The following is a 72089-nucleotide window of genomic DNA, read 5'->3' on the forward strand; positions in this document are numbered from 1 at the left end:
CGGTTTCCCGCGCTTGTCTTCTTCCCCGCCTACTTTCAAAATGGCGGTTTCCCGCTCCTGTCTTCTTCTCCGCCTACTGGCGGGAGGGGTAAGCTTTTCCCTCGGGCGACGACCGCTGGCTTTCAGGGTTCGCAGCCTGCGCGCCGGCTTCAGTGCGTTCTTTGTTCCCTTTTCTTGGCAGGGCAACCGGCGCTGGGGACAACCCAATGACGGCGAACAGTTCCAGCCGCTGGCTGAATCTCCTCGGTCTCCCTCGCTCAGCTCTGTCTCTCCCGCTCGCTCGGGCTCTGTCTCTCCCTCAGCGGCTACCAATCGCGCCTCCCAGCCCTCTCGCAGTCCGGTCCTTTCCTCCCCCGGCTGCAGCTGAGTTCTCCGCGGTTTCTTATTTATATTTCTTCCCGCGCCTTACGATCCCGGTCGCAGCACCTCGCGGCCTCGGTAGCTGCCCGGCCTTTCGCCGGTCGCGGTCGAGCTGTCTCACGACACTGTTGCGTCTCCCAGCCCGCTGGTAGCCCGGTCTCTCTCACCGGCTGCATTCCCGCTGGTAGCCCGGTCTCTCACACCGGCTGCGTTCCCGCTTGCACCGCGGCTTCCGTGCCCCACGCTGCCCCAGTCTCAGCGCCTCTGGGCCCGACTTCTGTCCGGCTCCTTTCCCCCCCGACCGTGGTCGAGTTCACCGCCCTTCCTCCGTTCTTTTTTTTTATTTTCCCCCTACTCACAGTCAACGTGGCCGACTTGCTTCTCGTGGCTGATCGGCTCACTCACCACCGTGGCAGAAGGGACGATCACTGCCTGTTGCTGATGGAAGGCTTCGTGTCTGAATTCTTCCTTCTTCCTTGCTCTGCAGACTCGAGTCTTCTCTCAGCAGAATGACGAGGGCGGGTGCCTCCTCTCGACGCTCGTTAACTGCTTCGGATGTATCGCTGCCGCAGGGTAAGATCGAACTCGTCGCCACTGTAAAGTCTGTGGGTTATATGGTGAATTAATACACAGACTACAAGAGTAACTTTAACAGGACTTTACTATTCGAAGGTCAGGGCGAATCTGCCCAATAAATCCTTACACAGCACTTATATACCGGTGTGGTCACCACCGGTATTACAGTATACAGTAGCCAAGATAAAGTAGTGCAACCCTTAAAATAGTTCTCTTAAAGGTGGAACGTTACATACACTACAAGTTTCAGCGTCATGTCCGTAGGGCTCGCAGACGCGGTGTGAGAGGGGCAGCCCTGGCTAGACGCAGAGGGGGCAACAGGCGTCGGCAACATAGGCCTTACCCAGTCAGGGCATACCGCCAGCAGCGCTCCTACCTCAACATGAGTGGCGCGCGATGTGTAAAAAGGCTGAGATTCCGAAAGGAGGTGGTTGCAGAGATCTGCCAGCTGCTTCGCAGAGATCTGTGTCCAAAGCTCAGGAGCAGGACGTCTCTGTCGGTGGAAGCGAAGGTGACGGTGGCCTTGAACTTCTATGCCACCGGCCCCTTCCAATCCGCTGCTGGGGACATTGCTAACATATCCCAGTTCGCCGTGCATTGCTGCATCCGCCAGGTGACCGATGCCCTTTTCAGAAGGAGACGCCAATTCATCTCCTTCCCCATGGCCCTGGAGAGGCAGTATCAGCGTGCACTGGGATTTGCAAGATTCACGGCCTTCCCCTTGGTGCAGGGCGCCATTGACTGTATGCATGTGGCTTTGCGGGCACCTGTGGAGCATGCCGAGGATTACCGCAACCGGAAGGGCTACCATTCCCTCAATGTGCAGCTGGTGTGTGACCACAAGCAGCGCATCCTAGCTGTCAATGCCCGCTTTCCAGGCAGCAGCCACGATGCCTTTATCCTGCGGCAGACAACTGTGCGTGACATGTTCGAGGCACAGCCTCCCCCAAGAGGATGGCTTCTCGGGGACAAAGGCTATCCTTTGTGTACCTGGCTCATGACCCCGCTTCGCGCGCCCAGGACCCCTGCTGAAGAGGCATACAACGAGAGTCATCAAGCGAGCAGGAACATAATCGAGCAAACAATTGGCGTCCTCAAGCAGCGGTTCCGCTGCCTGGATCGTTCCAGCAGATCTCTGCAGTATTCGCCGGACCGAGTCTCCCAATTCATCGTAGTTTGCTGCATGCTGCACAGCCTGGCTCTCCGCAGGACTCAGGCACTGCCACCTCACGTTGGACCACCACCTCAGGAGGAGGAGCATGAGGAGGAGGAGCAGGAGGAGGAGGAGTACCATCCCAGGAGGGAGCGAGAAGGTCCAAGGGCCGTCCGTCGGCGGCTTATTGAACGTCACTTCTAAGCCCCCTGTCAGGGAATGCCTTGTGGCCATGAAGGAACATGAACGCAGCCGCTCCGCAAGCCCTCAGCCGGCGAAGGCAACAAACACTTACAACAACAAACATGGACACTCTCTGAATAAAGAGAAATCTTTATTTCAGACAAATGAAACCCCTTCCCACATGAAACCCAGAAACATTCAACGGCCCCAAAAAACAGTACATCAAATGACTCACTCCCACAATCTGGGGAGGAATAACTGAACATTTGGACAAAAATGGCCTTCATCCTCGGCCTTAACCCAAAAAACATCCCCAGAAACAAAACAACCATCCCCAAAAGAAACATAGCCATCGCCATATAAAATAACACTTGGCCACACCGTCTACTTACTGGGCCGCGAGGGCGAGACCTTGTCGAGCCTTTTGGGGCCCCTGCCCGGCCTGCTGCTCCTCCGCAAGCTCTGCCCAGTGGCTGCTGCGAGGCTGGGGGAAGGCTCCTGAGGGTCAGATGTCCTTCCGGCAGATGCCCTTGGGGGGCGGCCTAGACGGGGTTTGCCCCTCGAGGGGCCGGCTGGTGATTGGCGCAGCTGTGCCTGGCCAACATCATTCGCAGCCGCTTGCCGCTGAGGCTCCACTGGGGGAGTGGCGGTGACGGCTGGAGGAATGTGTGCAAGCTGGCGGATGGGAGGCGCTGGCTGGTGATGTGGCACGCTGGCACTTGCCCGGGCCCGCACTGCAGCATGTGCACCAATCTGCCGAAGGGCAGCCCGCTGTGCTGCTGCAGCGCGGCGGGTGTCCAGGCGATGCAGCAGTGAGTGCCCCTGTTGCCCTGGTCTGCGACCGCAACAGAGCAGCCACTGTCTGGACGGCATCACTGATCAGCCGGCCACTCGCGGCATGTGAGGCCCCGAACTCGCGCACACTGCTAGCCAGGGACTCGATCGCCTCAGGCATCCGTGCCACTACCCCCATCAGCTCGGTGTGCCGGCGATCCGAATCCTGGGCCATTTGATCGAGGTGGCGCGCCTCCTCTGAGTTGAACATGCCCGGACTGGAGTCCGGACTCGCCCGCTGGGGAGCAGGGGGCCGAGCTGCCCGACCCTTGCCACGTTGCTGGCGGCGACTGGGCCCAGCAACTGCACTCCCCTCTGATCCTTCCCCCCTCTGGGGGGAAGGCCGCGGACCAACCGCAGCCCTCCTGGGTTGCTGGATGCCACTGGTCCCAGCAGCTCCACTCCCCTCCGACACTTCCTCCAGGCTCTCCTCCAGGGAAGACGTGTCCACTACTTCGGCATCTGCAGCCGGACCTGAGTGCTGCCCTGATGGTCCGCCTTCCTCTTCCTCCTCCTCCTCCTCCTCTTCGGAGGGGCTGTCACTGGCAGCTTCAGGGAGCTCCTCATCACCAGCTGAAAGCAGGAAGGCACAAGAGTAGCTTTAGAGTGAGGAGAGGGCGTCAGCGAGGGAGGCATGACTGGTGGCATTCAGCGCATTGGTCGGACAGTGGCAAAGGAGGTAGATCGGATGCGCAAGTGCGATGAGAGAGGTCCAAAAGGTGATGTCCTTACCATTGTGGCCCAGAAGAGGGTCGGCATCTCCACAGGCGACGGGCCCAATCACCCAGGCTCCCATGAGGCGACTCACGCGCTCCTCCAGGGGAGTGAGCTCCTGGATCTGGGGGCGGCCTCCCCCGGTCTCCTCCTGGTGCCTTCGGTTGTTTGCAAGTTTTGCCTGCAAGAGAAAGGACGGCCTGTAAGTACGGTGTGTAGCCCTGATGTGGTGTGCACTGCCTCCCATGGTGGAATAGCTTGGTCAGTGTGTAGCCCTGATGTGGTGTGCACTGCCTCCCATGGTGGAATAGCTTGGCCAGTGTGTAGCCCTGATGTGGTGTGCACTGCCTCCCATGGTGTAAAGTGCAGAATGTGCAATTGATGTTCATGACTGTCCCATAGCTGCTGGCTGAGGGCTGGCCATTAGGGCTTTCAGGTCCCTTTGCCCATCATGTCAGGTGTACATGCAAGGATGAGGAGGAGACGTGGGTTTCCTCCGGGTGCTCCGGTTTCCTCCCACAGTCCAAAGATGTGCGGGTTAGGTTGACTGGCTATGATAAATTGACCCTTAGCGTTCGGGGGATTAAATACGTGGGGTTACGGGGATAGGGTGGGATATGTGTTGATGTAGGGGTTACGGGGATCGGGTGGGATATGTGTCGGTGCAGGCTCGATGGGCCGAAATGGCCTCTATCTGCACTGTGGGGTTTCTGTGATTCTGTGTGATTCTCTGTGATTCTGTGAGACTGGAAAGGGTACTCACCCTGACAATCCTGGTCAGGTCATTGAACTTCTTCCGGCATTGGACATTGTCCCTGGGGGCATCGCCGGTGGCCGACACCCTGCGGGTGACCTCCCTCCAGGCTTTCCTATAGACGCTGGTGGGAGGCTTCCTGCCAGTGTCCGGGAACAAGATGTGCTGTCTCTTCTCCAAGGCCATCACCATCACCTTCAAGTCATGGGCTGAGAAGCGCAGGGCACGCTCACGGGCCTTCTGTACCGTTGCCATGGCTCCTTCTGCTCACCAGCAGTGTTCAGGCCTAGCTGGAAGGCTGCAGTGTGCAGGCCGTTGCAGCAGACCAAGTTGACCCTTCCCCCTTTAAGAGCTGCCCGGCACCACGGTGTCTGCTGTCAATCAAGAAATGACCGCACCTGCGCTGCGCCCAGCCTCGGCGCTATCCTTCAGCACCGCCGGCTTAGCGCCTAAAGATAGTCGTGCATCGCCAGTTTTAGCGCTCCAGCAACCTCTTAGGGCGAAGCTACTGAATATCGGCGAAGTGCCCTCGACTTTGCGCCGGGCGCAAACTTTAGCGCCCGCCCAACTTTACCGCCCCAAAACTGGCTATACTGAATTTCTAGGCCATGTGCCCTTAAAGAAAAAAGATGGGACTAACAAATCTAGAGCCCCCTGGATGTCTAGAGACATAAAGGGTAGGATAAAGAAAAAAAGGGAGGCGTATGACAGATATCGAGGGCTAAATACTCCAGAATCTTTAGAGGAGTATAGAAAGCGCAGGGGTGCAATTAAAAAGGATATTAGGAAAGCAAAGATGGAGCATGAGAAATTTTTGGCAAGTAAAATCAAGGAAAACCCAAAGATGTTTTATAAATATATTAAGAGTAAGAAGACAACTAAAGAAAGGGTAGGGCCTATTAGAGATCATGAGGGTAATCTGTGTGTGGAGGCGGGAGACATCGGTAGGATTCTTAATGAATACTTTGCGTCTGTTTTCACAAAGGAGAGGGGCAAAGCAGACATTGCTATCAGGGGGTGGGGAGGAGTGTGAAATATTAGATGAAATAAAGAGAGTGCGAGAGGAAGTATTGAGGGGATTAGCAGCTTTAAAAGTAGATAAATCCCCAGGCCCAGATGAAATGTATCCCAGGCTGTTAAGCGAAGCAAAAGAGGAAATAGCAGAGGCCCTGACCATCATTTTTCAATCCTCTCTGGCTTCAGGTGTGGTGCCAGAGGACTGGAGGACTGCTAATGTGGTACCCTTTTTTAAAAAGGGAGAAAATGATAGGCCGAGTAATTACAGGCCAGTCAGCCTAACCTCGGTGGTGAGAAAATTATTGGAAATAATTCTGAAGGACAGGATAAATCTTCATTTAGAAAGACATGGATTAATGAAGGATAGCCAGCACGGATTTGTTAAGGGAAGGTCGTGTCTGACAAACTTGCTTGAATTTTTTGAGGAGGTAACAAGGAGGGTAGATCAGGGTAGTGCGTTTGATGCAGTGTATATGGACTTTAGCAAGGCCTTTGATAAGGTTCCACATGGCAGACTGGTCACGAAGTTGAAAGCCCATGGGATCCAGGGCAAAGTGTCAAGTTGTATTCAAAACTGGCTCGGAGACAGGAAGCAGAGGGTAATGGTTGATGGGTGTTTTTGTGACTGGATGGCTGTTTCCAGTGGGGTTCTGCAGGGCTCAGTACTAGATCTAGACTTCAACATAGGGGGTATGATTAAGAAGTTTACAGATGATACTAAAATCGGCTGTGTGGTCGATACTGAAAAAGGAAGCTGTAGATTGCAGGAAAATATCAATAAATTGGTCAGGTGGGCAGAACAGTGGCAAATGGAATTCAATCCGGAGAAGTGTGAGGTAATGCATTTGGGGAGGGCTAACAAGGAAAGGGAATACATATTAAATGATAGGACACTGATTAATGTAGAGGAACAAAGGGACCTTGGAGTGCATGTCCACAGATCCCTGAAGGTAGCAGGCCAGGTAGATAAGGTGGTTAAGAAGGCATATGGAATGCTTGCCTTTATTAGCCATGGCATAGAATACAAGAGCAGGGGGTTATGCTTCAAGTGTATAAAACACTAGTTCGGCCTCAGCTAGAGTACTGCATGCAGTTCTGGTCATCGCATTACAGGAAATATATGATTGCACTAGAGAGGGTACAGAGGAGATTTACAAGGATGTTGCTGGGAGTAGAGAATCTTAGCTATGAGGAAAGATTGGATAGGCTGGTTCTGTTTTCCTTGGAACAGAGGAGGCTGAAGGGAGACCTTATTGAGGTGTATAAAATTATGAGGGGCATAGATAAAGTGGATAGAAAGGACCTATTTCCCTTAGCAGAGGGGTCATAAACCAGGGGGCACAGATTTAAAGTAATTGGGGGAAGGTTTAGAGGGGATTTGAGGGGAAATTTCTTCACCCAGAGGGTTGTGGGGGTCTGGAACTCACTGCCTGAAAGGGTGGTAGAGGCAGGAACCCTAACCACATTTAAAAAGTACTTGGATGTGCACTTGGGATGCTGTAACCTGCAGGGCTATGGACCAAGAGCTGGGAAGTGGGATTACGCTGGATAGCTCTTTGTTGGCCGGTGCGGACACGATGGGACAAAATGCCCTCCTTCCATGCTGTAACTTTCTATGATTCTATGATAGATTTTTGGATGTTAAGGGATATGGGGGATAGTGCAGGAAAGTGGAGTTGAGGTAGAAGGTCAGCCATGATCTTATTGAATGGCGGAGACTTTTCCCCCTGGTTCTAGACTCCCCAGCCAGGGGAAACATCCTCCCTGCATCTACTCTGTCAAGCACTGTAAGAATTTTGTATGTTTCAATGAGATCACCTCTCATTTTTCTAAACTCTGGAGAATATAGGCCTAGTCTACTCAATCTGTCCTCATAGGACAATCCCCCCATCCCAGGAATCAGTCTGGTGAACCTTCGTTGCACTCCCTCTTTGGCAAGTATATCCTTCCTTAGGTAAGGAGACCAAAACTGTACACAGTACTCCAGGTGTGGTCTCACCAGGGCCCTATATAATTGCAGTAAGATGTCTTTACTCTTATACTCAAATCCTCTAGTAATAAAGGCCAACATACCATTTGTTTTCCTTATTGCTTGCTGTACCTGCAGGTTAACTTTTAGTGATTTGTGTACAAGGACACCCGGGTCCCTCTGAACACCAACATTTCCTATTCTCTCACCATTTAAACAATACTCTGCTTGTCTATTTTTCTGACCAAAGTGGATAACTTCAAATCTCTCCACATTATATTCCATTTGCCATGCTCTTGCCCACTCAGTTAGCCTGTCTATATCTCCTTGAAGCCTCTTTGCATCCTCCTCACAACTTACATTCCTACCTAACTTTGTATCATCAGAAAACTTGGATATATTATATTTGTTCCCCTTGTGACGGAATAAACCATATTTCAAGAGATACACCATAATATGAACAGAATTCTGATATTTATTAATACATGACATACTGGGTTTAAAAATCTAAAGCCTCGGAGACACAGGCTGCAAACTGAAATACAGGCTTCTGAGATAAAGATCAGTTGTTTAACAAAGTTGTAAACATACAAGCTTTGAAATGGGAATTGGTTAAATATACTAAAACGATGAACTCATTGAAATGGAAGTTTGGCGCTTCCAGAGGGTCTGGAGTTTGCAACCAACACAATGAAAATGCCCAGTTTAAAGTGTTAAGAGCCAACACGTTGAACAGAAACACAAACATTAAAAAACCATGGGGGAGAAATTGGGTGAGTAGCGCCACCTGTTAGCGCCTAAAGAGGCAGGCAGTGGCTGTAGCGCCACTGGCTGCACCTCCCGCGATATTCAGGAGGGGCGCTAATGGTGGCGTTAGCCTGTTGCGCTGCGCCACCACCGATGAGGTCATCGGTGTGCGCAGTGCCCCATTCGTGCCCCGTTCGCGATATTTGGTAGCGAACGCCGCAGTTGCACCGTTCGCTACCTGCGCCCGGTTCACGGGGCCTTACTGTGCCGGCAGTGGCGCAAGCTAAGGTGGAGGTGCGGGGCGGCCGCTTTTTCGGTGGCCGCCTGCCAGCACCTCCGTCCCCGGCCTCCTAACCCCCCCCCCGCAGCATTGCCGGCTGTTTCCCGAGAGCCCGGCACGTCTCCTTGGTGCCGAGCTCATTTCCCGGCACTCGCGAGCGGGGATTGCGCTGTTGCAGGCACCTCCCCCTTAACAGTGGGAGGAAGGCCTGCAGTACCGCAGCGTGCCGTGCCGCAGCGTGTGGCGCTGCAGCACGTTGCGCTGCGATAATCAGTTTCAGCGCCCTAAGAGGGACGTGGAGCGCCTCGAGCCTCGCCCCGTGTCCCTTGAGGGGCACTGAAACTGAATTTCTGGCGATCGGTATTACTCCGATCGCTGCGCTAAATCCTGCGCTCAGGCGACTTTTGCGCCACTTTGGCGCCCCAACCCAATTTCTAGGCCCATGTGCCTTTGAAAAGATGACATCAAGTAAAAGAAACACCTGCTGGTCAAATAGTTTTTATGTTAAACTTGGAAGACAGGAAACACGATTAAATATGCAACCAATTAAGATAGCTAGAAAACCTAAAGGTAGAGATATAATTATGCATGCAGCAGCTAAATTGACAGTAAGATAGAAAGCATTCAACAGAAACATAGAAGATAGGAGCAGGAGTAGGCCATTCTGTCTCATGTATGCATCAAGCCTCCCCTTATATGTGCCAATGCTATCTGCATTACTCCACGTGACAGCCAGTTCCACATTTTCACCAATGTGTGAAGAAATTCCTCCCAATTTCTTCATTTGATCTGTTAGTGGTTATCTTATATTTATGTCCCCTTGTTCTACACTCACCCACATGTGGAAATATTCTCCACATCTACCCTATCGGACCCAGTCATAATTTTAAAGACCTTTGTATGCTGTCATGAGAAAAGAGCCCCAGCCTGCTTAATCTTTTGTGATAGTTTCATCCTCTCAATTCTGGTAACATCCTTGTAAATCTTTTCTGGTTTTATATAAATTTAAATTTAACGTCAACTTCCTGCTTTCGTATTTTATTGCCCTCGAACCCCAGTACGTTGTTTGCAATCTTTATGGCTTTATCAACTTGCGTTGCTACTTTTAGCTATTTATGTTACTGTATGCCTAGACAAGCAGGGATAGAATACGTTACTATTTCTTTTATATTCTTGGATATTTTCATTTCATATTTCCTCTTAATCTTCCTAATTGTTTTTTGTACCTCTTTCCGAAGCTCATCATATTCCCTTTTCTCCTTTATTGTTTATGTACTTGCGTAGTGCCTTTTTCTTCAAATTCAATTTTATCATCTTTATTTATTCATGGCATCTCATTCTTGGTCAGTTTACACTTATTTTTAGTTAAATAAATGTCTCCTGAACCCTCTATATCTCTCTTGCCTCTTAATATTTTTCTCTGGTTTACCTCCCCCCTCATTCCCTCAGAGTTGGCTTTTTTTCCCCAAAATCTATTACTTTGGTCTCTGTACTATCTCTCTCTCTCAATCATTATCGTAAAACTTAGTATATTGAGATCACTACTCCCCAGATGTTTCCCATGCTTACTTCGCTTATCTGATCCTGTTCAGTTCCCATTACTAGTTCTAGCAGTACTTCCTACCTTGTTGAGCACTGGGTCAGAAATGAGTCTTGCACACACTGTAAAAACTCCATCCCATGCTCCCCCTTTCACTCCTTCTCCCTGCCAGTTTATTTTGTATGGAATTAACAGCGGGGCTGGGGTTATTTGTCTCTGGCCAGTCAGAAGCCTCTGAGCTGCTCCAGGGACCCCCTTGTGGTTTCGAAGCGCTCCCCTATTCCTGAGTTCTGACCCCCAGACTTATTCGTTGGTGATGTAGACAGAAAACAACGTGACTCGTGGTTTGAGTACAAAACAGAGCAGTATTTTTTGAAAACAAAAGAAAGAAACAACTTAAAATAATCAATATGGCTCTTATGCTTGGTACAACACTTTTGCTTAAATGCAGTACACTTAGTGTCCACTAGAGGGCTCCCTACTCAGTGCAACTCTCATTTGATTAATACACGCAGTACACTCAGTGTGCACTAGAGGGCTCCCTGCTCAGTGCAACACTGCTTTTATTTTAAATCCAGCACTTTTTACTTAAAAACCCTTTTTTGCTCACTACAGCACCTTAGCTTAGTTGCCTTTACTTAAAAACACAGCACTTTAATTCAGTTACTTTAAAAACAGCTAACAGCATTCACCACAGCACTACTTTGCTTGGTGGCTTTTACTTAAAAACACAGCACTTTAATTCAGTTACTTTAAAAATAGCTACAGAACTCAGTGTTCACCACAGCACTTGAGCTTGATGCAACACTCCTTTAAATACAGTTTCAAATACAGTACTCTAAAACAGCTACTCCTTCTAATACAGTTTTAAATACGGTACTTAAAACAGCTACTCCTATTTTAATACAGTTTTAAATACCGGATTCAGTGTTCACTATCGCACTTCTCTGCTAGGTGCAACACTGTCTTACTTAAATAGGGGAGGAAAAACGGACACAATGAGGGAAATCGACTAAAATCACAATTTTAACGAAATTCCCACTTTACTCCCACCCCTATGCCTATCCTAAGTTGCCTTGTGGAAGGCCAGAAAAATATATGCTCACCACTGCAATGCCAGCTCCGTGCCCTGTGAACTTAGATCTTCACTGCGCCGAAGTGAAAAACACCCCAGTGTTTTAAAAGTAAACTGCTGGTGATTCGCTTCCACAGACAGACTCCCACGCTGTAGAGGCACACAGAGGCAAGGCCAGAGAGAGAGAGAGAGAGCTTCTGGGAAGCTATCTTTTATACCCCCATTTGGGGCCCGCCCAGACCTGGATGTTTCTGGGCTAAAACAAAAGGGATCCAAACTGCCCCATTGTCTAGGGTGGGTTTGAATAAAGTTGCAGTTTAAATGTGTCCATTGTCTGTGATGGCTATTGAATAAAGCTGCAGTGGTTTGAATGTGTCTTCATTGTCTGTGATGGGCCATCGAATAAAGCTATTTCCTTGATTGCTTGCGTAAATAGCCTTGAAGGTATTGTAAACAGAAAGTCATTGTTCTGTGGTCAACTGAAACTGCAGTCTCAAGTGGTTACTCCCTTGTGTACACAAAGTAGCAGTTTCTGTAAACGCATCGATTGTCTCTGCAGGGAGGGGGGGGAAAACTACCCTTTGATTGGCAGTTTTGACTGCTCTATTGTCCTTTTCTCACAGACACAAGCTGCTCTTTTCAAGTCCTTTTTTTTCTTCGGCCATGCGGTCCGATGGCCATTTTTATCCCTGGAAATTTAAAGGCACATCGCCCAGGGATACTTTAATCAAAAAAATTAATCTTCAGAACTGTAAATTATTGCGAATTCTTACAGTCCCCCATCGGATACTAAAACTTGCTTGTAGTATCCTTGCCAAAAGTGAGCAATAATTTCTGACCCCTCCACAAACAACCTTCCCTTATATTTAACTAAATCTATCCTTGATCCCCCGACACCTCCATCTCCCCTGCCCAGAGAGAATCGTAGTATGGCAGGCATCTATTGACAGAAAAACCTACAATTAATTAAAATAGTCAATACACGGAGGGGGTCCAATACCCCTGCACCACTTATATTCACAATAAGTCAAGCATGGAGGGGGTCCTACGCCTCTGCACCGCTTATATTCATAATAAGTCAAGCATGGAGGGTTCCTACGCCCCTGCACCACTTGTAACACAATTTTAACATCTTTAAAGGGATTGTCATCCAGCCAACATGTCTGCTAAAAAGATGGAAGACAAACAAGCTTCCTTTAACTACAAACAAGCAGTGAAATAATTAACCAGTTCTATAAATTCTTAAATTGTATTTCCAGCAGCAGGTTTTAAATGTTGTGGGCCTCTGTTTCCTGCTGTCCCCTTTTCTTCGCGGACTAGGGGGTGCTTCCTCTCTCGAATTCCATGACTCCGTCCCCTGCGCTTTCCAGAACTCTGAAAAAGACAAAGAAAACATCTCGCCAGGTCCCCTGACTCGGGGAAGTGTAATCAGGTCCCATGACCTTGATCCATAATACAATCCTGGAACCATACCACACTCAAAACTTATCACAGAAATTAAAATTAACACATTCTACCTTAACACACATTCTACCTTAACAGCATGTTCTACCTTAATAGCATGTTCCACCTTAATACACGTTCTACCTTAAACCATAAATTAAAATTAACCCATTCTACCTTAACACACGTTCCACCTTAAAAGCATGTTCTACCTTAATAGCATGTTCCACCTTAATACACATTCTACCTTAAACCATAAATTAAAATTAACCCATTCTACCTTAACACACGTTCCACCTTAAAAGCATGTTCTACCTTAATACAGCTATATACAAGCGCCGCCCGTCTCCGGGCGGCCAGCTCAGTCCCTGATTGGGCTGCCACAGGCTGCTCCTTGCTGCGTGGCTGGACTGATTCCAGCTTCTGGTCCCTCGCAGCTTATGGCTGCTGACTGGGGACCTCTGTTCTTTGGCCTCTCCCTGGTTCGGGAGCCCGCCCTACTCCACTGTAAAGTGGGTGACCGTACTTTCTTGGGCTGGGGCACCTGAAGAGATCTCCTAGGGAGTGTTGCCGGTGGGGCTACCCTGGCAAGCAGACCCTTAGCTCGGGTCACACTCCCTGCTGGCCGGGGACCTCTTCCTTCGGGTCCCTCCCTTCCCAAACCTGGGCTGGGGACAGGCAATCCGTTGCCACTGGCTGCCTGTGGCTGAGAGCCTTCCCCTTCAGGTCTATAACCTGGTTCAGGCTCCTCCCCGGAGTCCCACAAGAGAGGGGGAATTGCACGGGCCAAGTGTTGGGGAGCTCCTGTAATCCCAGCTGCCTGTTCCCCTGCCCCCTGCTTAAATAAACCGCACTGTTTGATATAACTGGCTGCCTGCCAGTAATCCTGTTCAAAATCATGAATCATCCCTTTTGCTCTTTCTAAAGCCATATTCAGGCTTTCTATCTCAGCTCTACAGGCGCCATGATCTGCTTCCTCAAACCCTTGCTCGCAGGCCAGCTTACATGCTGCCTTTACTTCCCTAACCTTCTCCTCCTGCTCTTTTAATTCTTGAATGAGGCGAGTGTTCTCCTCCCGCACCCTCATCTCATTGTTCTTTGCCTCTGCAACTAGGCACTTCAGGTACTCTGACTCGTGCCTCGTGTGGCTTTTGCCCTCACTAAATTGAACTACCAGGCGCTCTACCTTGGCCTGGTATTCTTCAACCTCCCTTTCCCTATCCCAACTCTCTGCCCTGGCTTCCCTAAGCCTGCGGGTAACCTCCCCAAGCCTGCGGGAACCTAACCACAAACAAACCAGTGGGATAAAAAGAAACCCAATAACTGCTGCTCTCTCCAGACCCAAACCACTGTCTGCCACATCGCATACCATTGCCGAGGGTCCTGCCATGGTCGCCATTTTGTACGGAATTAACAGTGGGGCTGGGGTTATTTGTCTCTGGCCAGTCAGAAGCCTCTGAGCTGCTCCAGGGACCCCCTTGCAGTTTCAAAGCGCTCCCCTATTCCTGAGTTCTGACCCCCGGACTTATTCAGTGGCGATGTAGACAGAAAACAACGTGACTCGTGGTTTGGGTGCAAAACAGAGCAGTATTTATTGAAAACAAAAGAAAGAAACAACTTAAAATAATCAATATGGCTCTTATGCCTGGTACAACACTTTTGCTTAAACGCAGTACACTTAGTGTCCACTAGAGGGCTCCCTACTCAGTGCAACTCTCCTTTGATTAATACACGCAGTACACTCAGTGTCCACTAGAGGGCTCCCTGCTCAGTGCAACACTGCATTTATTTTAAATCCAGCACTTTTTACTTAAAAACCCTTTTTTGCTCACCTTAGCTTAGTTGCTTTTACTTAAAAACACAGCACTTTAATTCAGTTACTTTAAAAACAGCTAACAGCATTCACCACAGCACTACTTTGCTTGGTGGCTTTTACTTAAAAACACAGCACTTTAATTCAGTTACTTTAAAAATAGCTACAGAACTCAGTGTTCACCACAGCACTTGAGCTTGATGCAACACTCCTTTAAATACAGTTTCAAATAGAGTACTCTAAAACAGCTACTACTTTTAATACAGTTTTAAATATGGTACTTAAAACAGCTACTCCTATTTTAATACAGTTTTAAATACCGGATTCAGTGTTCACTATCGCACTTCGCTGCTAGGTGCAACACTGTCTTACTTAAATAGGGGAGGAAAAACGGACACAATGAGGGAAATCGACTAAAATCACAATTCTAACGAAATTCCCACTTTACTCCCACCCCTATGCCTATCCTAAGTTGCCTTGTGGAAGGCCAGAAAAATATATGCTCACCACTGCAATGCCAGCTCCGTGCCCTGCGAACTTAGATCTTCACTGCCCCGAAGTGAAAAACACCCCAGTGTTTTAAAAGTAAACTGCCGGTGTTTCGCTTCCACAGATAGACTCCCACATCGTAGAGGCACGCAGAGGCAAGGCCAGAGAGAGAGAGCTTCTGGGAAGCTATCTTTTATACCCCCATTTGGGGCCTGCCCAGATCTGGATGTTTCTGGGCTAAAACAAAAGGGATCCAAACTGCCCCATTGTCTAGGGTGGGTTTGAATAAAGTTGCAGTTTAAATGTGCCCATTGTCTGTGATGGCTATTGAATAAAGTTGCAGTGGTTTGAATGTGTCTTCATTGTCTGTGATGGGCCATCGAGTAAAGCTATTTCCTTGATTGCTTGAGTAAATAGCCTTGAAGGTATTGTAAACAGAAAGTCATTGTTCTGTGGTCAACTGAAACTGCAGTCTCAAGTGGTTACTCCCTTGTGTACACAAAGTAGCAGTTTCTGTAAACACATCGATTGTCTCTGTAGGGAGGGGGGGGAAACTCCCCTTTGATTGGCAGTTTTGACTGCTCCATTGTCCTTTTCTCACAGACACAAGCTGCTCTTTCCAAGTCCTTTTTTTTCCCTTCGGCCATGCGGTCCGATGGCCATTTTTATCCCTGGAAATTTAAAGGCACATCACCCAGGGATTCTTTAATCAAAAAAATTAATCTTCAGAACTGTAAATTATCGTGAATTCTTACAATTTTGAGGTAGTTGAAATCCCCCATGATTATGATTCTGTGTTGTTCACTTATTTCATCAATTTGCCTACATATTTCTCCCTCCACTTCCTTTCCACCATTTGGTGGTCTGCAGTATATCCTAATACAGGAAACTCTTTTTTATCCGGCACCGACGGGACCGGCGTGGTGCCGGTTGATCAAAAAGTCCAGATTACAGAGCGGTATACTTACTAAGGTACGAGAGCCCCATATGGCACTGCACCCAGGGAGTTACTGATCTGAATCACTGTTGGACTTGTCTGGCCACAGCTTGGGAACAAAAACAGATATAAAGGGGAATTTTAACTCCTGGGCGGTTGGCTGGCAGAACACGTGGGCAGACTGTCCAGAAGTCTGGTCCATTTTAACGGTTGGGCCTCATGTAAATGGAGCCGCCAGTTGGGTAAGTCGTCGGGGGGCAGGGTTCGGGAAAGTTTTGGGAACGTGCGGGGATGGGGGTGCCCGGGGCAGCAGTGGTCCAAACTATTTTTGTGGGGGCCAGAGGAGCACTCCTGTGCCTCCTGGTCCCACAAAACTAAGTTTTTTTTACTTAACTTGGAGGGCCTCCACTTCTGGTCCAACAACCTCTGCTGACGTCCTGCCCAGAAAGGCCATAAAAATTGCTTTAGGGTCCTTTCCACATAATATGATCCTGATTAGCATAAATTTATGAGGCTCCTGCCTGAGTCAGGTGGGCACGTCAGCTACCTGGCTTTATGATAGCCACAGGGCGCAAAAAGAGTGGTAAGCGGACCGCTTGGATTTGAACTCACGTACAGCCTGTTTTCCACCAGGTGAAGGGAGTTAAAATTCCCTCGGAGTGCCTTAATCGTAAGGTCACTTCAACTATTGCAACCTGTACTGCGTTGCAACAGTAAAACAGTATTAAAAAGTTTGAAATATGTTAATTTTTCACTTTAGCAAATGTACTTTTCATCTGGTAGCAACTGGTTTACGCATTTGCAGCGGGTTAATTTATGGGTGATGGGTTGCTTCTGAATATAAACAACAAAACCAAATGAGAAAGTTTTTAAGGAAACAGATTGATTGTGTAGAAGCCAAATAATTTCTTTTTCCACAGAGCACAAGAAAAATAAAGGAACACCATCATCATGGAAGGTGTTCATTTTTATTGTTTGCTAATACACAATACAGTAACAAAATGTCAAAAAGCATAAACGTTGCAAAAATACCATTGCCTTATCTGAGTATGATGTTGTTGCAACAGAGATGGTACATGGCTCTTATGCCTCTTCTTACTTAAAATGGCTGTGGTGCTCATTTAAGAACTGGACCCTGAGCAACGCAGTAAAAAACAGTAAATGGAATCGGTCCCCGGCAAAGTAGGTAAGGAATTGTGGGGGATTGGAAAGCGGGGAGTGGGAGCCTGGAACAGGGGAGGCTCAATCCTGCTCTGCCTAGCCCACAAGGAACCTTTAAAATATTTTTTTAAATCTCACATGGGCCCCCTGGCAGTTTCGAGACCATGTGGGCTATTACCCAGGCCCGCAGTTAAAATGGCAATTGTGTCCCAATCACATCATCAGGTCATGACTTTGTTACTGAAATTTGGCCCCCACTTCTCTGGGGCGGGTTGCCTTTCTTTGCCTGAGTTCAGGCAAGTTAAAATAGTGGGGAACAGGAACGTGGTGTAAAGCCCATGCCATCTTAACACGCTCCTGCCCACACTGTTCCCACTACACATGGTCACTCAACCCCTCTGCTCTGGTTCACTATCCAATTCTCTCATCTTGGCCTCCCTCAATTTGTGGGATGACTACTTTCGCTCTTTCGTGTGTTGTAGAGTGTAGAAGCTGGTCCTCGAGCTCAGTAATACTCTGCTCAAGCAACACTTTGACACCGCATACTGTTGTGTATGTACCTTTAAGAGAGAACTGCTTTTATACTGTAGTACCGGCAGTGACCACACCTGTCTATAAAGCCGTAGCAAGCTTCTGTACTTTCAGTTCCAGCATACCGCCTGTTCAGTAAACACCTGTTATTACCGTTCTCCTGCAGTCCGTGTGTTATTGATATGCGGACACTACAGTGGCGACGAGCAGGTTCAAACTCACCTGCAGTACTGCATTACCTCACGGGGATCCATCCCTGAAAAGAAGCTTCTTGGAGGTCGAAGCCAGAGCAACGGGCGTCGACCATGGGCAACCGCCCAGTGATCCATCGGAGTTCAGAGAATCGCAGGGGAAGCTGTGGAGAGCTGGGCTTGGCTCTCCAGTCAAGGTGTTCCAGCAAATCGTGCTGGTAGCAGGTAGTGCGCTGACCCTTCCGGACTGCGGCGGGCTAGAGCACGATCGAGCGGCTCTGCAAGGGGGCCATGCAGCGTCGTCGGGAAGGAAAAGAGAGAGAGAGGGTGGAGCGCACAGAGCGCGGTTGGTGCTCAAGAGCCGGACAGCGTTAAAGAAAATAAAAAAGGGGAAAGGAAAGAGACGCGCAGTGGACAGCGTCGAAGAAGAATAAAATGAAGAAAATTAATTAACAAAAGAGAGACGCGCAGAAGCCGCGGGGCGCCGCCATTACTATTTAGAATGCTAGGAGCAGCATTGGCAGCAGGGGGAAGAAGGAAAAGCGCGGGAGGCGCCATTTTAATCCATTGGGGAAGAAGGAAAAGCGCGGGAGGCGCCATTTTAAACCACCCAAGATGCCGAAGAGTGGCAGCATCACTGCTTTCGACAACAAAATAGAAGACTGGACCACGTATGTGGAAAGAATTGAAGTGTACTGCAAGGCAAATGAGGTGGCCGATGAAAAGAAGGCGTCGGTATTATTGAATTTGATGGGCGCGAGAACATACGGCCTATTGCGGAATTTAATTACCCCAGCTAAACCAATGGAGAAAAGCTTTGAAGAGATTGTCAATATCTTACAGGAACATCTAAACCCTACACCGCTGCTGATAGCAGAAAGATTCAAGTTCCATAAAAGAAACCAGCACAAAGATGAGAGTAATGCTGACTATCTTACGGAACTACGCAAGTTATCGAAACACTGCCAGTTTGGAGCAGGACTGGCAGATACCTTAAGGATAAGTTTATCTGCGGGCTCCAGAGTGAAGGAACCCAGAAATGACTACTTTCGGAAAAGGACCTTATGCTAGAAAAGGCTTTCAGCGTGGCAGTATCCTACGAAGCAGCAGCACGGGGAGCTGCGGAAATACAACAGAAACCGCAAGAATATAGCACCAACGAAATGGCATATGGAGCAGAAAAGTGCTATCGCTGCGGCAGAACAACCCATGACCAGGAGGATTGCTGGTTTAAGGACAAAGTATGCAGGCAATGTGGAAAAGTGGGACACATAACACAAGTCTGCAGGTTGGGAAAGAAAACCAACACTAAAAGAACTACTAAGGAAAAGTACAAGAAAGAAAGAAAAATGACAGACAGTACTTCAGAAGATCAGGAGAGTGATAATGACTCCGGGAGCAGGAGACTAAGTTGTCTAAAGTTACACAACATGATCGCAAAGGAGGATCACCGAACCATTTGGGTCACCCTCATGATAGCAGGGTCCCAAGTAAAGATGGAATTGGACACAGGATCAGCCCTAACTGTCATGAATCGATGAGACTATGAGCGGCTATTCTCACACATACCCTTGAAGGACACGTCCATTGTCTTGAAGACATATACGGGGCAAAAAGTCTACCCCAGAGGAAAAATAAGGGTGCCCGTTAAATACAACGGCAAGGCAACACAGAAACTGTATCTATATATACTACAAGATGGAGGACCACCATTATTGGGATGTGAATGGATCCGAAAAATACAATTGGATTGGCATTCCATTCAGGCGCTAACTGTGGCTGACAAAAAGGATGACGACGTCACACCTGGACGACTGTCAAAAATTCTAACTGACGCAAAAGAGGTGTTCTAGCAAGGACTTGGGACTCTAAAAGGAGTAACGGCAATGCTAAAAATTGAAGATAACGCAAACCCCAAATTTTTTAAGGTCAGACCGGTACCGTATGCGATCCGCCCAGCCGTTGAAGCAGAGCTGGAGAGTCTGGAGCATTCGGGTGTGCTGTCCAAGGTGGACTGGAGCGAGTGGGCCACACCCATCGTTCCTGTAATGAAGAAATCATTGAGCAGCATGCCTGGGGAGCCGAAGAAGGTTCGCATCTGTGGGGACTTTAAGGTAACTGTGCACCCAGTCCTGCACACAGTACAATATCCACTTCCGCGGATAGAAGATATTTTTGCCTCACTATCTGGAGGGAAACGCTTTACGAAGATTGATCTGGCCCAAGCGTATCTACAAATGGAGGTAGAAGAAGCACCTAGAAAATACCTCACGATAAACACTCACAAAGGTCTTTACCAGTACAACCGACTGGTATTCGGGGTAGCATCAGCTCCGGCTATTTGGCAGAGGGCAATGGAACAATTTCTGCAAGGGATCCCGGGGACCCAGTGTTATTTGGATGACATCGTGGTTACGGGCGAAAATGACAGTGAACACCTTGCCAACCTGGAGCAGGTACTCACTAGATTACAAGAATATGGGCTATGAGCCAACCGCCCCAAATGTGAGTTTTTCAGGAAACAAATCTCGTATTGTGGCCACGTGATTGATGAAGAGGGGTTACATAAGTCCCCAGACAAGATTGAAGCAGTAGTCAAGGCTCCAGCACCGGAAAATGTGTCGCAACTGAGGTCGTTCCTCGGGTTGGTAAACTACTACCATAAGTTCTTGCCAAATTTGTCTACAATTCTGCACCCACTGAATGCCCTGCTGCAAACTGGAGTAGCATGGAAATGGAGTGATGAGTGTAAGCGTGCCTTTCAGAAATGTAAATGCCTAATCACTTCAAAAGAAGTATTGGCCCAGTACAATCCAACACTCGGTTGGCATGTGATGCGTCTCCCTACGGCATTGGAGCGGTGCTGTCACACAAATTCCTTGATGGTTCAGAGAGGCCAATAGCCTTTGCCTCACACTCGTTAAACTCAGCCGAGCGTAACTACGCCCAGATTGACAGGGAGGCCCTCAGCCTGGTGTGGGGGGTGAAGAAGTTCAATCACTATCTGCACGGGCAGAAATTCACCTTACTGACTGATCACCAGCCTCTTGTCTCCATTTTTAACCCAAAGAAGGGCGTTCCAGTGATGACGGCGCAACAGCTGCAAAGATGGTCCCTATTTCTAGGGGCACATCAATATGACATAGAGTATAAGGGTACGAAACAGCATGGAAACGCTGATGGGCTGTCGCGCCTGCCGCTGCCTACGGTGGAGGAAGAACCTGCAGTGGACCCTGTTGAGATATTCCATTCGACCAAAGTCGAATGTCTACCTGTTACAAACTCAAGTATAGAGAAGGAAACCCGAAATGACCCGACACTCTCTCGGGTCTATGACTTGACGGTGAAGGGATGGCCAGCACATGGCGACTCACTGTTGCCAGCATTCTCGCCAAGGAGAGAACAGCTGTCAGTGTGCCGGGGGACCTTGATGTGTGGATCCCGAGTGGTAATTCCACCCAAGTTGAGAGATAGAGTGCTCAATGAGCTTCATGAGGGTCATCTGGGAGGGGTAAAAATGAAGAGCCTAGCCAGGGCGTTTGTGTGGTGGCCGGGAATCGATAAAGAAATTGAGAAAATGACCAAGAGATGCACAGGATGCCAGAAAGTCCAAAACGCTCCACCACAGGCCCCGCTACACAGATGGGAGTGGCCCTCATCTCCATGGCAACGGGTACACATTGATTTTGCTGGTCCATTTATGGACACAATGTTTTTAATCGCCGTGGATGCACATTCGAAATGGCCAGCGGTCATCAAAATGTCCTCCACCGCCACGGAGAAAACTATTGCAGTCCTACGGACCATCTTCGCCAGGAATGGCTTGCCAGAACAGATTTGCACCGACAATGGACCACAGTTTGTGTCCGAGGATTTCCGGAGGTTTTTGAGGAATAATGGGGTAAAGCATTACACATCTGCCCCATATCATCCAGTCAGAAATGGATTGGCTGAGAGGTTTGTTCAGACCTTTAAAAAAGCAATAAAGGCGATGTATAACGACAACATACCACTACAACACAAGGTGGATAATTTCTTGTTTGCTTACCGGAATGCGACACATGCAGTCACCAACCAAGCTCCAGCCATAATGTTCTTTAACCGAAGGTTAAGATGTCGCCTGGATTTGCTCAAACCAAACATAAGACGAGATGTTGAGGATAAGCAATTCCAGCACATAAATGAGAAGCCAACCAGGAGCTTCAAGATAGGGCAACCAGTCTTGGCCTGCGACTACCGAACAGAAAAATGGCAGCCAGGAACGATATGCACACAGCAGGGACCACTAATGTACACAGTGGATGTTGGAGAGAGCATCGTGAGATGCCATGCTGACCAGATTCTAGAGTCACAGGAACAAGTCAAACCCATACCACGAGCATGCGTACCTGGTGATGAACCCGAAGTACAGATTGCGTCTACCTCAGAATCAGTGGTATTGGAAGCTGACGAACCAACCAATGACAATGAGCCAGAATCGACTCCGCCGCAAGAACAGGATACTCGAGAAAGGCGCTATCCAGACAGGATCAGGAAGCCTCCTCAAAGACTGAATTTATAAATGATTACTTTCAGCTGGTGTATATAGCACAGAGAAAATTGTAATTGTAATTAGTTATTATTTAATTGTTAAATGAATGTTATGTACTGTTTATCTAAAAGGGGAGGAATTGTTGTGTATGTACCTTTAAGAGAGAACTGCTTTTACACTGTAGTACCGGCAGTGACCACACCTGTATATAAAGCCGTAGCAGGCTTCTGTACTTTCAGTTCCAGCATACCCTCTGTTCAGTAAACACCTGTTATTACCGTTCTCCTGCAGTCCATGTGTTATTGATACGCGGACACTACACATACATACATACTTACTTTTGTGGAATACACTGCAGATCCAGGATCCCCCTCCTATCCTATCTTTAATTCTCCCAGGATGTGTATCTCCCACTCCTGATTATATTATTTTGAAATTAAGTTGTTTTATTTCATTGCTTTATCAACAAAATAAAAGCAACTAGCTTTTAACTCCCCATTTTAGATGTTTGCAATCATTCCGTTACCATGAGCCAAGTGAATAATAGCTCAAGGATTTCAATTGGACCTTTGAGCATTGCGCAGCAGTCTTTTTCACAACTCTTCCACTCACTGATTTTCTTCCAACAACCTTGTGTCAACAAAGCCTAGAGATTTATATGATGTAAATCCATGATCTAGCACTTGCAGGGAGTGATTCACAGTAAATTATGGGTGTGCAACCTATCATTTTCCATCCACTAAAATGAGTGAATGGAAAATCACAGGCTGTGTGCCTCTGATTTCCTGAGATGCTACGAGCACTGGATCACAAAACCACCCCTATAACTTTTGTTTAATTATCATTATCGTTATATTTAGCTTTTCTTTGGGTAACAATGTGACTGTTTCACTGAAGGTGTCTTGGTGTTTGGCAAACTTGTAACATGAATAAACAATTTAGGCTGAGAGAAGCATAGCTGTGTTGTCTTCCAAAGAAATACACAGTGAAGATAATTAATTTGGGGTGAATGAGTACCTTTTATAAGAAGCAGGATCAATATCTGTTGAGAAGTAGAATTGAAGATTATAGAGATATTTAACAGTGCTGATTAATTTTTTTCAGTGAAGATGTGTGATACTGGGACTCTTTTCATTGGAATAGAGAAAGCTGAGCAGATTACGACTTTTTTAGAGATTGAGAGATGTTTTCTTAGAGGGAATAGGAAAAGACTATTTTCTCTGTTTGGGGAGTCAGTGACAAGGGGTCATCAATTTAAAATTAGCACTGGGAGAGTGACGACAGAAGTTAGGAGCACTGGGGGAGAAATTGGCCGCCTTTGTGCCTCCCCCCGCCCACCCCCTGAGGCACTAATGGGATGCAAATGGGTTTGCGACTAGGATCGGCAAAGTGAGCGACCCCCATGAAATTCCCTGCCACTTTTGCGCTGGTGCTAAGACTTAGCGCCTCATTCCCTAGCGCCCTGGTGATCGTGATGTCATCTGGTGCGCAGCGCCCCGTTAGCACCCAGGATCAGACCTTCCCTCTCGTCCCCCTGCCTGACCGCTTGCCGTTAGCAACGGCAGGTAGAGGAGACAGTATGTAGTTGGATGGCCGTTGGAGGAGCGGTATTTAAAGGCGTCAACGTCCGGTTTATTTTTACTCAGCAATGAATGCTGCCTTGTCAGTTGAACATAGGCAAACAGGCATTTTGAGCGATTTCAGCGTTTTTCACTTTAAGGAGTCTTTTGCCTCAGAAAAATTACTGGCACTGGACCTAGCCCTCCAGCATCAACGTTGGAGGCAGCGGAGGCAGAGAGAAAGATTACAAAATGTGGCCAGAGGGAGGAGGGCCAACAGGGCTTTCAACAGAAGGCCTTACTTTCCCAGGTTATTCCAGCAGCAGTTCTCCTACATCAATTTCACTGAGGAACAGTGTCTTAGAAGTTTCCGCTTCACCAAGGACGTGGTCACAGAGCTCTGCCACCACCTGCAGCCAGACCACGAACCTCACATCAGGAGCACCATATCTCTCTCAGTGGCAGTCAAGGTCACCGTTGCCCTCAATTTCTACGCCAGCGGATCGTTCCAGTGTGCAACAGGAGACATATCTAACAAATTGCAGTTTGCCATCCATTGCTGCATTCGCGAGGTCACAGATGCTCGCTACAGAAGGAGAAGGGACTATGTTTCCTTCCCCATGACCAGAGAGAAGCAGCACAGGCATGCATGTGGCTTTGCCAGGATAGCAGGCTTCCCTATGGTGCAGTGCGCCATTGACTGCACCCATGTCGCTTTGCGGGCACTGTATAACAATCCTGAGGTATTCCATAACTGCAAAGGCTACCACTCACTTAATGCGCAGTTTGTGTGCGACCACACACAGCAAATCCTGACTGTTAATGCCCCGCTACCCTGGCAGCAGCCACGATGTCTTCATCCCGCACCAGACCGGTGTGCCAGCTCTGTTCCAGCCACCACATCAAGCTCGTGGCTGGCTGCTGGGAGATAAGGGCCAGCCACTCTCCACCTGGCTCATGACGCCCCTCTGCACCCCCAACACTTGTGCCCAACACTCATATAATGACAGCCATACTGTGACTAGGAACATCATTGAGCAGACCATTGGAGTGCTCAAGCAATGGTTCTGCTGCCTTGACCACTCGGGAGGAGCCCTGCAGTACTCGGTTGAGTGGGTGTCACTTTTAGTCGTTGTCTGCTGCATGCTGCACAACCTGGCCATCATGAGGGTGCAGCCATTGCCACTAGGCATAGCCGCACCACCTCAGGAGGAGGAAGAGGGAGACGAGGACGAGGATGAGGAGGAGGAACAGGAGCACAAACAGCAGCGACGGAGGAGGCAGCCAATCATTCGGTCTTGTGGAAGGGCAGTCCATGACCGCCTCATCAGACGTCGGTTCCAATGAATTCGAGGCCACTTCCCAGTTGCTCAGCACATCCCCATCATTCCATCAATTTCTCATTCCATACCACACCCCAAAGCTGAAATGAGACACATAGAAACATAGAAACATAGAAGATAGGAGCAGGAGTAGGCCATTCAGCCCCTCGAGCCTGCTCCGCCATTCAATGAGATCATGGCTGATCATCCAAATTCAGTACCCTGTCCCTGCCTTCTCCCCATATCCCTTGATCCCTTTAGCCTTAAGAAATATATCCAACTCCTTCTTGAATATATTTAATGAACTGGCCTCTACCGCCCTCTATGGCAGAGAATTCCACAGGTTCACCACTCTCTGGGTGAAGAAATTCCTCCTCATTTCAGTCCTTATCCTTAGACTATGACCCCTAGTTCTGGACTCCCCGGCCATCAGAAACATCCTTCCTGCATCTAGTCTGTCCAGGCCTGACAGAATTTTATAGGTTTCGATGAGATCCCCTCTCAATCTTCTAAACTCCAGTGAATATAAGACCAATAAGGAAGGAAGGGGAGGTGGGGTGGCTATGTTAATAAAGGAAGGAATCACTGTAATACAGAGAAATGATATTCGGTCAAAAGATCAGGATAATGAAACAGTTTGGGTGGAGATAAGGAATAATAAGGGGAAAAAAACACTAGTGGGCGTAGTCTATAGGCCTCCGAACAGTTGCAACTCAGTTGGACGGAGTATCAATCAGGAAATAGTTGAGGCTTGTAATAAGGGAACATCTATAATTATGGGGGATTTTAACTATCATATTAATTGGACAAATCAAATTGGGCAGGGCTGCCTTGAGGATGAGTTCATTGAGTGTATTAGGGATGGGTTTCTTGAGCAGTATGTAACTGAACCGACCAGGGGGCAAGCAACCTTAGATCTGGTCCTGTGTAACGAGACAGGATTAATTAAAAATGTCCTAGTAAAGGATCCCCTTGGAATGAGTGACCATAACATGGTTGAATTCCATATTCAATTAGAGGGTGAGAAGGTTGGATCTCAAACAAGCGTGCTAAGCTTGAATAAAGGAGACTATGAAGGTATGAGAGCGGAATTGAGTAGAGTGGATTGGGAAAATAGATTAAAGGGTAAGACGATACATGATCAGTGGTGTACATTTAAGGAGTTATTTTACAACTTCCAAAAAATATATATTCCACTGAAAAGAAAAGGGTTAAAAGAAAAGACAGTCATCCGTGGCTAAGTAAAGAAATTAAGGATAGTATTCAACTAAAAACGAGGGCATATAAGGTAGCCAAATCTAGTGGGAGGATAGAGGATTGGGAAAACTTTAAAAGACAGCAAAAAATAACAAAAAGATTGATTAAGAAAGGGGAGATAGATTATGAAAGTAAATTAGCAAAAAATATAAAAACAGATAGTAAGAGTTTTTATACTTATATAAAAAGAAAAAGGGTGGCTAAAGTAAATGTTGGTCCCTTAGAGGATGAGACCGGTAAATTAATGGTGGGAAATATGGAGATGGCAAAAACACTGAATGAGTATTTTGTATCAGTCTTTACAGTAGAGGACACTAAGAATATCCCAACACTGGAGAAACAGGGGGCTATAGGGGGGGAGGAGCTAAACACGATCAAAATCACTAAGGAAGCGGTACTCGGTAAAATAATGGGACTCAAGGCGGATAAATCACCTGGAGCTGATGGCTTACATCCTAGGGTCTTGAGGGAAGTGGCGGTAGGGATTGTGGATGCATTGGTAATAATTTTCCAAAACTCCCTGGACTCAGCAAAGGTCCCGGCAGACTGGAAAACTGCTAATGTAACACCCTTATTTAAAAAGGGCAGTAGACAGAAGGCTGGAAACTATAGACCAGTTAGCCTAACATCTGTGGTAGGTAAAATGTTGGAGTCCATTATTAAGGAGACAGTAACAGGACATTTGAATAATCATAATTTAATAGGACAAAGTCAGCATGGTTTTATGAAGGGGAAGTCATGTTTGACAAATTTGCTGGACTTCTTTGAGGCAGTAACATATAGGGTGGATAAAGGGGAACCAATGGACGTAGTGTATTTAGACTTCCAAAAGGCATTTGACAAGGTGCCACACAAAAGATTATTGCTTAAGATAAAAAATCACGGGATTGGGGGTAATATTCTGGCATGGATAGAGGATTGGCTATCTAACAGAAGGCAGAGAGTTGGGATAAATGGTTCATTCTCGGACTGGCTTGTTTTTTTTAACGCTCTTACACCTTTTAGAATTATTATTTACTGTGGCCATGTTTGATTTAAACCCTTGATTTATCTGACTGCCACCTTTGTTTTTCTCCTTCCTATCTTTTGCTTTTATCCTTGTATCCCTTTCCTCTGTCCCCCTGCTCAGGTTCCCAACCCCGTGCCATTTTAGTTTAAACCCTCCCCCAGAGCACTAGCAAACACTCCCCCTAGGACATCGGTCCCGGCCCTGCCCAGGTGCAAACAGTCCGATTTGAACTGGTCCCACCTCCCCCAGAACCGGTTCTAATGTCCCAGGAATTTGAATCCCTCCCCCTTGCACCATTCCTCTAGCCACGTATTCATAAGTAATATCCTCCTATTTCTACTCTGACTAGCACTTGACACTGGTAGCAATCCTGAGATTACTACCTTTGAGGTCCTATTTTTTAATTTACCTCCTAACCCTATATTCAGCTTTTAGGACCTCATCCCGTCTTTTACTTATATCGTTGGTACCTATATGCACCACGACAACTGGCTGCTCACCCTCCCCTTCCCTTCCAAAATGTTCTGCAGCCGTTCTGAGATATCCTTGGCCCTTGCACCAGGGAGGCAACATACTATCCTGGAGTCTCATTTGTGGCTGCAGAAACGCCTATCTATTCCCCTTACAACAGAATCCCCTATTACTAATCTTCAGGCGAGACAGAGGGGGGTGTAAAAGGGGAGGGGGTGTTGCAATATTAATTAAGGAGTCAATTACTGCTGTAAGGAGGGATGATATATTAGCGGGTTCCTCTAATGAGGCCATATGGGTAGAACTTAAAAACAAAAAGGGGGCAAGCACTTTGCTGGGAGTGTACTATAGGCCCCCAAACAGTCAGGGGGAGATAGAGGAACAGATATGTAGGCAAATCTCCGAGAAGTGCGAAAATAATAGGGTAATAATAGTGGGGGATTTCAACTTCCCCAATATAAATTGGGACAGTCAGAGTGTGAAAGGCTTAGAGGGTGCAGAATTCTTAAAGTGCATCCAGGAGAGCTTTTTGAGCCAACATGTAGAAAGTCCTACAAGAGAGGGGGCGGTACTGGACCTAATTCTGGGGAATGTAGCCGGGCAAGTGGTGGAAGTGTCAGTAGGAGAGCATTTTGGCGACAGTGACCATAATTCGGTGAGATTTAAGGTGGTCATGGAAAAAGACAAAGACGGCCCGGAAATAAGGGTTCTAAATTGGGGGAAGGCCGATTTTAATATGATAAGGCAGGATCTGGCCAAAGTGGACTGGGAGCAGCTGCTTATAGGAAAATCCACATCAAAACAGTGGGAGACTTTCAGAAGGGAAATAGAGAGAGTACAACGCCAACATGTTCCTGTAAAGGTCAAGGGTGGGACCAACAAGCAAAGGGAACCTTGGATGACAAGGGATATACAGAAATGCATTAGAAATAAGAGGGGGGCTTTTGGCAGTTACAAAAGACTAAAGACAGAAGAAGCCCTAGAGGAGTATAAAAAGTGCAGGGGCATACTTAAAAAAGAAATTAGGAGGGCGAGGAGGGGCCATGAAATAACACTGGCGAGCAAAATAAAGGAAAATCCTAAGATGTTTTATAAGTATATTAAGGGCAAGAGGATAACCAGGGAAAGGGTAGGGCCCATTAGGGACCAAAGTGGCAATCTGTGTGTAGAGCCAGAGGATGTAGGCGGGGTTTTAAATGAATTTTTTGCATCTGTGTTCACTATGGAGAAAGACGATGCAGACATAGAAATCGGGCAAGGGGACTGTGACATACTTGAACATATTAGCATCGAGAGGGAGGAGGTGCTAGCGGTTTTAGCGGGCCAAAAAGTGGATAAATCCCCAGGCCCGGACGAGATGTATCCCAGGCTGCTGTGGGAGGCAAGGGAGGAGATTGCAGGGGCTCTGACACTAATTTTCAGAACCTCTCTGGCCACAGGGGATGTACCAGAGGACTGGAGAACAGCTAACGTAGTACCATTATTCAAGAAGGGTAGCAGGGATAAACCAAGGAATTACAGGCCAGTGAGTCTAACATCTGTGGTGGGGAAATTATTGGAAAAAATTATGAGGGACAAAATTAATCTCCACTTGGAGAGGCAAGGATTAATCGGGGATAGTCAGCATGGCTTTGTCAAGGGTAAATCATGTCTAACAAATCTGATCGAATTTTTCGAGGGGGTGACTAGTGGGGTGGATGAGGGAAATGCTGTGGATGTGGTGTACATGGACTTCAGTAAAGCTTTTGACAAAGTCCCGCATAGGAGACTGGTCAAGAAGGTAAGAGCCCATGGGATCCAGGGTGCCTTGGCGCGTTGGATCCTAAACTGGCTGAGTGGCAGGAGGCAGAGGGTGATGGTCGAAGGTTGCTTTTGTGACTGGAAGCCTGTGTCCAGTGGGGTACCTCAGGGATCGGTGCTGGGTCCCTTATTGTTTGTGATCTACATAAATGATTTGGATGAAAATGTAAAAGGTATGATCAGTAAGTTCGCAGATGACACGAAAATTGGTGGGGTGGTAAATTGCGAGGAGGAAAGCCTCCGGTTACAGGACGATATAAACGGGTTGGTCAGATGGGCGGAAAAGTGGCAAATGGAATTTAACCCTGAAAAGTGCGAGGTGATGCATTTTGGACGGACAAATAAGGCAAGGGAATACACAATGAGTGGTAGGACCCTAGGAAGTACAGAGGGTCAGAGGGACCTTGGTGTACATGTACATAGATCCCTGAAGGCAGCGGAGCAGGTAGATAAGGTGGTTAAAAAGGCATATGGGATACTTGCCTTCATTAGCCGAGGCATAGAATATAAGAGCAGGGAGGTTATGATGGAGCTGTACAAAACGCTGGTGAGGCCACAGCTGGAGTACTGTGTGCAGTTCTGGTCGCCTCACTATAGGAAGGATGTGATTGCTTTGGAGAGGGTGCAGAGAAGATTCACCAGGATGTTACCTGGGATGGAGCGCCTCAGCTATGAAGAGAGGCTGGACAGGCTGGAGTTGTTTTCCTTGGAGCAGAGAAGGCTGAGGGGGGACCTGATTGAGGTGTACAAAATAATGAGGGGCATAGATAGGGTAGATAAAGAGGAACTTTTCCCCTTAGTGGGGGGGTCAATAACAAGGGGGCATAGATTCAGGGTAAGGGGCAGGAGATTTAGAGGGGATTTGAGGAGGAACTTTTTCACCCAGAGGGTGGTTGGAATGTGGAACTCAATGCCTGAAAGGGTGGTGGAGGCAGGAACCCTCACAACATTCAAGAAGCATTTGGATGAGCACTTGAAATGCCATTGCATACAAGGCTATGGACCAAATGCTGGAAAATGGGATTAGACTGGACAGGGATGGATGGGCGGCGCAGACACGATGGGCCGAAGGGCCTCTTTCTGTGCTGTAAAACTCTATGACTCTATGACTCTATGACTATAGCTCTCCCACTCTTTTTCCTCCCGTCCTGTGCAGCAGAACCACCCATGGTGCCAGGAATTTGGCTGCTGCTCCCTTCCTCTGATAAGCCATCCCCCTCATCAATATCCAAAGCGGTATATCTGTTTGAGAGGGGGATAGCCACAGGGGACCCCTGCACTACCTGCCTGCGCCTACTACTCTGCCTGGTGGTCACTCATTCTCTTCCTGCCTGTGCAGCCTTTCCCTGCGGTGTGACCAACTCCCTAAACGTGTTACCACGACGTCCTCAGCATTGTGAATGCTCCAGTATGTATCCACTCGCAGCTCCAGTGCCGCAATGCGGTCTGTCAGTAGCTGCAGCTGGATATACTTCCTGCACACATGGAGGGATTTCCCACATAGCGCAGGAGGAGCATACCATGGGGCCGAGCTCTCCTGCCATGACTTACCCTTTAATTAATTCAAATTAAATTAAATCAAATCAATCCCACCAATTACACTACAATTAAATGATATACTTAAGGGCCCTGGTTTACCAGCAGCCCCCGCTACACCACAGACACCCTATAAACTATAAACCACAAACTTTAAGTTTGGAAAAAAGGAGAAAGAGAGAAATACTCACCAACCAATCACTTACCTGCTTTCTGGTGACGGCACTCTTCGATTACTTTTTACTTCTCTCTCTCCCTCTCTCTGAGCTCGGAGATTGGTAAGCCTACCTGCGCCTCGCCGCCTGTTTAAATCACCGCCGCTGCCTCATTCCACACAGGTCCGCCGCCGCCGCCGCTGTGGGGCCTTCCTGCGCCTCGCCGCCTGTTTAAATCAGCGCCGCTGCCTTGCTCCACACAGGTCCACTGCCGCCGCCGCTGAGAGGAGGCAGCATTTCGGGTATTGGCTGAGAAAGGGCAATGGGTAAGAAGTGGAAGCGCTCATAGTGAAGTTCCCACTTCCATGTCCCCTTTCGTCATCATCCCTCTCATGAGCCACCGTACTTCACTCCTACCACTCTGCTGGAGGGCAGCTTGGTGCAGATCAGTGACATGCTGTAAGGCCAAGGCTAAGGTGTTGGTCATCCTATTTAAGGCACCAGACATGTTGGCATCCAGAGTCTGCACGGCCATGGTCAAGGCCTGCATGGTCTCATTAGATTGCTGCGATTAATGTTCCACGGAGTTGGCCAATCAATCCATGGAAGAAGACATCCTTGCAATGCTATGCAACATCAACCTACTCATGCTTGAGGTGGACTCCTCCATTCTCTCTGTAATTGTGGACAGTGTGCGTGGAAGGCCTGCCAGTACGTCGCAGATTTTCTGCTGCCCCTCAATGATTATCCTTTTCATCGATGGCCCCCAGGGTACAGCATCTGTGTCCAACTCAGCAGAGCTTGGAGAGGGCTGTGCCTCCGACGTGAACTCTCCACAGCTGTTCCTGCCACCATTGTCTGCTGTTGCTCACTTGTGAACTGTGAAAACCCAATTATCTGTCGAACTGGATCCAGTGAAGTACGAGTATCTGTGCTGGTGCACGGTAAGCATGAGTCCTGTGCCACGGGGCACCCTCAGAAGGAATCATCTCCTCTGAGGATTCGTCATCTGGAGCTCCACTGACTGCTGCTGTACACGTGAAGGCCCTGGCAGAGCGAAAGAAATGAATTTGTACTGGCAAAGTAAGAATGTTGCAACTTAACATTTTGAAGAAGATCATATTTCACTCGCTGCTGAAATCAAGTCAACATGGCTGAGTGTTGTATTACGTAGGTTGATGATATTTAATTCTGTCACCAGGTAGCTGCAAAGTTCCAATCTCCCCAACTCCGATGGTCAGGGATGGCGAGACACCACTGATCTCCAGCGCTTCCTCTTCTGCAGTTGTTAACTGGGAAAACAGTGGAAGACCACCTCCAGTTCTGTCCCTCTCCTTAGTGTTCTGTGCTCTCTTCTCCTTTAACCGGGGGAAGAACAGACCTATGAGTGACTGTAATGTCATGTGTTCACCCGATGGATGTAGTGCATTTGGTGAGGGTGCCTATCAGGGAGAAGCATCAAATTGTATAAGGATCAGGGTGAGTGGGAGTGGTGGATGGATAGAAGGGGATGTGATGAAGTGTATAGAAAGAGAACGATGGATGCATTTGCAAGGTAAGTAGTTGTGAGCAGTGATGTGATGGAATAGCTCGACAAGACAGAGTGAGCGTGGTGGAGGGGTGATGTAAGAACATAAGAACATAAGAAATAGGAGCAGGAGTAGGCCAATCGGCCCCTTGAGCCTGCTCAGCCATTCAATAAGATCATGGCTGATCTGATCCTAACCGCCAATCCACTATCACAGAACCATCTCCTGAATCTAACAGAATTAGACACACGAAATAGGAGCAGGATCAGGCTACACGGCCCCTGGGCTCGCTCCGCTACCCACAGGGCCATGACCGATCCGAACTAGACTCATGTCCAAATTCCTGCCCGCTCCCCGTAACCCTTAATTTCCTTTACTTCTAGGAAACTGTCTATTTCTGTTTTAAATTTATGTAATGATGTAGCTTCTACAGCTTTTTGGGGCAGCATATTCCATGGACCTACCACCCTCTGAGTGAAGTAGTTCCTCCTCATCTCAGTTTTGAAAGAGCAGCCCCTTATTCTAAGACTATGCCCCCTAGTTCTAGTTTCACCCATCAGCGGGAACATCCTTCACGCATCCACCCGATCCAACCCCTTCACAATCTTATATGTTTCAATAAGATCGCCTCTCATTCTTCTGAACTCCAATGAGTAGAGTCCCAATCTACTCAACCTCTCCTCATATGTCCATCCCCTCATCCCCGGGATTAACCAAGTGAACCTTCTTTGTACTGACTCGAGAGCAAGTATGTCCTTTCTTAAGTATGGACACCAAAACTGTACGCAGTATTCCAGGTGCGGTCTCACCAATACCTTGTACAACTGAAGCAATACCTCCCTATTTTTATATTCTATCCCCCTAGCAATGAAAGCCAACATTCCATTGGCCTTCTTAATCACTTGCTGCACCTGCATACTAACCTTTTGAGTTTCGTGCACCAGGACCCCCAGATCCCTTTGTACTTCAGTACTTTCCAGTTTCTTGCCATTAAGATAATAACTTGCTCTATGATTTTTCCTGCCAAAGTGCATAACCTCACACTTTCCAGTATTGTATTCCATCTGCCAAATATCTGCCCACTTACTTAGCCTGTCTATGTCCCCTTGCAGGTTTTTTATGTCCTCCTCACTCACTACTTTCCCTCCCATCTTAGTATTATCCGCAAACTTTGATATGTTACACTCGGTCCCCTCCTCCAAATCGTTAATATAGATTGTAAAGAGTTGGGGACCCAGCACTGACCCCTGCGGAACACCACTAGTTACTGATTGCCAGTCTGAGAATGAACCATTTACCCCAACTCTCTGCCTTCTGTTAGATAGCCAATCCTCTATCCATGCCAGAATATTACCCCCAATCCCGTGATTTTTTATCTTAAGCAATAATCTTTTGTGTGGCACCTTGTCAAATGCCTTTTGGAAGTCTAAATACACTACGTCCATTGGTTCCCCTTTATCCACCCTATATGTTACTTCCTCAAAGAACTCCAGCAAATTTGTCAAACATGACTTCCCCTTCATAAAACCATGCTGACTTTGTCCTATTAAGTTATGATTATCCAAATGTCCTGTTGCTGACTCCTTAAAAATGGACTCCAAAATTTTACCTACCACAGATGTTAGGCTAACCGATCTATAGTTTCCAGCCTTCTGTCTACTGCCCTTTTTAAATAAGGGTGTTACATTAGCAGTTTTCCAATCTGCCGGGACCTTTGCCAAGTCCAGGGAGTTTTGGAAAATTATTACCAATGCATCCACAATCCCTACCGCCACTTCCCTCAAGACCCTAGGATGTAAGCCATCAGGTCCAGGTGATTTATCCGCCTTGAGTCCCATTATTTTACCGAGTACCACTTCCTTAGTGATTTTGATCGTGTTTAGCTCCTCCCCCCCTATAGCCCCCTGTTTGTCCAGTGTTGGGATATTCTTAGTGTCTTCTACTGTAAAGACTGATATAAAATATTCATTCAGTGTTTTTGCCATCTCCATATTTCCCACCATTAATTTCCCGGTCTCATCCTCTAAGGGACCAACATTTACTTTAGCCACCCTTTTTCTTTTCATATAACTATAAAAACTCTTACTATCTGTTTCTATATTTTTTGCTAATTTACTTTCATAATCTATCTTCCCTTTCTTAATCAATCTTTTTGTTATTTTTTGCTGTCTTTTAAAGTTTTCCCAATCCTCTATCCTCCCACTAGATTTGGCTACCTTATATGCCCTTGTTTTTAATTGAATACTATCCTTAATTTCTTTACTTAGCCACGGATGGCTGTCTTTTCTTTTACACCCTTTTCTTCTCAGTGGAATATATATTTTTTGGAAGTTGTAAAGTAACTCCTTAAATGTACACCACTGATCATGTATCGTCTTACCCTTTAATCTATTTTCCCAATCCACTCTACTCAATTCCGCTCTCATACCTTCAGAGTCTCCTTTATTCAAGCTTAGCACGCTTGTTTGAGATCCAACTTTCTCACCCTCTAATTGAATATGGAATTCAACCATGTTATGGTCACTCATTCCAAGGGGATCCTTTACTAGGACATTTTTAATTAATCCTGTCTCGTTACACAGGACCAGATCTAAGGTTGCTTGCCCCCTGGTCGGTTCAGTTACATACTGCTCAAGAAACCCATCCCTAATACACTCACTGAACTCATCCTCAAGGCAGCCCTGCCCAATTTGATTTGTCCAATTAATATGATAGTTAAAATCCCCCATAATTATAGATGCTCCCTTATTACAAGCCTCAACTATTTCCTGATTGATACTCCGTCCAACAGAGTTGCAACTGTTCGGAGGCCTATAGACTACGCCCACTAGTGCTTTTTTCCCCTTATTATGTGCACAGCAGGATGTAGGTGAATGTGCAACTGTACTCACCTTTCTTGACCTGATTAGGTCATTAAAGGACTTCCTGCACTGAATCCAGGAGCATGGCAAAATGATCCTGCTGCTGACCTCCTCGGCCACCTCCAGCAACATCTTCTTTGTTGTAGCAGCAGGTTTCTTCCTCCCATTGTTAGGGAAGAGTATTTTTCTCATACTCCTCACTGCACCCAGCAATGCATCAAGCGATGCATTGTTAAATCAATGCACAGCCTTTGACCACCCTGAATCTATCATAAAACTTCTCCCTCTCTTTGTTTAAACTCCTAACTCCTTCAAATTCCATCTTTGGATTGGCCCTTTAAATACGCCAGTTGAGCTCACATCATGCGAGTCCGCACCACACCTGCTGCTGCGCATTCGACGCCAAGCCCAGAAGTAATATTATAATTAAGCAGCTGCATGTAAATGCCACAGACAGACGCACTGAAAGATCTTCTGGGTTTCCCAGTCGAGATTGCAACCCCTCCCCACCCTACTCTGAATGCGCCTTGGAGTTATTATGGCCACAATATTAACAGAGAGCCAGGGAGAGTGCGGGGAGCCTGTAATCGGGCAAAGAACCTGGCAAGTTTGGAGACATGGAGGCTTGGCCAAAATGACAGCTTGGCCGGCAGGTGTGAAACATTACTAGCGGCTGGAGGCCGCAGCTGGAGACCCATGGGAACGGTCTCTGGCACTTGGCAGGAAGCATCGGCTCTGGGCTGCAATCAAGAAGGAATCGGGGCAGGGTGTGGGGGATATGGGTGTGTAGAGGCTGGAGACCGGGGCTGGGGGCAGGCAGATCGAGGCTGGTGGAAGGGTGGAGATCAGTATCGGTGGGAGGGTAGAGATTGGGTCCGGTGGGAGGGTGTAGATTGGGGCCAAAGGGAGGAGCTGAAGCCTCTGGGCAGTGATCCAGGCTGGGGGAGGACAAAGCCTTCTTTGTGAGGCCAAGGAGGAGCATTCTTGTACCTCCTGGCCGACAAGGAGTGCTAAAAGAGCAGATCTTTAGCACTAACCTTCGGGAGTCAGCAGCTCGGGCCTCCTGCTCACTTCCAGTTAAATTTAAGTCGCAACGCCAATGATGCCATCAGGCGGCGACTTTAGAATGTTAATTAGGCCTCTGCCTGCCTTTTGCGGGAGCCTCGTCAATGGCCTGATTTTTGTATGTTAAAATTTAAAGGGGCAGAAATGGGGTCAGGTTGGGGTTGGGATGCTCGATCTTGATATTTTAATGCCACCCCCTGCCCGATTCTCTCCCGCCCATCAGGGTGGGGGGCGGGAGGGTGTTAAAATCAAGGCCAATGGGCTGCATCGTCATTTATTGTTCTGCAAACTTCTATGGTTCAGTGGGAGGTTGGGGAAGGAAATTAATCTTCCCTAAAGTAAGGGATTAAGAGGTGCCAGGGGAGTGAAGACCATGATAGAATAATCATACATAGGCCTGGAAATTCCTCGGAATTTCTCTCGCTCCGCTGGCATTACTTCAGCAGTAGTGCAGCTGAGTGGGAGCAGCTCTGAGGAATTTCCCAGCCATAGACTCTGGATGGAGCAGACTTAGGTTGGCTGACCATTTCTTGCTTTGGATTTTCCTACATTCTTCTGGATTCCATCAGCAGATTTGAAGTCATATTCAATTGTGGTTGTTGTCATATGTTATACATAAAGGATCTGTGAACTATAGCACTGATTTTTACAGCATTCAAAAATTTTGAATATTCAGAATTGTGTCTGTTAATTGAATCCACTCCCCCAATAATTTTAGCTCTGCAAAACCAATATAAATATGTACATTAGCATAAACACTGTTGTTCAAAGTATCTTGACAGCATAAGATGACTATTTATTGCTTGACACTAAGTAGGTATTAAAATGACCAACACTATATATATCTGATGAAAGGTCATTGGCCTGAAATGTTAATTCTGTTTCTCCACAGAGGCTGCCTGACCTGCTGAGTATTTCCAGCATTTTCTGTTTTTATATACTATGGCCCAGATATTCCGATCACAGGCCTCCCACGGGCGGAGGGCTGCGATCTGGAAAAATCTGCGCCAAGACCTGAGGGCTCCCAGGAGGCGCACAGTTCCACTGTTGGGCCTCTCCAAACTGCCGGTGTACAGGGCCCACGTATCCCAGAGGCGCAGGTAGTTCGCAGCATCCCTGGGATCACGTGGGTCATGGGGAACCAATCAGAGAAGGGAATCTCCCTTCATACATTTGACAGGAAGACCTGTCAAATATATGAACAGAGATCACCCCCAAAACATAGTAAAACTTTAAATAAATTTTTTAAAAATCACATTTTTAAAATGACTTGAAATTACATAAATTAACTATTTTAAACAAAAATTTAAATTAAAAAAAAAAAGAATTAAAGTTTTTAGTGTCATAGGCCTAGAAATTCAGTATAGCCACTTTTGGGGCGGTAAAGTCGGGCGGGCGCTAAATTTAGCGCCCGCCGGAAAGTGGAGGCCACTTCGCCGATATTCAGTAGCTTTGGCCAAGGAGTTTGGGCGAGCGCTGAAACTGGCGTTGCACTCCTATCTTTAGGCGCTAAGCCGGCGGTGCAGACTGATAACGCCGAGGCCGGGCGCAGCGCAGGTGCGGTCATGTTTTGATTGACAGCAGACACCCTGACGCCGGCCAGCTCTTAAAGGGGGAAGGGTCGACTTTGTCTGTTGCCACGCCCTGGATAGTGGAGCCCTGCAGCTAGGCCTGAACACTGCTGGTGGATCCAAATAGCGCCTGAAGCCATGCAGAAGGCCCGTGAACGAGCGCAGCGCTTCTCAGAGCATGCTTTGAGGGTGCTGCTTAGGGGTTTGGAAAAGAAAAGAGAGATCTTGTGCCCGGACAGTGGCAAGAAGGCTCCCAGGAGGCAGTACAGGAGAGCCTGGAGGGAAATCGCCCAGAGGGTCTCAGCCAACAGCAATGTCCCCAGGACTGGTGACCAATGCCGCAAGAAGTACAACGACCTCACTCGGTTGGTCAGGGTGAGTACCCTTTCCAGTGTCCTCCTCATCCTTGCATGTGCACCTCACATTATGGGCAAAGGGACCTCAAAGGCCTAATGGCCAGCCCTCCTCTCGCAGCTATGGCACTGGCATGATCATCAATAGCACTTTCTGCACTTTACACACTGGCCAAGCTGTTCGACCATGGGAGGCAGTGCACACCACAACAGGGCACCACACTGGCCAAGCTATTCGACCATGGGAGACAGTGCACACAACAACAGGGCACCACACTGGCCAAGCTGTTCGACCATGGGAGGCAGTGCACACAACAACAGGGCACCACACTGTACTTAGAGGCCGTCCTTTCTCTTGCAGGCCAAGCTGGCGCAGAATCTGAAGAGCCGGACTGTCACCGGGGGAGGCCGTGTCCAGTTCCAGGAGCTCAGTGACCTGGAGGAGCGCGTGGCTCGACTCATGCGTGCTCGGGTGGTTGGCCCCGTAGCTATTGGAGATGCCGACCCTGTGCTGGGCCCCAATGGTAAGGACATGACCGTTTGCACCTCTCTCGTTCCCCTTGCGCTTCAGATCTACATCCTTTGGCACTGTCCCACCAATGCGCATAATGCCACCACTCATGCCTCCCTCGCTGACGCCCTGTCCTCACTCTAAAGCTACTCTTGTGCCTTCCTGCTTTCAGCTGGTGAGGAGGAGGTCCCTGAAGCTGAGAGTGCCAGTCCCTCGGAAGAGGAGGACGACGAGGACCAAGAGGAAGGCGGCACATCGGGGGAACCCTCATCCGCGCCAGGGGATGGCAATGGAGGGGAGACGTCTTGCCTGGAGGAGAGCCAGGGGGAAGTGTTGCAGGGGAGGGCAGTTGCTGGGCCCAGTGGCGTCCAGGCACGCGGGAAGGGTCGGGCAGCTCGCGGCCTCCTCCCCAGAGGGAGAGTCCGGCCTCCAGTCCGGAGACGGTCCTCGCCCAGGAGGTGCGCTTCCTTGATGAAATGTCCGCGGACTCGGAGCGGCGCCACACCGAGTTCATGGGGGTTGTGGGACAGTTGCCTCAGGCCATTGAGTCCCTGGCTCATAGTGTGGCCGATTTCGGGGACTCACAGGCCAGGGGTGTCGACCAACTCGCGGCAGCACAGGACGCGAGTCGAGAGTTCCTGAGTGGTGCCGTGCAGACACTGGCTGGTCTGATGCGGGCACAGACCAGGGCAGTTCGGGCACTCACTTCTGCCACACTCGCTGTGTCACGGAGGCATCGCCAGGGCACCCGCCGCCCTGCTGCAGCACAGCGGTCTGGCCTTCACCAGATTGCTGCGCTTACTGCAGTGCCAGCCCGGCCGAGTGCCAGTGTCTCTGGCGACCAGCGAGCACCTGGCATCAGCCAGCTTGCCCCCATTGCTGCAGCCGCCACTGCCACTCCCCCAGCCAAGCTGCGACGAGCTGCTGCAGAGACTGATGCTGCCCAGCCACAGCTGCAGCAGTCAGCAGCCGGCCCCTCCAGGGCCGGACCTCGTCTAGGCCGACCCCCAAGGGCATCTGCCGTCACGCATTGCGCCCCTCAGGAGCCTTCCCACAGCCTTGCAACACCCACAGGGCCCAGGTTGAGGCGGAGCAACAGGTCGGGCAGGGGCCGGAGAAGCCTGCACAAGGACTCGCCCTCTCGGCACACCAAGTAGAGTGTGTTGCCAACTGTTTTTTTATATGGGGGTGTTTGTGTTCTGTATGGGGGGGTTTGTCTTGGTTAGGCCGAGGATGAAGGCCAATTGGATGGACAAGTTTTGTTATTCCTCCCCAGGTTGTGGGAGTGAGATATGTTTTTGACTGTTTTTTGGGGGTCTTGTCTGTTTTTCTGTTTCATGTGGGAAGGGCCCTGAGTTTGTTAAATAAAGCTTTTTATTTATTCAGCTTGTCCAGGTGTCATGTTTCAAGTGGTTGTTGTGTTAGCCGGCTGAGGGCTTGCGGAGCGGCTGCATTCAGGTGCGTTCATTGCCACAAGCCATTCCCTGACAGGGGGCCTAGAAGTGTCGTTCAATAAGCCGCCGGCGGACGGCCCTTGGACCTTGTGGCTCCCTCCTGGGCTGGTACTCCTCCTCCTCCTCATGGTCCTCCTGCTCATCCTCCTGAGGTGGTGGTCCAACGTGAGGTGGCAGTGCCTGAGTCCTGCGGATAGCCAGGTTGTGCAGCATGCAGCAAACGACGACGAACTGGGAGACTCTATCCGGCGAATACTGTAGAGATCCGCCGGAACGATCCAGGCAGCGAAACCGTTGCTTGAGGACGGCAATCGTTTGCTCTATGATGTTCCTTGTGGCTTGATGGCTTTTGTTGTATGCCTCCTCAGCAGGGGTCCTGGGCGCGCGGAGCGGGGTCATGAGCCATGTACACAAAGGGTAGCCCTTGTCCCCAATAAGCCATCCCCTTGGTGGAGGCTGTGCCTCGAACATGTCAGCCACAGTAGTCTGGCGCAGGATAAATGCATCGTGGCTGCTTCCTGGAAAGCGGGCATTGACAGCTAGGATGCGCTGCCTGTGGTCACACACCAGCTGTACATTGAGGGAATGGTAGCCCTTCCGGTTGCGGTAATCCTCGGCATTGTCGATAGGTGCCCGCATAGCCACATGCGTGCAGTCAATGGCGCCCTGCACCATGGGGAAGTCGGCGATCCTGGCAAAACCGACTGCACGCTGCTCCTGCCTCTCTAGGGTCATGGGGAAGGAGATGAATTGGTGTCTCCTTGCAAAAAGGGCATCGGTGACCTGCCGGGTGCAGCGATGCACGGCGAACTGGGAGATGTTCGCTATGTCCCCAGCAGCGGCTTGGAAGGAGCCGCTTGCATAAAAGTTCAGAGCCACCGTGATCTTCACTTCCACCGACAGAGACGTCCTGCACATCAGCTGTGGACGCAGATCTCTGTGAAGCAGCTGGCAGATCTCTGCAACCACCTCCCTTCTGAAGCGCAGCCTCTTAACACAATGCGCGGCAGTCATGGTGAGATAGGACACCTGCTGCCGGTATTCCCTGAGTGGGTAAGGCCTACGTTGCCGACGCCTGATGGCCCCTCTGCGTCTAGGCATGGCTGGCCCTCTCACACAGTGTCTGCGAGCCCTTCGCACACAATGCTGGAACTGAGGGTTGGAACCCCATGCAGCCCCCATAATAAACTTGCAAACAGTGAAATCACAATGAGTCAAATTTCCAAGCTCTGGCCAGAAGCCAAAAATACCTCTCCTATGTTGTCCCAAATCAGTAAGGTCTGTTCCTTGGTCTCTGTCCAGAAATCCAAAGCACTAAAGTCATTGCAGCAAAATGGCTGGCCTTTATAGTTCAGTCTAAGTGCCCTTTAATTATCGCTCCCCGAGGCCCGCAGGGCCTCTGCTGCGTTCCACTTCACAGTTCTTAACAGCGCCACGCCCACATTGGGCGGGCGCCACTGAATTTCTGGTTTGGGGCGCACAAACAGCGTTGCACGACGAAATGACGTCATAAGCTGCGTGCGCAGCTGAGCGGGCGCAAACACTTTGCGCCGGCGCTAAATGTCAACTGAAGTTGGGCGTAGGCGCAGATCGGCCTGCGCCCGGGCGCTAAGTGCCTAGCGCTCGAAATCTACCCCTCTTATGGCGCTAACGGCTGGCGAACGCAACTGAATTTCTAGGCCATAGAGTCATAGGCCTAGAAATTGGGTTGGGGCGCCAAAGTGGCGCAAAAGTCGCCTGAGCGCAGGATTTAACGCAGCGATCGGAGTAATTCCGATCGCCAGAAATTCAGTTTCAGTGCCGCTCGAGGGACACGGGGCGAAGCTCAAGGCGCTCCCCGTCCCTCTTAGGGCGCTGAAACTGATTATCGCAGCGCAACGTGCCGCAGCACCACACGCTGCGGCACGGCACGCTGCGGTACTGTAGGCCTTCCTCCCCCTGTTAAGGGGGAGGTGCCTGCAACAGCGCGATCCCCGATCGCGAGTGCCGGCAAATGAGCCCGGCACCAAGGAGAAGTGCCGGGCTCTCTGGAAACAGCCGGCAATGCCGCGGGGGGGGGAGGTTAAGAGGCCGGGGATGGAGGTGCTGGCAGGCGGCTGCCAAAAAAGCGGCCGCCCCGCACCTCCACCTTAACTTGCGCCGCTGCCGGCACAGTAAGGCCCCGTGAACCGGGCGTGGGTAGTGAGCGGCGCAACTGTGGCGTTCACTACCAAATATCGCGAACGGGGCACGAATGGGGCGCTGCGCACACCGATGATGTCATCGGTGGTGGCGCAGCGCAAAAGCCTAACGCCGCCATTAGCGCCCCTACTGAATATCGCGGGAGACGCAGCCAGTGGCGCTACAGCCACTGACTGCCTCTTTAGGCACTAACAGGTGGCGCTACTCACCCAATTTCTCCCCCATAGAGTTATACAGCACAGAAAGAGGCCCTTCGGCCCATCGCGTCCGCGCCGGCCATCAGGACCTGTCTAATCTAATCCCATTTTCCAGCATTTGGTCCGTAGCCTTGTTTGCTATGGCATTTCAAGTGCTCATCCAAATGCTTCTTGAACGTTGTGAGGGTTCCAGCCTTTACCACCCTTTCAGGCAGTGAGTTCCAGATTCCAACCACCCTCTGGGTGAAAAAGGTTTTCCTCAAATCCCCTCTAAACCTCCTGCCCCTTACCTTGAATCTATGGCCCCTTGTTATTGACCCCTCTACTAAGGGAAAAAGTTCCTTTCTATCTACCCTATCTATGCCCCTCATAATTTTGTACACCTCAATCAGGTCCCCCCTCAGCCTTCTCTGCTCGAAGGAAAACAACCCCAGCCTGTCCAGTCTTTCCTCATAGCTGAAGCGCTCCAGCCCAGGTAACATCCTGGTGAATCTACTCTGCACCCTCTCCAAAGTAATCACATCTTTCCTATAGTGTGGCGACCAGAACTGCACACAGTATTCCAGCTGTGGCCTAACCAGCGTTTTGTACAGCTCCATCATAACCTCCCTGCTCTTATATTCTATGCCTCGGCTAATGAAGACAAGTATCCCATATGCCTTTTTAACTACCTTATCCACCTGTTCTGCTGCCTTCAGGGATCTATGTACATGCACACCAAGGTCCCTCTGATCATCTGTCTTTCCTAGGGTCTTACCATTCATTGTGTATTCCCTTGCCTTGTTAGTCCCTCCAAAATGCATCACCTCACACTTTTCCGGGTTAAATTCCATTTGCCACTGTTCCGCCCATCTGACCAACCCATCTATATCGTCCTGCAGACTGAGGCTACCCTCCTCGCTATTTACCACCCCACCAATTTTCGTGTCATCTGCGAACTTACTGATCATACCTTTCACATTCACATCCAAATCATTAATGTAGACCAAAAACAGCAAGGGACCCAGCACCGATCACTGCGGTACCCCACTGGACACAGGCTTCCAGCCACAAAAACAACCTTCGACCATCACCCTCTGCCTTCTGCCACTAAGCCAGTTTTGGATCCAATGTGCCAAGGCACCCTGGATCCCATGGGCTCTTACCTTCTTGACCGTCTCCTATGCGGGACTTTATCGAAAGCCTTACTGAAATCCATGTTTACCACATCCACTGCACTACCCTCATCCACACACCTAGCCACCCCCTCGAAAAATTCAATCAAATTAGTCAGACATGACCTTCCCTTGACAAAGCCATGCTGCCTATCCCTGATTAATCCTTGCCTCTCCAAGTGGAGACTAATTCTGTCCCTCAGAATTTTTTCCAATAATTTCCCTACCACTGATGTTAGGCTCACTGGCCTGTAATTCCCTGGTTTATCCCTACCACCCTTCTTGAATAATGGTACTATATTAGCTGTTCTCCAGTCCTCTGGCACATCCCCTGTGGCCAGAGAGGCTTTGAAAATTTGTGTCAGAGCCCCTGCAATCTCCTCCTTTGCCTCACACAGCAGCCTGGGATACATCTCGTCCGGGCTGGGGATTTATCCACTTTTAAGCCTGCTAAAACCGCTAGTACCTACTCCCTCTCGATGCTAATATGTTCAAGTATATCACAGTCCCCCTGCCCGATTTCTATGTCTACATCGTCCTTCTCCATAGTGAACACAGATGCAAAAAATTCATTTAAAACCCCACCTACATCTTCTGGCTCCACACATAGATTGCCACTTTGGTCCCTAACGGGCCCTACTCTTTCCCTAGTTATCCTCTTGCCCTTAATCTATATATATAAAGTGGTTGGTTTGTCTGTCTGTCTGTCTGTCTGTCTGGGTGCTTTTTTATGTCCGCTATACACTCAAAAGTTATAGAGCGTACTTACACATATTATATCAAAAGAAAGGTTATGATCAGGGGAGTGTCATAGGCATATTTACTTTTTGGTCAGACAAAAATTGTTCGGACAGTATACAAAAAACGTTCAAAAATCCGCTCATTAGCGGTTGACCAATCCTACCGCTCATTAGTTTTGAGTGACGTGATGGTTGACCAATCCTACGGGGTGGGTGGGGCCTAATGATTCAAACTGCCGTTAGTGTGGGAGCAGGAGCTGAGCGGCGGCCATTAAACACCTGCCGGGCCTCAAGCTAACAAAATGGTAATGGAGGTGAGGAAATTGTTGATTCATTAGTATTGACACATTAACCACTGGAGGCAATGCCAGAAATGACGCAGATGGGGATTAAATGATATGAAATATAGATTTCCAGCAAAAAAAAAGGTTGGTTTTAAACTTTAAAAAAATCCATTTGCAAAGGAGTGCATGATACACTAAGTTCGCGTTTAATGTTTTATGAGGCATTTTAAGATAACGGATACCCAGCTGAACCCTGTAGGTAAGCTCTTTTTCCTCAGGCTTCAAAGCCTCGGCCTCTCCTCGCCAGCCACGCCCGAGCTGGGCACCGCCCGTCCCGCTGGGCCCGATTCCAAACAAGCGGCCCGCGATCGCCGCCATCTTGGTTACGGCTGGCGGGGCGGGACGGAGCCGAGCGTAGCCATCATCGCCATCTTGGTAAAGGCTGGCGGGGTGGGACGGAGCTGAGCGGAGCCATCGTCGCCATCTTGGTAAAGGCTGGCGGGGCAGGACGGAGCCCAGCGGAGCCATCGCTGCCATCTTGGAATAGGCTGGTGGGGCGGGACGGAGCCTAGCGGGAGGTGAGTTGGGGTCACTCGGGCTGGGCCTGACATCCGCTTGGCCTGAGACACAGAGCGGGGGAGTGGCAGCGGTCGGCCGTTAGCCGCGTGGCCCGAGAAACAGAGCGGGGGAGCGGCGTGGCGGCCGGCCGCAGCGGGAGCTCAGCTGGGTTCACTTGCGCCGAGCCTCACCGCTACGCCACGCATGGGGCCTCCGGCTCACCAAGGCCGGGCTCCCTCTCTCTCTCCTCCCCCCCCCTCTCCTCCCACCCCTCTCTTTCCGCCCCCTCTCTCTCCTCCCCCCTCTATCTCCTCCCCCCTCTCTCCTCCCCCCCTCTCTCTCCTCACCCCCCTCTCTCTCCTCCCCCTCTCTCTCTCCTCCCCCCCTCTCTCTCTCCTCCCCCTCTCTCTCGCTCCTCCCCCCCTCTCTCCTCCCCATCTCTCTCTCCCCCTGTCTCCTCCCCCCTTTCTCTCTCCTCCCCCCTCTTTCTCTCCTCCCCCTCTCTCTCTTCTCCCTCCCCTCTCTCTCTCCTCCCCCCTTCCTCTGTCTTTAGTCCTTTGTATCTGCCAAAAGCCCCCCTTTTTTTCCTAATCCATTCTCGTATATCCCTTGGCATCCAAGGTTCCCTGGGCTTATTGGTCCCACCCTTGACCTTTACGGGAGCATGTTGCCATTGTACTCTCTCAATTTCCTTTCTGAAAGACTCCCATTGCTCTGATGTGGATTTTCCTACAAGTAGCTGATCCCAGTCCACTTTGGCCAGATCCTGCCGTATCATATTAAAATCGGCCTCCCCCCAATTTAGAACCTTTATTTCCGGTCCATCTCTGTTCTTTTCCTTGACTACCTTAAATCTCACCGAATTATGCTCACTGTCACCAAAGTGCTCACCTACTAACACTTCTTCCACTTGCCCAGCCATATTCCCTAGAATTAGGTCCAGTACCGCCCCCTCTCTTGTAGGACTTTCTACATGCTGGCTCAAAAAGCTCTCCTGGATGCACTTTAAGAATTCTGCACCCTCTAAGCCTTTCACACTCTGACTATCCCAGTTAATATTGGGGAAGTTGAAATCCCCCACTATTATTACCCTATTATTTGCACATTTCTCTGAGATTTGCCTACATATCTGTTCCTCTGTCTCCCCCTGACTGTTTGGGGGCCTATAGTACACTCCCAGCAAAGTGCTTGTCCCCTTTTTGTTTTTATGTTCTACTCATATGGCCTCATTAGAGGAACCTGTTAATATATCATCCCTCCTTACAGCAGTAATTGACTCCTTAATTAATATTGTGACACCCCCCTCCTCTTTTACGCCCCCCCCTCTGTCTCGCCTGAAGATTCTATACCCCGGAATATTGAGCTGCCAGTCTTGCCCCTCCCTCGACCATGTCTCCGTGATAGCAACAATATCATACTCCCATGTGTTCATCAACACCTTCAGTTCATCCACCTTCTTTGCAAGACTCCTTGCATTAAAATAAATGCCATCCGGCTTTGCCCTACTCCCTTGTGCTGTTACATATTTGCTCTGCCTTCCAAGCCGACTTGTTTTTTCCTCTATATTTGGCTGTACATCACCCCCTATTATAGCTCCACTCTGTATCCCATCCCCCTGCCAAGTTAGTTTAAAGCCCCCCCAACAGTGCTAGCAAACCTCCCCGCAAGGATATTTGTCCCATTCTGGTTCAGGTGCAACCCGTCCGACTTGTACAAGTCCCACCTTCCTCAGAAGCAGACCCAGTGATCCAGGAAACTAAAGCCCTCCCTCCTGCACCAACTCTTTAGCCACGCATTCATCTGCTCTATCCTCCTATTCCTATACTCACTAGCACGTGGCACCGGGAGTAATCCAGAGATTACAACCTTTGAGGTCCTGCTCTTTAATCTGCTACCTAGCTCCCTAAATTCTTGCTGCAGGACCTCATCCCTCTTCCTACCCATGTCGTTGGTCCCAATGTGAACCACAACCTCTGACTGTTCACCCTCCCCCTTCAGAATGCCCTGCAGCCGTTCAGTGACATCCTTGACCCTGGCACCAGGGAGGCAACAAACCATCCTGGAGTCACGTCTATGGCCACAGAAACGCCTATCTGTTCCCCTTACGATAGAATCCCCTACCACTATTGCTCTCCCACTCTTTTTCCTCCCTTCCTGAGCAGCAGAAACACCCCTGGTGCCAGGAAGTTGGCTGCTGCTGCCTTCCCCTGGTAAGTCATCCCCCTCAACAGTATCCAAATCGGTATACCTGTTTGAGAGGGGGATGGCCACAGGGGTCCCCTGCACTACCTGCCTGCTTCTACTGCTCCACCTGATGGTCACCCATTTCCCTTCTACCTGTGCAGCCCTTACCTGCGGTGTGACCAACTCACTAAACATGCTATCCACGACCCTCTCAGCATCGCGAATGCTCCAAAACTCATCAATCCGCAGCTCCAGTGCCTCAATGCGGTCTGCTAGTAGCTGCAGCTGGATACATTTCCGGCACACATGGTCGTCAGGGACACCGGCAGCATCCCTGAATTCCCACATAGCGCAGGTGGAGCATAACACGGGGCTGGGCTGTCCTGACATGACTTACCCTTTAATTACTTTAAATTAATTCAATACCACCAATTAAAGATATACTCTAGGGCGCTTGTATGGCAGAAGTCCCCGCTACACCAGAGAGACCCTAGAAAATATAAACCGCAAAATTGAAGTTACCTTACAGCTAAATGATATATTTAAGGGCTCTGGTTTACAAAGAAACTATAAACCACCGAGTTTAATTTTAAAAAGAGAGAAATACTTGCCACCCAATCACTTACCTGCTTTCTGGTGATGTCACACTGTAAGAAAGCCCGTGAAAGTGAGGTTTTATACTCACCCGGGCCTCGGCTCACTGGTCCCTCCGCTCCCGACTCCAAGCACTTACCTTTCTTTAAAGTATTTTTAAATGATAAATCAGTGGAAATTTTTTTTTTTTACTTTATTCAACTCTTATCCTGGTAAAAGCAAGCCTTACACCTGCTTTTACCAGGCGCAAGAATTGTAAGTGTTTTCTGCGGGCGGAGGGTCTCCAAAAAGCGGAACTCTCTGCCTGCAGAGGCCCTTCTCCAGGGCAGCCAGAGTATCTGTCAAGAGCTTTCTTAACAGATCGGAAATGCTGGTTTCCAGCGCATGCTTGAAACCAGCATTTCCAATGTCCCTACAGTGCGTACCCACCCGTAGGGATCGGAATATCCGACCCACTATAAATATATGTCCTTTTATTTGGCACCTAACTGTAATTTTTTTCCAGGGAAAAGTGAACTGATCTAAACCTGAGTTAGATAAAGTGATTTGGTGGAAATTATATTTAATTTGCATAACACTTTTCAATGTGCTTTATACAAGAATGAAAAATTTAAGCCTGGGGTGGATGATTAACATTTACTGATTACAGTGCTGGTTGTGAGCCATGGCACCCAACTCTATTATTACTTGTCAATCAGGAAGCAACGTTTGTCACTTGAGGTTAAAAATTACCATTCTAAAATGTTTTACAGTTAAAATATATTTGGCCTTTACCTCAAATAACTTTAACTTAGTTCAAGCTGAGATCGGATTGCTGTTTGATTATAATGATTGTTCAAATAAAAGTAAAGTAGAAGCCCTGAATTTACACTGTGAGATACTAGCTTAAGGCACTCACCTGAACTTTTTCTCTGAAAATACTAACATATTTTAAGTAGATTAACACCTCCACTAAAATATCAGAAAGAAGAATTTCTGTGAGGCCTTGTAAAACCTACCCCACGCTCTGTTTGTACACCAATATTCCCTGATATCAGAGCCATAAAAGGATTTTATCAGAGAAGAAGTGTCCTATTCAGTATTTTTCCCTCAACCAATACCACCAAAAACAGATTAACTAGTCATTCATTTAGTTGCTGCTTGTGGGATCTTTGCTTTGCACAAAATGGCTGTCACATTTACCCACATAACAGTCAATGAATTGCTCTGAAGTGCAGTATGTATGAAGCACTTTGACATGTTTAAGAGATATGACAAGGCTGAATAAATGCAAGTCTCTCTTTTGTGCATGAGTGTTAAAAATATATCAGTTAATCCTCAAAGTGGTAGAACTCAGGTTCTTGCTCTTGATATCCCACCTCTTGGCCTCAGAGGTCAAGCACTTCCCCATAGGAAGATTATGAAAATCAGAGGGAGATTAATTTAGGGAGTTGGGATAAAAATCCAAGACAGCGAATGAGGAAAATCAGCACAGATTGATTCTCTGTGCATGTTGCAATTCCCTGCACTAGTGACTGTTTGCAATCTGCTCAAATGTTCTGGTTTCATTCCATTTGAATTCAGTTCAGTGGTGTCTGGTGTTTTAACATAGAAACATAGAAACATAGAAGATAGGAGCAGGAGTAGGCCATTCGGCCCTTCGAGCCTGCTCCGCCATTCAACGAGATCATGGCTGATCATCCAAACCCTAGCACCCGGTCCCTACACCGACAGCCATCCCACCCAAGCCCTATCCCCGTAACCCCGTAACCCCACGTATTTAATCCCCCCTAACACTAAGGGTCAATTTTTATCATGGCCAATCAACCTAACCCGCACATCTTAGGCCCCTACTTGTAGTGTATGTACCTTTAAGAGAGAACTACTTTTACAGCTCCTGTATACTGTAGTACCGGCAGTGACCACACCTGTATATAAGCCTTGAGCATGCCTCTGTACCCCAGTCTTGAGATTACCCTACTCCAGTAAATACCTGTTGATTGTTCAGTTACAGCATCCGTGTGGTTATTGAAAAACATCATACTCTCAGAATCACGGATCTAACAGTGGCAACGAGTGTCGATTCAAATCTACCTGCAACTCTGCATTTCCCTTCGAGGATTCGCTCCGGGAGGGCGGTGGAAGAAAGTCGAGGCCAGAAGCACGGGCGTCGACCACGAGCAACCGCCCAGTCATCCGGCAGAGAGTGAACATCGCAGGGGAGGCTGTGGAGAGCCAGGCTTGGTTCCCCAGCCACGACGATCAGCAATAGACTGACGACAGGTACAGCACAGACCCTTCCCGGACAGCGGCGGCTGGAGCCGACCGACGGCGGAGAGAAAGCCGAGCAGCGTCAATGGGGTATGACAGAGGGTGAAGCGCACAGGGCGCAGCTGGGGGTTGAAAACCGAGCGGCGTCAAGGAAAAACAAAATGGAGAGAGAGAGGGTAAAGCAACAGCCGGGTTCAGGACCGAGCGACGGAAACGGGAAAGGCGCACAAAAAAAAAAGAACGCGCAGAGCACAGCCAGGGCTCAAGGGCTGAACAGTGTCCGCGGGGAGAAGAAGGGAGAGCGTGGGAGACGCCATTGAGCCGCGGAGAAGAAGGAAGAGCGCGGGAGACGCCATTTTTTAGAAGCCGCAGAGGAGAAGAAGGGCGAGCGCGGGAAGGAAGGAAAGCGCGGGAGACGCCATTTTGTGTCAGCGGAGAAGAAACGGAAGCATGGGAGACGCCATTTTTGACAGTTAAATCACACCCAGGGATGCCGAAGAGTGGCAGTATCTCTACGTTCGACAATGAAGTCGAAGATTGGGCGGCATATGTGAAACGTATTGAGGTGTACTGCAGGGCGAATGAAGTGCCAGGTGCTAGGAAAGCACTGGTTTTGTTAAATTCCATGGGTGCAAAAACTTATGGGTTACTGCGAAACCTAATAACCCCAGAGAAGCCTGTGAACAAGAATTTCAAAAGCATAGTAGAAATCCTACAGGACCACTTAAACCCCACACCGCTGCTGATAATAGAATGATTTAAGTTCCATAAAAGGAACCAACACAAAGACGAAAGCAATGCTGAGTACCTAACGGAACTGCGCAAGCTATTGAAACACTGCCAGTTTGGAGCAGGACTAGCAGATACATTAAGGGACAAGCTTGTGTGTGGGCTGCAAAGTGAAGGAACCCAGAAACGGCTTCTATCAGAAAAGGATCTTATGCTGGACAAGGCTTTCAGTATGGCAGTATCACATGAAGCAGCCGCAAGGGGTGCTGCAGAGTTCCAACGGAGACCGCAAGAATATGGCACCAATGAAATGTCCTATGGAACAGGGAAGTGCTATCGCTGCGGCAGAACAACACATGACCAGAAGGATTGTTGGTTCAAGGACCAAGTGTGCAGACAGTGTGGAAAAGCAGGACACATAGCAAGAGTCTGCAGGCCTGGGAAGAAAACCAACAGTAAGAAATCTCCACAGGAGAAGTACAAAAAGGTACACAAGGTGATGGACAGTAGTTCAGACGAACAGAAAAGTGACACAGACTCCGGAAGCAAGGAGCTGGGTTGTCTGAAACTACATAAGGTAACCAAAATGGAGGATCACCAGACTATCTGGGTTACACTCAAGATAGACGGAGTCCAAGTGAAAATGGAAATGGACACAGGATCAGCCCTAACAGTCATAAACCAAAGGGACTACAAGCGGCTATTTTCACATATACCCTTGAAAGCTACAGAGATTATTTTGAAGATGTACACGGGACAAAAAGTCTACCCCAAAGGAAAAATAAGGGTGAAAGTGATATATAAAGGCCAGGAAATACCTAAAATGGATATATATGTATTGCCAGATGGAGGACCACCACTGCTAGGACGTGAATGGATCCGGAAGATACAATGAGATTGGCATTCCATACAGCCACTGAAGGTTGAGGCCAAAAAGAATGACGACGTCACACCTGGACGACTGTCAAAAATGCTAACTGACGCAAAAGAAGTGTTCCAGGAGGGACTTGGAACACTAAAAGGCATAACAGCAACGATTAAAATAGAGGAAAATGCAAGCCCAAAGTTTCTTAAGGCCAGACCAGTGCCTTATGCGATCAGACCAGCTGTTGAAGCAGAGCTGGAAGGGTTGGAACGTTCAGGAGTACTGTCCAAAGTAGACTGGAGCGAGTGGGCTACACCCATCGTTCCTGTAATGAAGAGGTCGTTGAGTAATACGCCTGGGGAACCAAAGAAGGTCCGCATCTGTGGGGATTTTAAGGTGACAGTGAACCCAGTCCTTCACATGGTACAATATCCGCTTCCACGAATTGAGGATATTTTCGCCTCGCTATCTGGAGGTAAACGCTTCACCAAAATTGATCTAGCCCACGCGTACTTGCAAATGGAGGTAGAAGAAGCCTCGAAACAATACCTTACGATTAACACTCATAAAGGTCTTTGTCAATACAACCGGCTGGTGTTTGGGGTAGCATCAGCTCCGGCTATCTGGCAAAGGGCGATGGATCAAGTCCTGCAAGGGATTCCAGGGACCCAGTGTTATTTGGATGACATCCTGGTCACGGGCGAAAATGACAGTGATCACCTCGCCAACCTGGAGAAGGTGCTCACCAGATTAAAGGAATATGGGCTCTGAGCTAATCGCCACAAGTGAGAGTTTTTCCAGAAGCAGATCTCGTATTGTGGCCACGTCATCGAAGAAGGGCGGTTACATAAGTCCCCTGAAAAGATTGAGGCAGTAGTTAAGGCTCCAGCACCAGAAAATGTGTCACAACTGAGGTCGTTCCTCGGGCTGGTAAACTACTACCATAAGTTCTTACCAAATTTGTCCACGGTATTACACCCACTGAACACCCTACTGCAAACAGGGGTACCATGGAAGTGGAATGACGAACGTAGACGAGCTTTCCAGAAGTGTAAAGAATTGATTACATCAAAAGAGGTGTTGGCCCATTTCAACCCAGCACTACCAATTCGTTTGGCATGTGATGCATCACCCTATGGTATTGGAGCGGTGCTGTCACACAAATTCCCAGATGGGTTGGAGAGGCCAGTAGCCTTTGCGTCTCGGTCACTAACCTCAGCTGAGCGCAACTACGCCCAGATTGACAGGGAGGCCCTCAGCCAATATGGGGAGTAAAAAAATTCAACCACTATCTGCATGGGCAGAAGTTCACCTTGCTGACTGACCACCAACCACTTGTCTCCATCTTTAACCCTAAGAAGGGCGTTCCAGTAATGACTGCACAACGGTTACAAAGATGGTCCCTGTTTCTAGGGGCGAATCAATATGAAATAGAATATAAAGGCACGAAACAGCATGGAAACGCTGATGTGCTATCGCGCCTGCCACTGCCTACTGTGGAGGAAGCACCAGCAGTGGACCCTATCGAGATATTTTATTCGTCAATAATTGAATGATTGCCAGTAACGAACGCGGATATAGAGAAGGAGACCCACAATGATCCGACGCTGTCTTGGGTATATGATTTGACGGTGAGGGGATGACCAACACATGGCGACTCACTGTTGCCAGCATTCTCATCCAGAAGAGAACAGCTGTCAGTATGCCAGGGGACAGTGATGTGTGGATCCAGAGTGGTGATTCCACCCAAGTTAAGGGAGAGAGTGCTAAATGAGCTACATGAAGGTCATCTGGGGGGAGTGAAAATGAAAAGCCTTGCTAGGGCTTATGTGTGGCTGCCCGGAATCGATCAACAAATCGAAGACCAAACCAAGAGCTGCTTAGGATGCCAGAAGGTCCAAAATGCACCACCACATGCCCCTCTACACCCATGGGAGTGGCCCTCCTCTCCATGGCAACATGTGCCTATTGATTTTGCTGGTCCATTCATGGACTCAATGTTCTTAATAGCAGTGGATGCTCATTCGAAGTGGCCTGAGGTAATAAAAATGTCCTCAACCACTACAGAGAAAACGATTGCAGTCCTACAGACCATATTTGCCAGAAACGGCTTGCCAGAGCAGATTTGCTCTGATAATGGACCACAGTTTGTGTCCGAAGTGTTTAGAAAATTTATGAGAAGGAATGGGGTAAGGCATTACACATCTACCCCGTATCATCCAGCCACAAATGGATTGGCTGAGAGGTTCGTACAAACCTTTAAGAAGGCAATAAAGGCCATGTGCGACGATGAAATTCCACTACAGCATAAGGTGGACAATTTCTTATTAGCCTACCGAAACGCGACACATGCAGTTACCAACCAGACCCCGGCCATGATGTTCTTTAACCGAAGGTTGCGATCTCGTCTGGACTTGCTTAGACCAAACGTGCGAAGAAATGTTGAGGATAAACAATTCCAGCACATCAATGAGAAGCCGACAAGGAGCTTCAATGTAGGACAACCAGTCTTGGCCCGTGACTACCGAACAGAGAAATGGCAACCCGGAACGATATGCACATGGCAGGGGCCATTAATGTACACAGTGGATGTCGGGGAGAACATTGTGAGATGCCACGTTGATCAGATCTTAGCGTCACAGGAACGAGTCAACCCCATGTCTTGCGTACCTGGGGATGAACCCGACATACCGGTAGCATCTACCTCCGAACCAGTAGCAGTGGAACCCGATGAACTAACCGATGAAAAGGTGCCAGAATTGCCTCCGCACCAAGAACAAGAACCTCAGGAAAGGCACTATCCCGAAAGGATCAGGAAGCTGCCCCAAAGACTGAATCTATAAATGGACTATTGTTGTTTAATGTACATGTTAAAGTGTTAATTGTTATTTGAATATTATGGGTACTACTAATCTAAAAGGGGAGGAATTGTAGTGTATGTACCTTTAAGAGAGAACTACTTTTACAGCTCCTGTATACTGTAGTACCGGCAGTGACCACACCTGTATATAAGCCTTGAGCATGCCTCTGTACCCCAGTCTTGAGATTACCCTACTCCAGTAAATACCTGTTGATTGTTCAGTTACAGCATCCATGTGGTTATTGAAAAACATCATACTCTCAGAATCACGGATCTAACACTACTCATCTGCAAACAGGCCTAGAATGCACCTTGTCCAGCTGCCTCTCTGTAAATTCACCTCTACTTTAAAAAAAAGTTTCCTCTATCACGACTTTTTCTCTTTCCCCTCAACTTGTTGCTTTATCTCTATTTAATTTGGCATCTGTCATGGCAGTAGTCTCACTCCTTACCACCACCTCGCATTTCAATGTTGGTTAGGACTGTCCCAGGCAGTGGGTGCACCAATGAGACATGAAGTGCAGCACAAGATCATAAGAACAGGAGTAGGCCATTCAGCTCCTTGAGATCTTGCTCCATATCGCTTGATACCCTTATCTAACAAAAATCTATCGCTCTCGGTATAATATACTTGGGTAGAACAAATGAATGACAGAGACACGATGAGTTGCTAGTCCATATGCTTGTTTTACGTTCAGTCCATAAGGATGACCCCAAGCTTCCGGTCGCCTGTCATTTTAATTCACCACCCCATTCCCAGTCAGACCTCACCATACTCGGGCTTTTGCATTGTTCCATGTAAGCTCAGCGTAAGCTCGAGGAACAGAACCTCATCTTCTGATTAGGCACTTTACAGCCTTCCGGACTCAATATCGAGTTCAAAAATTTCAGATCATAACCTCGGCCCCCATTACATTTTTACTTATATTTTTTATCCATAAAAAATATAAGTAAAAATGTAATGGGGGCCGAGGTTTGTTTTGGCTCTCCCCCCCTTTTTTTCCCTCCACATGGCAGCTGTCTCCCATTCTGCCAGCGCATTTCACACCTAATCTAGAGCCGTCTTTTGTCTCCACTAGTCCTGTCACCATCTCGTCTCGTTTTGAATACCTCTTAATGTCTCTTCACTTCTCTTTTGTTCTCTCCCAGCCCCCAAACTGGCCTTTTAATTTGTTTCATTTCCTGTGCTTTTTCAGTCTTGACAAAGGGTTTCGACCTGAAACACTGACTCTATTTCTCTCTCCACGGACGTTGCCTGGCCTGCTGAGTTTTTCCAGCATTTTCTTTTGTTATTTTGGATTTCCAGCATCTGCAGTATTTTGCTATCGTGCTTGTTTTATTTGGCCAGAGCGAACTGAGCATGCTCATACCAAACAATGTGAAAATACATTACACTCAATCTTGAAAATTTCAATTGACCCAGCAGCTACAACTTTTTGGGGGAGTGAGCTCCAGATTTCCACTGCCTTTATGTGAAAAAGTGCTTCCTGATTTCACTTCAAAATGGACTAGCTCTAATTTTAAGATTATGCCACTTTGTTTTGGATTCCCCACCAGAGGAAATAGTTTCTATATATCCACCCTGTCGAACCCCTTTATCAGCCACAAGTTAACAATAAATGGAGCTTACATTCAAGAACCTAAAGATTTGAAGCAGACTTTCAAGGCATCTGGTATCAAATATTCCTCTGTCTACTCAGATGGCTACCTAGGCAATGCTAAAGAGTTAAACTGACATATAAGTCAATCAAGATGTGGGAAAAGCAATATATATCTCTTGACTGCTCAGGATTGTCCAGGCATGCTGGGAATTAATGCACTTGGGAAGAAAACAAGAGTGAAAAATGTGTTCGGCTTGCAATTTATAGCAAAATTATAAATGTATTCTTTAAAAATGCATTTATAATTTTGCTGTAGATAGTGAACCAAGGAATGTTAGCTATCAGAATAGGCTGATTCCATTGAACGTTACTTCTTAGGATCAATCTGGTATTGATTTCACTTAACTCAACCAGTAATAAACAACCTAGGGAATGAAAACCTGATAGTGAGTGTAAGTAGTAGAGAAATTGTTAGAATCTATTGTTAAGGAAGTGGTAACGGGGCACTTGGAAAACCACAATATGATTAAGCAGAGTCAACATGGTTTTATGAAAGAGAAATCGTGTTTGACAAATCTATTAGGATGTAACTAGCAGGGTAGATAAGGGGGAACCAGTGGATGTAGTGTATTTGGATTTTCAGAAAAGATTATTATGCAAGATAAGGGCTCATGGGGTTGGGGGTAATGTATTAGCATGGATAGAGGATTGGTTAACAAACAGATAACAGTACTCACCGGAGCATGTGTCCTGATTCGTCGTGGTCTGCTGTATCCCCCACAGCTTGGCCACCATGAGGGCATAGCCCTTGCCACCAGGGATACAGCCACCAGCTCAGGAGCAGCAGGAGGAGGAGGGGGAAGAGGAGGAGGAGAAAGAGGAGGAGGTGGAAGAGGAGGATGCAGAAGCACAAGGAAGGAGGCAACCCAGACAGCCCCTTTCTGGCCGGGATATCTGGGATCAAATCATCTGCCTGCAGTATGAGTGAATGCAACTCCAATTCCCCATTCAACATTAGTCCCACACTTTACCTTCCCTCTGTTACTGACCATTGCAGCGTCATCTTGGCCACAATGCTGAAATAAAAGCCACCACAAAACAAACATTCCAATCAAACTTTATCCATCTATCCATCCAATATTACATTTAAAAATCAACTAATCACCCTTGTGCATTCCCTTAGTGACTGTCTTGCACGTGCCTTTGCCTGTCCTAGTGCTCCTATGCAGTGCTACCCCAGTGGTTGCAGCATGGCTCATGGAAAGTTACTGACTTTCAGTGGTGGAGACTGCAACTAGCCTTGTAGGACAACCTCGAGGAGCTCTCGGCCTAGTAGGCCCGGCTTCAGACTGCACCACCTCGGCTTGGACAGCAGCAGTCTAGGCTGGCTGGCTGACAAGCAACAGCAAGGGCACTGGTGGAGTGGCAGTGGCAGGAGGACAAATGCTGTCATCCTGAGAGAGGGCAGCAGGGTCATCCTCTACGGATCCATTGCCACTCCCCAGTGGCAGTGGCAGTGCTTCAGCAATCCTGGTAATCTGATGGAGTACAGATTGCTGGACTGCTGTGACACTCTGCAAGCCCCTTTCAACACTGGTAAACCCAGCCATGGTGGCAGCAGTCTGGGCTTGCATGACTTCAGTCTGAGCTTCCATTGTGGCACCCATACATTGGGTAACTTCTGCTTTTGCTGCAACGGAAGCTGAGACTTCGGTCATCAGACAGGGCATAATGGTTGGGTCCACAAGTGCATTAATGGATCTGCCCAGCCATTCCATGCTAGAAAGGATGGGCTCCGAGCTCTGCCCAAAGACTTGTGCAAGGCTGGAGCTGGACTCCTCCTTGCTCCTTGACATTGCATTCAGGCTTTCTGACAAGCCTGCCATGCACCAAGCATTTCATTGTGCATACCCATCAGCATTCTTCTGCAGGATGCCCCATCGAGATCTTCATCTGAGTCGTGTGCAACAGAACTCATGTGTGACCTCACCCTCTGGAGAGCTGGCACCTGAGCTACCCCTTCCACTGCCCTGGCTGCAGGCCACTCATACCTGGTGTCTCACCATGTGCAGATCCCATGACTAACCTATCCTCTAAAGTACGCAGAATGTCAGTATCTGAGCTGGTGGCTGGGAGTGTAAAATCGAGTGATGGTATTTCTTCTTCTTTACTCTCCTCTCCCTCTTGTTGTTCAACCACTGGCTGGGCAGTCTTGATTTCTTGGGTGTCTGAAATGAGAAAGGCACAAGTGTAGGGTTGTGGTGAAGGGAGGGGAGGAAAGCAGGAAGCGCAAGCTTATACCATCTGCAGATTGTAAATCAGAAGAGATTTCATGGATGAGGGGGCAGTGAGATGTGAGAAGGAGGATAACGTATTAGGATACGGGCATCTTGTAGTCCTTCAGCCCCACCACTGGCCATGGGCTCAGCCATGCTCCTGCCAAAAATGGCCAGCATAGTCGCCTCCAAAGGGGTGAGGTGATGTAGGTGAGGCCTGTCCATTACTGGTTAAGGTCTGCTGGTGTCTGTTATGCACCACCTTTTCCTGAAAGAGAAAGGGAAGTTTGTCAGTGAGTGTGGTGAAATGTGTTTGGGTGATGTGCCTGTCATAGTTGAATAGCTAACAGTGTGTTCAAGCTGTGATTTTGTGGGTGTGAGACTTGCAGCAGTGGTAAGTGCGGGTGAGGTGGAGCTATGAATGTGAGGTATGAGTTGTGTTTGGTAGAGATTGTTGGTAGGTGAGTGATGGGTGTATAATGCATTGAGCAGTGTGTGAGGCTCATGGTGCAGATGGTGAGATATAGCATTTGAAAATGAATTCACTGACCTTGACCACTCGTGTGAGGTCATTAAATGTCCTCCTGCACTGAGTCCAGACCCTCGTGGCTATACTGTTGGCATGGACCACATTGGCTATCTGCTCCCACTGCAGTCTTGTCTGTTGCCTGGAGGGCCTCATGGCCCATTGTGGGAAGAGGACCTCTCTGCTGAAGTTGACCTCCTGGAGCATTGCCTCCAATGTTGCTTCTGAGAACCTTGGAGCCCTTTCTCTGGGAATGTGTTTATTCGCAACACTGATAGCTCTGATTGGTCCCCTTGGATGACATGTTCTGATTGCTGACTGGTCCTCTTGGAGGACAAAACACACCCAGCAGTTGCTCTGGAATGTGTAATTAGATCCTCCCTGCCTACATCATCAGTTATTTTGCAAAGTGTAATTCGAGCCATTCTGACTGCCTACTCCAGACAGAACAGAGCTCACTTGGAACAGACAGGGCTCACCCTTGTGTGTTAAGATCTTCTCCCACCACCCCCAAACAAGTTCCTGCCCCCACCGCCCAAGTTCCTGACCACCTCCGCCCCCGCCCAAGTTCCTGACCTACTCCGTCCCCCACCCAAGTTCCTGACCTCCTCCCCCTACCGCCCAAGTTGCTGACCTACTCTGCCCCCCACCCAAGTTTCTGACCTCCTCTGCCCCCCCACCCAAGTTCCTGACCTCCTCCCCCTACCACCCAAGTTCCTGACCTTCTCTGTTCCCTCACCCAAGTTCCTGACCTACTCCGCCCCCACCCACCCAAGTTCCTGACCTCCTCCCCCGACCGCCCAAGTTCCTGACCTTCTCTGTCCCCTCACCCAAGTTCCTGACCTACTCTGCCCCCACCCAAGTTCCTGACCTACTCCGCCCCCCACCCAAGTTCCTGACCTCCTCCCCCTACCGCCCAAGTTCCTGACCTACTCCACCCCCCACCCAAGTTCCTGACCTCCTCCCCCTACTGCCCAAGTTCCTGACCTTCCCTGTCCCCTCACCCAAGTTCCTGACCTACTCCGCCCCCACCCAAGTTCCTGACCTACTCTGCCCCCCACCCAAGTTCCTGACCTACTCCCCCTACCGCCCAAGTTCCTGACCTACTCCATCCCCCCCACCAAAGTTCCTGACCTACTCCATCCCCCCCACCCAAGTTCCTGACCTACTCCATCCCCCCCACCCAAGTTCCTGACCTACTCCATCCCCCCAGCCCAAGTTCCTGACCTACTCCATTCCCCCCACCCAAGTTCCTGACCTACTCCATCCCCCCAGCCCAAGTTCCTGACATACTCCATCCCCCCAGCCCAAGTTCCTGACCTACTCCATCCCCCCAGTCCAAATTCCTGATCTACTCCATCCCCCCAGCCCAAGTTCCTGACCTACTCCATCCCCCCACCCAAGTTCCTGACCTACTCCATCCCCCCAGTCCAAGTTCCTGATCTACTCCATCCCCCCAGCCCAAGTTCCTGACCTACTCCATCCCCCCAATCCAAGTTCCTGATCTGCTCCATCGCCCCAGTCCAAGTTCCTGACCTACTCCATCCCCCCAGTCCAAGTTCCTGACCTACTCCATCCCCCCAGTCCAAGTTCCTGACCTACTCCCCCTACCGCCCAAGTTCCTGACCTACTCCATCCCCCCAGTCCAAGTTCCTGACCTACTCCATCCCCTCAGCCCAAGTTCCTGACCTACTCCATCCCCCCAGCCCAAGTTCTTGACCTACTCCATCCCCCCAATCCCAGTTCCTGATCTACTCCATCCCCCCAGCCCAAGTTCCTGATCAACTCCATCCCCCCAATCCAAGTTCCTGATCTACTCCATCCCCCCAGTCCAAGTTCCTGACCTACTCCATCCCCCCAATCCAAGTTCCTGACCTACTCCATCCCCCCAGTCCAAGTTCCTGACCTACTCCATCCCCCCAATCCAAGTTCCTGATCTACTCCATCCCCCCAGCCCAAGTTCCTGACCTACTCCATCCCCCCAATCCAAGTTCCTGACCTACTCCATCCCCCCAATCCAAGTTCCTGACCTACTCCATCCCCCCAATCCAAGTTCCTGATCTACTCCATCCCCCCAGTCCAAGTTCCTGACCTACTCCATCCCCCCAATCCAAGTTCCTGATCTACTCCATCCCCCCAGCCCAAGTTCCTGATCTACTCTGTCCCCCCAATCCAAGTTCCTGATCTACTCCATCCCCCCAATCCAAGTTCCTGACCTACTCCATCCCCCCAGTCCAAGTTCCTGACCTACTCCATCCCCCCAATCCAAGTTCCTGATCTACTCCATCCCCCCAGCCCAAGTTCCTGACCTACTCCATCCCCCCAATCCAAGTTCCTGACCTACTCCATCCCCCCAATCCAAGTTCCTGACCTACTCCATCCCCCCAATCCAAGTTCCTGATCTACTCCATCCCCCCAGTCCAAGTTCCTGACCTACTCCATCCCCCCAATCCAAGTTCCTGATCTACTCCATCCCCCCAGTCCAAGTTCCTGACCTACTCCATCCCCCCAATCCAAGTTCCTGATCTACTCCATCCCCTCAGCCCAAGTTCCTGACCTACTCCATCCCCCCAATCCAAGTTCCTGACCTACTCCATCCCCCCAATCCAAGTTCCTGATCTACTCCATCCCCCCAATCCAAGTTCCTGACCTACTCCATCCCCCCAGTCCAAGTTCCTGACCTACTCCATCCCCCCAATCCAAGTTCCTGACCTACTCCATCCCCTCAGCCCAAGTTCCTGACCTACTCCATCCCCCCAATCCAAGTTCCTGACCTACTCCATCCCCCCAGTCCAAGTCCCTGACCTACTCCATCCCCCCAATCCAAGTTCCTGATCTACTCCATCCCCCCAGCCCAAGTTCCTGATCTACTCTGTCCCCTACCCAAGTTCCTGACCTTCTCCCTCACATCCCAGCTCCCTGACCACCTCTCCCTGCCCAGCTTCCTGACCTTCTTCTTGTGGCTGGGTTCCTGACCTACTCCATCCCCCCAATCCAAGTTCCTGATCTACTCCATCCCCCCAGCCCAAGTTCCTGACCTACTCCATCCCCCCAATCCAAGTTCCTGATCTACTCCATCCCCCCAATCCAAGTTCCTGATCTACTCCATCCCCCCAGCCCAAGTTCCTGACCTACTCCATCCCCCCAATCCAAGTTCCTGATCTGCTCCATCCCCTCAGCCCAAGTTCCTGACCTACTCCATCCCCCCAATCCAAGTTCCTGACCTACTCCATCCCCCCAATCCAAGTTCCTGATCTACTCCATCCCCCCAGCCCAAGTTCCTGACCTACTCCATCCCCCCAGTCCAAGTTCCTGACCTACTCCATCCCCCCAATCCAAGTTCCTGACCTACTCCATCCCCCCAATCCAAGTTCCTGACCTACTCCATCCCCCCAATCCAAGTTCCTGATCTACTGCATCCCCTCAGCCCAAGTTCCTGACCTACTCCATCCCCCCAATCCAAGTTCCTGACCTACTCCATCCCCCCAATCCAAGTTCCTGATCTACTCCATCCCCCCAGCCCAAGTTCCTGATCTACTCTGTCCCCTACCCAAGTTCCTGACCTTCTCCCTCACATCCCGGCTCCCTGACCACCTCTCCCTGCCCAGTTTCCTGACCTTCATCTCGTGGCTGGGTTCCTGACCTTCTCCCCCTGCCCAAGTTCCTCCACCGTGGATTCATGATTTTCTCCCCCCAACAAGTTCCTGACCTTCACCGTCCCCCCCATCCGCCCCCCTCACCCCCGATAGATTGGGCATTGTGTGTGGGTCACGGATTGTTAACAGGCTTATTGGGTATGAAGTGAATAGTGACAATGTCGTGACCTCCGGATTTCGTCCAGTCCAATGATGTCACTTGCCACACACTCACCGAGCTTTCCGAGAAACCAACCAGGTCTAGGGGTAGAGGGAGAACGTGGTGTAGGTGTAAAGGGGGTGGGGTTCAAAGATCATGATCCGTCTTACCATCTGGATCACGTTCTCACTCTCACTCCCCACCATCCCCACTGTGCTCTTTGTACTCTTTACCCCCCCTCCGAGTTCCTTACTCACTCCCCGATCCTTTAAGGCACAGAAACCCCAAAGGAAAAGTGGTCCAACCGTGGCTAACAAGAGAAGTTAAAGATAGTATTAGATCAAAGGAAGAGGCTTATAATGCTGCCAAAAAGATTAGTAAGCCTGAAGATTGGGAGGATTTTAGAATTCAGCAAAGGTGACCGAGAAATTGATAAAGAAAGGGAAAATAGAATGAGAGTAAACTAGCGAGAGATATAATAACAGACTGTGAAAGCTTCTATAGGTATGTAAAAAGGAAAAGATTAGCAAAAGTAAATGTGGTCCCTTACAGGCTCATACAGGAGAAATTATAATGGGGAATAAGGAAATGGAAGGGAAATTAAACAAATACTTGTGTCTGTCTTCACAGAAGAAGACACGAAAAACTTCCTGGAAAGAGTGGAGAACTAAGTGTCTAGTGAGAATGAGGAACTGAAAGATGTTAGTATTAGTAAAAAAGTAGTACTGGGGAAATGAATGGGACTGAAAGCCAATAAATCCCCATAACCTGATGGCCTACATCCTAGGGTTTTGAAAGAGTTGGCTATAGAGATAGTGGATGCATTGGTTGTCATTTTCCAAAATTCCACAGATTCTAGAACGGATCCTGCGAATTTGAAGGTAGGAAATGTAACCCCACTATTTAAGAAAGGAGTGAGAGAAAAAAAACAGGGAACTACAGACCAGTTAGCCTGACATCAGTAGTAGGAAAAATGCTAGAATCTATTATTAAGGAAGTGGTAACAGTGCACTTAGAAAATAATAATAGGATTGGGCAGAGTCAATACGAATTTATGAAAAGGAAATCGTGTTTGACAAATCTGTTAGTTTTTTGAGGTTGTAACTAATAGAATAGATGAGGGGGTACCAGTGGATGTGGTGAATTTAGATTTTCAGAAGGCATTCAATAAGGTGCCACACAAGAGGTTATTAAACAAAATTAGGGCTCATGGAATTTGGGATAATATACTAGCATGGATTGAGGATTGGTTAACGGACAGAAAACAGAGAGAAGGAATAAACGGGACATTTTCGGGTTGGCAGGCTGTAACTAGTGGGGTACCGCATGGATCAGTGCTTGGGTCTCAGCTATTCACAATCTACATCAATGATTTGGCTGAGGGGACCAAATGTAATATATCCAAGTTTGCTGATGATAAAAGCTGGGTGGGAATGTAAGTTGTGAGGAGGATGCAAGGAGGCTTCAAGGGGATAGAGACAGGCTAAGTGAGTGGACAAGAACACAGCAAATGGAATATAATGTTGAGAAATGTGAAGTTATCCACTTTGATAGGAAAAATAGAAAAGCAGAGTATTTTTCAAATGGTGAGAGATTGGGAAATGTTGGTGTTCAGAGGGACCTGGGTGTCCTTGTACACGAATCACTGAAAGTTAACATGCAGGCACAGCAAGCAATTAAGAAAGCAAATGGTATGTTGGCCTTTATTACAAGAGGATTTGAGTATAAGAGTAAAGACATCTTACTGCAATTATATAGGGCCCTGGTGAGACCACACCTGGAGTATTGTGTACAGTTTTGGTCTCCTTACCTAAGGAAGGATATACTTGCCATAGAGGGAGTACAACGAAGGTTCACCAGATTGGTTCCTGGGATGGGGGGATTGTCCTATGAGGACAGATTGAGTAGACTAGGCCTATATTCTCTAGAGTTTAGAAGAATGAGAGGTGATCTCATTGAAACATACAAAATTCTTACAGGGCTTGACAGGGTAGATGCTTGGAGGATGTTTCCCTTGGCTGGGGAGTCTGGAACATGGGGTCACAGTCTCAGAATAAAGGGTCAGCCATTTAGGGCTGAGTTGAGAAGAAATTCCTTCACTCAGAGATTGGTGAATCTTTGGAATTCTCTACCCCAGAGGGCTGTGGAGGCTCAGTCATTGAGTATATTCAAGACAGAGATTGATAGATTTTTGAATATTAAGGGAAGCAAGGGATCTAGGGATCGTGCAGGAAAGTGGAGATGAGGTAGAAGATCAGCCATGATCTTATTGAATGGCGGAGCAGGCTCGAAGGGCCAAATGGCCTACTTCTGCTTCTATTTCTTATGTTCTTATGATCCCCCCTCTCTCTCTCTTCCCCCTCTCTCCAATCCCCCTCTCTCTCTCCAATCCCCCCTCTCTCTTTCCCCGACCCCCCTCTCTCTTTCTCCGATCCCCCCTCTCTCTCTCCGATCCCCCCTCTCTCTTTCTCCGATCCCCCTCTCTCTCCGATCCGCCTCGCTCTCTCTTTCTCTCCCTCTGATGCCCCCTCTCTCTCTCCCTGATCCCCTCTCTCTCTCTCTCCGATCTCCCCCTCTCTCGCCCCCCTCTCTCTTTGATCCCCTTCTCTCTCTTCGATCCCCCCTCTCTCTCTCTCCCCCTCTTTCTCCCCCTCTCTCTCCCCCCTCTCTCTCTCCCCCCTCTCTCTCCCCAATCCCCCTCACTATCTCTCTGATCCCCCCTCTCTCACTGATCCCCCCTCTGCCCCCCCCTCCGATTCCCTCTCTCCCTCCGATACTCTCTTCTCCCCCGGCCAGCACGGATCCACTGATGGGCCTTGTCCCACAGAGCTGAACAAAGCATGACCCATCTGCATAGCAGCCGCTACTGTGTGGTACTGCACGCTCGCGGCCTCAGTGACAGCACGCTCGCGGCCTCAGTGACAGCACACATGCGCAGAAGGGGATCGGGTGCGCATGCACAAAAAGGAACGGGGCCGCCCACACGCATGCGCAGAACGACACAAAAATGTTCGTGCAGATAATCACTTTATTTCTCTGGTCTGTTGAGCCATTACTCATTCTTCTTGTAGCTGCCACAAGCAGTTCCAGCACCTGTTGCAGGCAGAAGGCAACTCCCCTTTAGGAGGTGCAGACTGCCTTTAAGTGATGCAGGCTAGCTTTAATTGGAGCTAGACTCGCATGAACTTGGGCCCTCTGCTGAGCGTTCAGTCACTCAGCCACACGTTCAGCACTCGGCTGAATGCTAAAATCATGCAAAGTAGCATGCAGCATGAATTTTACGTGCTGCCTGCAGTACTCCAAACGGGCACAGTTTGCTATCACATTGTGATCTCCGCGCCCATTTTTGGGTGCTACCGAATTTCTAGGCCTTATGCCCCAAACCAGCAACCTGGATTTGTCATCTATCTTAATGGATAGACGCTTAAATTAAACAGCCAAGAATACCAGTTTGATGGCAAATAGTGAGCGTGGAAGGTGTAAGCATGCATGTCCCGATGGACATGTTGAAAGAGTGAGAAACTACCCCATTGGTGAACACCAACCAAAATTGTTAGATCCATTTATCTGGAAGACCCCTTTCAGAAAGTTCAATTGTGCTTCCAGACTTTAGTTTTGTATAAACCGGGTTAGGACCCTTGGGTTTACTTAAATGATGTGACAACAGAATTTTTTCAGTATACAGCAAATGAATTATAAAGCTTTTAAGCAACTTAGAAAATATGTGGAAATGATCAATGCACATGCCTATCATTGCCACAGAGAGGCAGTATATGCATATTCTATACATAATAATGTTGGTTTAACAGCTATTGCAAAACATTCTCCCAAAAGGACATTAGCATGAAGAAGCATTAAAATTCCCATAGGTCATCCAGTTTATTTTATTAAATTTAATCTTACCATCAACATCCTGGGGGTCACCATTGATGAGAAACTTAACTGGACCAGCCACATAAATACTGTGGCAACAAGATCAGGTCAGAGGCTAGGTATTCTGCAGCGAGTGTCTCACCTCCTGACTCCCCAAAGCCTTTCTACCATCTACAAGGCACAAGTAAGGAGTGTGATGGAATACTCTCCACTTGCCTGGATGAGTGCAGCTCTAACAACACTCAAGAAGCTCGACACCATCCAGGACAAAGCAACCCACTTGATTGGCACCCCATCCACCACCTTAAACATTCACTCCCTCCACCACCGGCGTACCATGGCTGCAGTGTGTACCATCTACAAGATGCACTGCAGCAACTCGCCAAGGCTTCCTCAGCAGCACCTCCCAAACCCGCGAACTCTCCCACCTAGAAGGACAAGGGCAGCAGGCGCATGGGAACACCACCACCTCCAAGTTCCTCTCCAAGTCACACACCATCCTGGCTTAGAAGTATATCGCCGATCCTTCATCGTCGCTGGATCAAAATCCTGGAGCTCCCTCCCTAACAGCACTGTGGGAGTACCTTCACCACACAGACTGCAGCGGTTCAAGAAAGTGGCTCACCACCACCTTCTCAAGGCAACTAGGGATGGGCAATAAATGCTGGCTTTGCCAGCGACGCCCACATCCCATAAACGAATTTAAAAAAAAAATCAGATTTGAGCACTGATGATACCAGTCAATTTCTCATTTTGTAAATGAACTAGTGCAGCCCATTCTTATTTCAAAGTTGTTTGATTAAAATGAATGGATACTTAATTGTAGCACTAAATTTCCACTTAGTTGTATTATTTGTGTTGTTTAATTCAAATAATTTAATAACTCAATTTTTTTTGTTAAAAAGGCTGAATTATCAGTAGACTATTATAATTGAGCAACTGTTCAAATTATCAGCTAGAAAATGATAAGTAGAAATTCAGATAACCTTTAAACTTTAAAGGATAAGTGAAATCTAAGGCAGTCTTATTTAATAAAACATGTGAAAGTTATTTTTTAATTTAAATTTAAAATGAATTTTTTTTATATTATACCCCTAAGTAATTAGAGCTGTTATTTGTGACCTATAAACTTGAAGTAACAAAAGCTTATTTCTCCTGTTACAGTTTCATCGTAGTAGTGACCACCTAAGTACCATTGACCATTTGAGCAACAACAGGGATCAAGGGGCCATCCTAATTTATATTTTTCAGCAGCTTCCCACCGGAGAAAGGCAGGCGTGCTGCTTACCCAATTACAAGCCCACCTAAAAAATGCGGCACGCAAGTCTTGGGCATCAATGGGACGACCAAGGTGCCACCCCGCACCCGCTTTTTAACTGATGGCCTCACCCCACAGGAATCTAATATATTTTTTTTCCCATAAAAGACATTGAACAAATTAGTTTGTCTCAGTAAGTTGAATGTCAGTTACATAAGCCTGTATTTCTGTTGCTGTGATAGGCACAAAGACCATTACTAGCCTACACATTTCTACTTATCATTTCGGTCTGTAGCTATTACTAATAAATATTCCATAGCCTCCCGACTCAGGTTGGTGGTGGATGCAATCACATTCAGAAGAAGTAAGAATAGTAATTAATCCCAAACATTCTAAATAAGTACGTTCAATACTGTGTGTCAAGAACCCAGTCTAGTTTTTCATACATTTCTGATGACACAATATACATTATACATTTTTGTGCTGAATACTAGCATTTCATGGCATTCTCTTAAGTATTCTGTCATCTTTATACTAGCCCATTGCCAACTGTATTTTTTATTAATTCTGGTGTTAAAAGCTTTTCCTGAATATGACACCAGCATTAAGACTACCTTAAAGTAATGATTTCACATATTCAGTGCTGTGAAAACACTCCTGTGAAATTGCAGCTAGTACCTCTGCAATTTTCTCCCACTATAATCTGTCACAGTGTCAGTACACATGTCCAAAAACAATTTAAAACATACTTTATCCGACCTCTTCTGGCCCCGTTCCACTCCTTGCTGGGTTGGTCTAGCAAGAAACTCGCTGCTGCGTCCTGCTCAGGCCGCCTATTGCAGTTGGATCCTGATGATATTATCAGGACCTGACATGCATATGTTAAAAGGACATGCATATGTGGCATTGGGCAGGTGTCATTGTCACCTGCTCAGGAGGTGCCAAGGAGGAAGGAGGAAGGTTAGGTCTGGCATCTCAGGAAAACTGGAATCAAAACAGAAAATGCTGGAGAAACTCAGCAGGTCAGGCAGCATCTGTGAAGAGAGAAATAGAGTTAATGTTTCAGGTCGATGACCTTTCGTCAGAACTGGAAAAAAACAGGAAATGGAACAGATTTTTAAGCAAGTGAAGAGGCTGGGAAAGGGGGGAGGGGAGGAAAGAACAAAAGGGAAGGTCTGTGATAGGATGGAAGGCAGGAGAGATTAAGAGACATTAAGAGATATTCAAGGCCAAAGGAGATGGTAATGGAACAGGTTAAGAAACAGAGGATGGCACTAGATGAAGTGTAAATTGTGCTTACAGAATGAAAGACAGCTGCCATGTGGGGGAGAAGAAAAAAAGACACAGACAAAAAGTGTGAATAAAAAAAAAATATTATATATATAATGGTGCACGATCCCTTATCCGAAACCCTTGGGGCCAGCTGTGTTTCGGAATTCGGAATTTTTCGGATTTCAGAACGGATAATGCTTTTTTGCTGGCCGCCTGCCTGCACCTCCTCGCGCTGCCGTCCCCGGCCTCCTGAGCCCCCCCCGCCGGGCAGTGCCGGCTGTGCCCCAAGAGCCCGGCACTTCTCTTCGGTGCCGGGCTCTTCTGCCGGCACTCGCGATCTCTGATCGTGCTGGTGCAGGCCCCTCCCGTGCAAGCTGTTCAAGCTTTTACACTGGAAATACTGAGAGACGCTCCACGAAAAAAAATTTGGTTTTCGGAGCTTTTCGGTTTTCAGAAGTGCGGATAAGGGGTGGTGCACCTGTATATATATATGATAGGGGCCGAGGTTATGATTTGAAATTGTTGAACTCTATGTTGAGTCCGGAAGGCTGTAAAGTGCCTAATCGAAAGATGAGGTGCTGTTCCTCGAGCTTACGTTGAGCTTCCGTGGAACAATGCAAGAGGCCGAGGGTGGTGAGGTCTGAGTGGGAGTGGAGCGGTGAATTAAAATGACAGGCGACCGGAAGCTCGGGGTCCCCCTTACAGACTGAATGGAGGTGTTCCGCAAAGCAGTCACCCAATCTGCGTTTGGTCTCCCCAATGTAGAGGAGACCACATCGTGAGCAGCGAACACACTATACTAAATTGCGAGAAGTACAAGTAAATCGCTGTTTCACCTGGAAGGGGTGTTTGGGACCCTGGACAGTGGGAAGGGGGGAGGTATAAGGGCAGGTGTTGCATCTCCTGCGCTTGCATGGGAAGGTGCTGGATGAAGGGGAAGGGGTGTTGGGGGTGATAGTGAAGTGGACAAGGGTATCGCGAAGGGAGCGGTCCCTACGGAATGCTGAAAGGGGAGGTGAGGGGAAGATGCATTTGGTGGTGGGATCACGCTGGAGGTGGCGGAAATGGCGGAAGATGATCCGTTGACTGTGGAGGCTGATGGGGTGAAAGGTGAGGACAAGGGGAACTCTGTCGTGGTTCCAGGAGGGAGGGGCAGGGGTGAGGGCAGAAGTGTGGGAGATAGAATGGACATGGTCAAGGGCCGTGTCAACCACTGTAGAGGGGAATCCTTGGTTGAGGAAAAAGGAAGACATGTCAGAAGCACTGGTATGGAAGGTGGCATCGTCAGAGCAGATGCGGCGGAGATGGAGAAACTGGGAAAATGGAATAGAGTCCTTACAGGAGGCGGGGTGGGAGGAAGTGTAGTCCAGGTAGCTGTGGGAGTCAGTGGGCTTGTAGTGAATGTTGGTCAATAACCTATCTCCAGAGATGGAGACAGAGAAGTCGAGGAAGGGAAGGGAAGAGTCGGAGATGGGCCATGTGAAGGTGAGGGAAGGGTAGAAATTGGAAGCAAAGTGAATGAAATGATCTAGTTCAGGGTGAGAGCAGGAGACGGCACCGATACCGTCGTCAATATACCGGAAAAAGAGGTGAGGGAGGGGACCCGAGTAGGACTGGAACAAAGAGTGTTCCACATACCCCATGAAAAGGCAGGCATAGCTAGGACCCATGCGGGTTCCCATAGCAACACCTTTGATTTGGAGGAAGTGAGTGGAGTCAAAGGAGAAGCTGTTCAATGTAAAACAAGTTCAGCCAGGCGGAGGAGGGTAGTGGTGGATGGGGACTGGTCGGGCCTCTGTTTAAGGAAGAAGCGGAGCGCCCTCAGACCATCCTGGTGGGGGATGGAGGTGTAGAGGGATTGTACGTCCATGGTGAAAAGGAAGCGGTTGGGGCCAGGAAACTGCAAACTGCTAAAGTGGCGGAGGGCGTCGGAAGAGTCGCAGATGTAGGTGGGAAGAGACTGGACAAGGGGAGAAAAAATAGAGTCGAGATAGGAAGAGATAAGTTTCATGGGGCAAGAACAGGCTGAAATGTTCTCTTTCCAGCCAGTGCCAGGAGGATCCTAAAAAACCAAGTGCACCAGGCGCAGAGAGATTCTCAGCTCCAGAAGCATCGTCCTCAGGACCTGGATGCAGTGCAAG

The sequence above is a fragment of the Somniosus microcephalus genome, chromosome 10, assembly GCF_052327205.1.
Source record: "Somniosus microcephalus isolate GS21.2 chromosome 10, FLI_Smic_1.0, whole genome shotgun sequence".
NCBI lineage: Eukaryota > Metazoa > Chordata > Chondrichthyes > Squaliformes > Somniosidae > Somniosus > Somniosus microcephalus.